Here is a 71,905-nt window from a genome sequence, read left to right as displayed (position 1 = left end):
TGAGTGAGTGAGTGAGAGAGAGAGAGAGAGAGAGAGAGGTGATGAAGCTAGATTCCAGCTGGGCATCAGGAAAACTTCCTCACTGTTAGAGCAGTATGACAATGGAACCAATGACCTAGGGAGGTTGTGGGCTCTCCCACACTAGAGGCCTTCAAGAGGCAGCTGGACAGTCATCTGTCAGGTATGCTTTAGGGTGGAATCCTGCACTGAGCAGGGGGTTGGACTCAATAGCCTGATACTGCATACTCATATTACCATAAACGTGACATGTATATTTCCTCTTCATAAGTAGGCATATTCATCCAGAAATCATATTTAATTATTGTCTTTTATAATGATCATGAGTAGGAAATTTTAAATAAAGGGAAGATCTGAGCTTCCTCTGTGTGTGATTCACTGGGTAAATATCTGCTTTCATCTTGGCAGAGAATTAGACAAGAAAAACAAACAGCTACAGGTGTCATCTGCCTTATTTCCTTAAACCTCCTGGAGCAAATCTTTACCACTTGCGCCTTAAGAGTCAAGACACACCATCTGTCTTTTCAACCTCACAAAAATCTGTGCCTTAGCAGAAAACAACAGATCCACTATTTATTCTTTGGGGCTCCGATTTAGGTTCAGCATTCTGTTATGGCCAGCTTCTATCTACACAGCTAGAAGTTGGGCACCAAGAAGAATCACTTTCAAAAGTCTTGGGCAAGGTGTGTGTGTGTGTGTGTGTGTGTTGTGGTAAACATGTGATAGGAAACAAGATGAAGGCTTGGTCATCTTGCCCCAAGGGGTGTAAATGTTGTGTCCACAAGGCACAGCAGAGGTTTTAGGGTCCTGCTGGCAAAAGGGCAAAGCAGTACTAGGATTGGAAGCCAAGCTTCTCCCCACAGAGAGCATCACTGTAATGGCTTCAGTAGGAGGCTGAACAGAAGTAAGCCATGGTATTTTTCTTGAGACAGAGCATGATGGCCTTATGCAGCACGACTTGCTCTACAAGACCTATGTCCCCTTGCTAAGGGGCTTATATACTCCCGATGTCTGGGCCAAGTTCAAAGTGCTAGTATTAACATTCAAAGCCCTAAACAGCTTGGGGCCAGGCTATCTGAAGGATCACTTCCTCCTATATGTACCTGCCTGGACCCTAATATCATATTGCGGGGTCCTTTTCCACGAGCCCCTGCCAAAGGAAGTGAGACAGGTGGCTACCAGGAGGAGGGCCTTCTCTGCTGTGGCACCCCGGCTGTGGAATGAGCTCCCTAGAGAGGTTCACCTGGTGCCTACATGGTACTCCTTTTTGTGCCAGGTGAAGACCTTTTTATTTTCCCAGTATTTTAGCATTTTAGCATCCTGGTCTTTTAGCTCTGCTGTTTAAATCTGTATTTTAAATCTCTGCCTTACTGCTTGGTTTTATTCTAGATGTACTTTTATATTGTGGTTTGAAGCTTTTATATTTTATGCTGTACCTTGCGGTTTTAATTGTTGTGAACTGCCCAGAGAGCTTTGGCTATTGGGTGGTATATGAAATAAATAAATAAATAAATAAATAAAGATTCGCTGAAGAGTTAAGCAGAATCCTACCCTCTGTTGTGACTTTGGGGAACAGGGAGGCAGGACAGGGGGTGGAGCATCTTGGGCTTTCCTTTGACTTCAATGGAAATAGTGACTGTGGCGTTACACCCCACAAGTCAATTCCAAATGTATGTCTGCAGTTTGTAAGTCTGTGGTTTGTAGAATGTTGGCCTGAGTGGGCGGAGTTAGAATGTCTTGGGAGGGGGAGGAGTGATATATAAGGGAATGCCGGAGGGGATTGAGAGTTCTTGATCTTGTTCTTTCCAGGGAGACTTGTTAGGTACTCTTAGAGTCTGTAGTGCTCTCTGTATTTATGGTACTTAAGTTCTGGGAAATTTGAGAGTCAGTGTAGTGAGTGGTGTCTTTAGAGTGTGGTGTGCACATAGTGGAAGTATATTAATCAATACTGAGAATAAAGAAAGTTCAAGAGTGATTGTGTGAGAAAAAGGGAAGCGCGTATGTGGATGAGTGACAGGATTGTATGGAAGGTTTCAAAAAGGTTTTTAAATGTTGTTATTTGAAACAAAGCTTATGAACTTTTAAAAATAAATTTTGATTGTTTTGTTTTTAAACTACCACAAAAGTCCCATGTGTCTGTTTGGCGTTTATCATCTTAAGTTTACACATTCAGCACCCACTCTGACAATCATTCACCTAAGCAGATATAACTCACAGCGCATTATTATATATATTAAAATCCATTCTCCATTTTAAACCCCTTTCTCCACATAGTTTGGAGGAAGGTGGGCTTTATCCCTTGCCTCAGACGTACCAAGTGGTGGTGCTTGGCTTGAGCAGGGAGTAGCCTCGGCCAGGTCTGGTGTTCAGAGCCTGTATCGCCCCATAAGAAGTGGTGGTAGTGGTAAGGTCTGGTGTTCAGAGCCTGTGTCGTGGCAGCGACTTCATCTCTATTGCAGGCATAGCGGTATACCGTTGTTGGGGGATGGGATTGACCCAAGAGCAAGCATAGGATTCCACTCCTGATCTGCCATGTTTCATCTCTCCTAGTTTCTCCCCTTGTCAGGGTGACATAAGAATAATGCTGGCACTGGAAATTCTGAAGGAAGGGACAGATCATGTCAGTGACCCTGCTAGTAAAAAATACTCTGGCATTGTGTCCCTGCAAGTCCTGGCCCCACTACACCACTGTTTAGAAATGATCCTATCCTGACTAGCGAGTATAACTCGAGGATAAGATCACCCTGTTAAGCACTCAGCAGAACCTCACCATATGTTTTCAGGTAGGGTGACCATATGGAAAGCACGACAGGGCTCCTGTATCTTTAACAGTTGTATTGAAAAGGGAATTTCAGCAGGTGTCATTTGTATATATGGAGAACCTGGTGAAATTTCCTCTTCATCACAATGCTTAAAGCTGCAGCTGCCCTGCCCTCTTTTAAATCTGGTCACTCTAGTAAAGCTCCTGCAGCTTTAACTGTGGTGATGAAGTGGGAATTTCACCAGGTTCTCCATATATACAAATGACACCTGCTGAAATTCTTTTCTATGCAATTGTTAAAGATACAGGAGCCCTGTCCTCCTTTCCATATGGTCGCCCGATTTTCAGGAGTCTGTCTGTAGCCATAAGAACTAGCCGCCTGTATTTCTTCCCCTTTAACGAAATGAAAGTTGAGATTTTTCAGAATTGAGTGCAGCTTCCAGATTTGGTGTCAGAAGGCTTCCCTCTTCAACTTTATGCCATAGGCTAGGTTTGCACAACATGCTAACCCGCACTCAGTGGTTGAAAGTGGGTTGTTTGTTGATCTGTGGGTTAGTGTGTCGTCTGAACCCAGCACATTCCCCACCATGTGGCTTGTTAGCCACCCTGTAGAACCCAACAAAAACCAGGGCCACAGCTAGACCTAAGGTTTATCCTGGGATCATCCAGGGTTCGCCCCTGCCTGAGCACTGGATCCCCTGTGTGTCACCTAGATGAACAGGTTTGACCCCTGGGCGATCCAGGGATAAACCTTAGGTCTAGCTATGGCCCAGGAGTTCTCAAGGTGGCTTGTTTGAGAAAAAATAGTCCAGGTGCTAACTGTTGAAGAGCAACATTTCTTCTTTATATTTAAACTGGAATTGGACTGGGGCAGCATTTCCGGGGACACCTTCTACTAGAGAGTCCTACAGCAGTCCTTGAAATAGAAGACTGTCCATTGTAAAAGAGGACACATTGGCAATGTGATTATAGAAATTAAAACTGATTAATGTCTTCCGGATACACAAAGCTTGGTCGTGTCACATTTTGCCTAGAGCTCGGTAGAAAATGTTTGAAAATTAGATGAATGATCCATACAATTCATATACAGATGTGACTGTAATCTACCTATAAGGCGCTGTCTCAAAGGAAAATGTCTGAGTCACTAAAAGCAGATTAGTACTTTCATTGCCTTTCCATTTCTTTCTTTCTTTCTTTCTTTCTATATGCTTAGTAACATAGAATGAATTGTAATGATGAACAATACAACAGTATAATATTGCATCCATCTACACAAATCAATTTTGTAACGTATAACTATAACATAGGAAAGAAGTTGTATGCAACATCTTGGAAATTATACTCTAATCCCTAAACTATCTCAGAAAACAAGACAGTGACCAGGTTTGGACAACATATCGCAGCTTGTCATGGGTTATTTAACCCATGGTAAGCTACAACACCTGTGGGTGCCAGGCTGTATATGCAACCTCCTCTCGGAGGGTGTCATGTCATGCGAACCCGGCAATCGTGGGTTATGCATAGGTTAAACAACCCTCACATAACCCAGACCATGGGTTATGCAAGGAAGCATGGTGAAAGACAGATGTCATTTTAATTTTGAATTGGACTTATTGTTATAAAATCTCCTTTAATAGAGAAGAAACCCACACTCACCAGGTTCACACAACACAATAATCCCCACCACCAAAGCAGGGGCTGCATATTCAAAATATGGGGAAGTTTGAAAATATTGGGGAGGGCTCCTTCTCCCCCGCCCCCACAGCTCACCCCATTCAGCAAGGTCTCCTTACTCTCTGTGTAGCATTTTCAAGGAGCTGGAGGGGTTGCCTTGGGATGGGTGGGACAGGAAATTCCACTTCTGCCAGTACAAATGATTCAACTTAAATCCTTCTCTTTAAAAAAAAACACAAAAAACACACTAATTTATTTAAATTTTTATTGTGAAATTACAACAAAAGGGAACTAACAAAAAAGAAAGAATATGGAGAGATAGAAGAGAGAGATCGAGATCTGTATATATCCACATCAATGAATACATATGACATATACCATATTTCTTCGATTGTAAGACGCACACTAATTTCAGTACCACCAACAGGAAAAAAAAACCTAAGACACACCCGTGATTCTAAGACGCACCCCATTTTTAGAGATTTATTTATTTATTTATTTATTTATTACATTTTTATACCGCCCAATAGCTGAAGCTCTCTGGGCGGTTCACAAAAATTAAAACCACAAAAAACATCCAACAGGTTAAAAACACAATTACGAAATACAGTATAAAAAGCGCAACCAGGATAAAACCACACAGCAAAGTTGATTATAAGATTAAAATACAGAATTAAAACAGTAAAATTTAAATTTAAGTTAAAATTAAGTGTTAAAATACTGAGTGAATAAAAAGGTCTTCAGCTGGCGACGAAAGCAGTACAGTGTAGGCGCCAGGCGGACCTCTCCGGGGAGCTCGTTCCACAACCGGGGTGCCACAGCGGAGAAAGCCCTCCTCCTAGTAGCCACCTGCCTCACTTCCTTTGACAGGGGCTCACGGAGAAGGGCCCCTGTAGATGATCTTAAGTAGGTACATATGGGAGGAGATGTTTATATGGGGGAAAAAGTGCGTCTTAGAATTGAAGAAATAGGGTATATGAAAATACAACTTTCTAGCAATGTTTTTTAGGATGTTTTGAGGATGTTTTAATCATGTATGCTATGTTTTTAATCCGTTTTTAATATGTTTTATATTCACTGTTGTTCCCTGCCTCGATCCAAGTGGAGAGGCAGGTAAGAAATAAATTATTATTAGTAGTAGTATTAGTAGTAGTAGTAGTTTACTACATAAACTTCAACAAAAGCGGACCAGTTATCCAAACAAGTATCCATTTGAAGGTGGCGTCTATATGCCACTTGTTCAAATATTGGAAGTGTTGGAGTGGGCGAACTCACTGGCACCCACCCCTGGCAGGCGCTCGCCCCATCACCGCTGCTGCCGCCCACCCCCGCTCGCCGAGCTGTGTGAGCCTCTTCTGAGGCTCAGCTTGGTCTGGTGAGTGCTCTGCAGCCACCCATCCTCCTGCTGAAATTGCACACTCCCCCAATGGCAACCGCCGTTGATGCACGGGGGGAATTGCACAATTTCCGGAGCCTCCGTAAGTTGCACACTTACCCCGCTGTGTCAATGGTGGCCAAAAACTCAAGAGTAAAATGGGGGTCAAAACCTCAAGAGTAACCCATTAACTCAAGAGTAAAAGTATGAATGGAGGGGGGGGGAGTATGCAATATTGGTGGGAGGGTGGGTGGCTACTGAGCGCTGTAGGGGCCTTGCAGATGCTTGAGTGGAGTTCGCACTCGTGCCAGGAGTGCCCGACTGGGTCCAGCGGGCCAGACGCGGGGGTGGGGGGTGACCACCAGACTCTTGAGCCCAGTCAGGCGCTCGCGACATCTCTAGTTGTAAGGTCCTCAATCTGTTACATTATAGATGCTGAGTGTTTATCCTTCGAATTTTGTCATATTAGTCTTTTGGCTGTCAAAAGAATAAGGAGAATTCTTTATGCTAACCATTCATTAATTTTCTGGAAGTGGATAGATAATTTAAAAGAGCATGTACCTCAGCAAATATTAAAGACTGTTCCAGTACAAAGTTTATCCATATAATAACCTCCTCTCAAAAAGAAGCAACTACTGGATATTGCCAAAGCATATGTTTAAAAGAAGCACTGCCAGCAATTAGCCAAATTCAACAAACCCTTATTAAAAGGATGTTGCATTGTCTAATAGACACAAAACAAACGTTTTTGCAATTCAACTTAAATCTTAATCCAACCCAGAGTTTGGGTTGGGGACTTTCTAACGTCTAAATCAAGAATTTTAGCCCCCAAATTGAAACTGTCAAACGTTTTTCATAGCCCTTGAAGTTAGAAGTAACGTAAACAAACCCAGAGAAAACTAAAGACTTGCAGACAGAAAGAAAAAAAATACCCTCAAAAGTTTTATGTTTGAAGTTGTAGGCCCAATATATCAGCACTCAGATGGACCTGATGTGTATCCACTTTGGGCTACGGCCATAACACAGATTAGAAGCTGCTGCTGGTGGTGGTGGGCAGATTTAATAAGGGAAGCAATGTGCGAGCAAAGATACTGTCAGAATCCACCCAACCCCAGCTCCCTGGAGGGAGGTGGTGTGTGTTTGTACACAGAAGGAGGCTGTGTATTAGTGAAGGGGGGAGCACCAAAATGAAAGATGCATTTAGAAAAATCGGATAATGCTAGACGTGAACAGGCCGGGTCATATGATGGGTGTTAGCAGAGGTGTCCCCCAGTATCTCTCAACGGCTGCAGGCGTAACGGACTATGCAAGACACAATAAACGGAGTGTTCAGGGCTTCATCAATCAGAGGCGAGAGGGTTCGGATGTGAACATCCCTGCAGTTATCAGTGCTGGTAACTCCATAAATAAAGAACCCCTTTGATAACAGGCTGGCAATCGAAGGCCTTATCAAGACTCACCAACCACCAGGGAAACAAAGATTCCCACTTCATTTATGAATGGGGAGGTCTCCGAAATGGGGAGGGGAGATGGAGTTTGCTTTTTAGACAAGGTAAGCTTCATTTCCTTCCCTCTGACAGCTCCTTTTCGGAGTGGGCCTGTGAAATGAATAGGGGAGAGAGACGAATGAATAGGGGATGTTAAGAGTGGTGGGAGAGAAGGTTTGCGTATTAATCAGAAAATATCAGGGGGCTGCAACTGGGCTCGTTTTAACGAGAAAAAGGCAGAAAGCCAAGAAGAAGCTCAAGTGAAATCTGGCCTGTGCTCAAAACAGGTGCCAGCTCTATCATCAATTCTATGTATGTATGTATGTATGTATGTATGTATGTATGTATGCATATGATCAATGTCAAGATGACAAGACGTTGGCAAAACGAAACATGAGAGCTGGGCACAAAATTAAGCATAAGCAGGGCAATTGGGATGGTCAAGAAGCTAGATTGAACAAAATTGTTCCATCAACATATGAGGCTGACTTATACACTGAGTCGGACCATTGGTCCAGAACCCTCAATGGGGGAGGGATCTCAGCTGGTGTGACCCTCCTAGTTCTGCCTCCTGCAATCTCCACTTCAGGTGGTGGTGCCAGGGATTGGATGTGGGACTCTCTTGACTCATGGGCTTCTCCACACATCAGGCAAAAGAGAGTACTGGGCAACAGTGGGCTTGGGAAATGAAAACTCTGTGTGCTTTCATAACAGGAAGAATAAGTGGGACTTGCAACAAAATGTTGAAGTGTGTCCTTGCCGCCTAACAGGAGTGCTCCTGTTCAGGGTTGCAGCCAGCCATTCCTTCCAATCTCCCCCCAGTTTCCAATTTCCAACTGATACACAATATTCTATGCCTACTGAGCATGTGTGAGCCTCATTGCACTGTTTTTTGTTTTTTTGGTGGGGGGGTAGTATTTTTTTTTAAATGTACTTCTACTAACCTTGGGTCTCTCTCTTGTTGACAGCAACCCTGCTTTGGTGCCATTCCTGTTGTCATTCACCACTTGAGTTTGCTGTTAGAGAGAGTGATCAGTAGTTGACTTTTAGATGTGATCCCCCAAACATGAAGGGTTTCTACAGACTTATTCATAGCTTTCATAGCTTGGGCAGGGGAAAGAGAAGACTAAAATGGGGTTAACTTCCTTTTGTGTGTTAAGGAGGGGAAGTCCAAGAGCATTTCTACACAAAACTTTTATTCCACGCTCATGATTGGCCACTCACAGAAGTTTGTGGGTCCTTTACATGATGTTGTCAACCTCCAGTGCATCTCCTGTACTTTTTGAGCCTTATCCAGCTTTTTAAAAGATCAGAGATAAACTGAAAGAAAAATTAATGCGGCATATCAATAGTGTGTAATGTTGGTGGTGTGCTATAATGCAGCCACTAGATGGCACTGTTTCATTGAACATATAGAGCATTACCAAGAAAGGAAGTTTTCAATTCAAATCATGTGTCCGTTGCCCAAAAGAGCCCATCAAAAACCCACAAAGAAACCAGAAGAAGAAAGCCCTGGTAAGGCTGCAGGACTTCAGCCTGGTGTGGTGAAGCACCAAGAAGTTCTCTTGTGGACAAGATTTTGGAGGCATTTGGGAAGGGAAGGGGGGAAAGCATGTGTACTGACTGGGAATCTCCAGGATGATTAGCAGAGAATTTCCTGTGGTTATCCTAGTTGCAGGAATACTTAGGTGGCCAAAAAATTGTGTAGGACAATGCCTATTTCAGAGGTGGGTGGAGGAAAGATCATGATATACTGATATATCCCTGGGTGATTTGCAGTAGATTGGCAAAAGTTCCTGTCTTCCAATAGTCAAACAATAGCAACACTTAGAAACCTATTCCACCTGCATTAGGTTAGTGAAAAAGAATCCTTGGGGGGAAATCGGGAGTGGATTTTGTGTTAAAGAACTTGTGAGCTTGGTTCTGGTACTAAACACAAATTTCTGGGCTGAGCATGAGGAGGGCCTGTTTCTTAATTCTTAGCATAAGTCTGCCCACCTGCACTTTTGTTTTTCATCTGAGCTCTGTTTGTTGGACTTTGGAATGTCAGTAAAAAAATACCGTATTTCTTTGATTCTAAGACGCCATCGATTGTAAGATGCACACTAATTTCAGTACCACCAACAGAAAAAAAGCTTTGATTCTAAGAAATAATAAATGCACCCGCGATTCTAAGATGCACCCCATTTTTAGAGATGTTTATACAGGGAAAAAGTGCATCTTAGAATCGAAGAAATACGGTAAGTCGAGCCTTTCCTATCCTGGAAAACAGTGAAGTGTGAAGGAATAAGTGGATATGAAGGTGGGATATTTAGAGGGAGCCTCTAAAGACCATATTTTATCATCAGTGATCATCAATGCTTAGCCAATGGTTTCTTCCTCTTGCTAAAACTAGAAGTGTCAGACGCAAGGAAGGAAGGAAGGAAGGAAGGAAGGCTTGTGTGAAATTAAAAAACAATATCGTAGAGCTGGAAAAAGTGCAGAAAATGGCAACTAAAACGATCGAGGGGCTGGAGCATCTCACCTATGAAGAAAGGTTACGACAGCTGGAATTATTTAGCTTGGGGGAAAAGGAAGCTAAGGAGAGACATGATAAAGGTGTAGAAAATTATGCATGGTGTGGAGAATGTGGCTAGGGAGACATTTTTCTCCCTCTCTCAAAATGCTAGAACCCAATGGGGTCATCCTGTGAAGCTGATTGTGGGAGATTCAGGACAGATCAAAGGAAGTTCTTCACACAGTGCATAGTTCCACTAGGAAATTCACTGCGGTGATGGCCACCAATTTGGATGGCATTAAAGGGGGTTGGATAAATTCCTGGAGGAGAAGGCTATCAATGGCTACTAGTCCAGATGGCTATGTGCTGCCTTCAGTACCAGAGGCATTAAGCGTATGTACACCAGTTGCTGGGGAACATGGGTGGGAAGGTGCTATTGCATTCACATCCTGCTTGTGGGTTCCTGGTTAACAGCTGGTTGGGCACTGTGTGAACAGAATAATGTACCAGGTGGCATCTTGGTCTGCCAGCAGGACTCTTCTTATGTTCTTATGAAGTTAAGCTGTGCTCTCAGCTCTTAAGCAAACACCAACTGCTTAATGGTCACCACCAGCATCTGTTCCTGCAGGCTGTACCGAGGGAGATGAGAGGGAGATCACAGCCTTTTCTACCAGCCCTGTTGAAAGACTGAATCCTCCTCCACACACACACACTTTTCTCTACAACGCTTTTTCCTTGCATGTTGTGACTTTCCAGATAGTAAGCCTGTGAGCAGGAATTGCCTTGTTTAATGGATATGTAAGCCACTCCGTGAGCCTTTTTTGGGCTGAGGAGCAGTGGAAAAGACACCTCGGAAAAATAAAATGCTACAACTAAAGTTAAGACATGCCCTCAGTCCTTAATATGCCCTTACCCCTAACGTGTATAGTGGACAATTGTGTAGTCTCTTAGAAGGGAAATGTGCACTTGGCACATGCTCAGAGGCACATTTCCCACTGTATGGGCTTCATGTTGTCCAGGGCTGAAGCCTGTCATTGTAAAGAGATTCTGAGGGCTACCCCTCAAGAAACTTTGGCTAGAGTTCAGCCTCTGCACCTCTGCCGTTTTCTCCCCTCTCCAGCAGCTGTGGGGAAACCATGCCGCTCTCTCTGCCTTCCCCTCCCTTTACACGTGTATGTTGAGCCAGCTGTGTTAGCTCAGTGGGCATTCTGCACAGGCTCAAGAGCACTGTTTTCTTCAGCCTGGCTCCACAGGGATGAACTTCGGAACTGAAAACTCAACCTGCTGGAGCTGACGGCCCATGTCCTTAGAATTGCTTTCCACCCCTTCCTGGCCCCACTTCGACAGATGCTTGCGCGGGTGGGCACCCTTTCCCTCTTTGCTGACTCTGGGCGGGAAGCTTTACCAGCTGGACTGACAACGACAGCCTGTTGCGTCGGGGGGGGGGGAACCAGTGGAGGCTGGTGGCTCCTATTTCAATGGGTTTCGGTCAGAACCAGCCAGGACTCTAAAAGAGCTGCCCAAGGTGCTGAACCCCCCTCCCCAAAGTAGGTTCAGCACCTTGGACAGCTCCTTCGGGTGTTCCACTGTGGGGGAAACCTTCCTGTCGCGCCCTTGAATGAAGGAGCTCGGACGCCCAGCCCACCCAGCCCCTTTGGTCCTTCTCCCTGTCCAATGAGGGTGGGGGGCATAATTCCGAGGAAACGCGGCCAGGCTGGGGCTGGAAGAAAGACGCGCGCCTCTGGCTGGACGGGCGTGGGGCGGAGGGCGGCCGAGGCAAGAGGAGGAGGGAGGAGGGCGCGAGGCGGGAGGGGCGCGGCTGGGTTGCACCTCCGCCGCCCAGCCAGCCAGTTCGGCGGGCGGGCGGGCGCCGCCTCCCTTCCGAGCCCGAGTTCCCGGAGCCCCCTCGAGGGGAGGCGCCAGGCGCCTGACCTTTGCTGCCACCTCGCCCAGCCTGCGTATAAAGGCGGGTCAGCCGGCGAGGCGAGAAGTAGCGCCGCGCTCTCCCACTCGGCGGCAGCAGTAGCAGCAGCAGCAGCAGCCGCCGCCGCCAGAGGACGAGCAGGAGGCGCCGCGCGCCCCGCCAGCATCGCCCTTCTCGCTCGAGCCGAGTCCGCCCCGTCCAGGCAACGCGACGCTCCATGGCGCGCCCCGAGCTCCAGCTGCTGCTGCCGAAGCCCTTCTCGCTGCTGGCTCTGCTCGCCGTCGCCCTGCTGCTCCAGGGACGCGCCGGCAGCGCGGCTCCCTTGCAGGGCAGCGGGACCCCGATGGCCAAGATCTATCCCCGAGGCAGCCACTGGGCAGTGGGTGAGTGAGCAGCCCCCAGGGCCAAGAGAACCGGGCGTGGGTCGTGCCCCCCACCCCACCCCCACCCCGTTGGTGCTTCTCGGAGGGGCGCGAGACACAAGGAATGTTAAGCGGTGTAGGTCTCTGCCGCGAAGCGCTTGCAGGCTCGGCTTCTAAGAGTGACAAGGGCGGACACATCTTCGGGGTGTTGGGCGAACAGGGGTGGGAGCCGAGGCACAGCAAGCTGCCTCTAGTTTTATTGGGGGGGGGGGCTATTTTAGTGGATCGTTGTTTCTAGCTGTTTTACGTTTTGTATACTTCTTACGTTATACGTTTTGTATACGTTTGTATACGTTTTGTATCGCATGGAAGCTTTACATTTGTTGTTGAGCCGCCTTTGAGAAAGGGGTCTAAGCAATCTAGTACTACTAGTAGTAGTAATAACAACAATGGTCCCCCAAACTTTTTTTAAAAAACTGACAATCCACTGCTCTTAATTTATCATCAGTCAGTTGTCTTGGAGGGCTCATGGACCATTTCCTCCCAATCAAAGTATTCACCCACTTTAACAACCTAGTAGCTTCTTTATTTCCAGTGATCATCAACTTCAGGTTGGCCACCCTTTAGCCGTGCACCCATCACTTTTTCCTCCATCCTCCCCCCCACCCATTGGTGTCAAACCACTTAGTGTGGACATACATAACCTCCGGGATGGCAGCTTTCTCTCTTCACACAATGTATCGTTTATCTGGGGGATTGATTGACTTTTATGTGATCACTGCTAGCTAGTTCCTTCAATGGGTCTAAGGCACAGTAGTGCAGTTAGGTAATGATAGACGTGATGGTCTTTTTATCCCCACTCCACCCTTCTTATAATGGATATAGGGGTTATTTCACTTGCTTCAAAATGTGGTGCACGAGCCTTGGGGTGTGTGTGTGTGTCCCTCTTGCTCATTCTGATGAGTAGGACCCTGAACCTCTGCCCCAAAGTCCTACGCTGATGGTGTTGTTGATCAACCACGGCAAGTGGGTCTTGCTAATAGTAATAACCAATGTTGCATTGTGGAGTGCCTGGTGTGGAGAAACTGGATGGGGAGATATTTTTCTCCCTCTTTCATTATACAAGATGCCTGTGGGGTGATCCCATGAAGCTGATAGGTGGGAGATTCAGGACAGATTAAAGGAAGGACTTCTTCACACAAATGATAGAATTCACTTCTACAAGATGTAGCAATGGCCACCACTTCGGATGGCTTTAAAAGGGGATTGCACAAATTCATGGCGACTAGTTCTGATCGCTATGTGCTACCTCCAATATCCAAGGCAGTATGCCTGTATACACCTGTTGCTGGGGAAGATGGGTGGGAAGGTGCTGTTGCACTCATGTCCTGCTTGTGAGAGTGGAGGCTGGTGGCTCCAAGCTCATAGGGCAGGTGAACCAGTCAGAACTCTAAAGGAGTTGTCCAACGTGTTGAACCCTAACCCCCAAATAGCTCCAGCACCTTGAATAGCTCCATTGGAGTTCTGACTGGTTCTGACTGAAACCCATTGTGGATTCACCACCCCACTGACATTGAAGCCACCAACCTTCACTGGCTTGTGGCTTTCCCTCAGGCAGCTGGTTGACCTCTTTGAGAATCAAATGCTGGACTAGATGGACCCTTGGTCTGATCCAGCAGGGCACGTCTTATGTTCCTGTTCAGTGTTCCAGCCAGCCAGTCAGACGGCTATGCCCCTTTCCAAGATATGCCATTTCTTTCCCCCTCCCCCATTTTCTATCCCCCCATAACCATCAGACATTATTCTGTGGCACACTCAGTCGTCATTGAACTATTAATGGGGCTGCTGTTGCCCCTTAAGACTTTTTTCCTAAAGATTTTCTTTCTTCTGCTGCTGTTTCTTTTTTTTTTCCTTTTTCTTTCTGTACTTCTGCAAAATGTGGGATTCCCCCAAACCTGCTGAGATCTCGGTTTTGCACATGAGTGGTGCCATTTTGCCTACATAGGGTCCCATACTCAGAGTTTAAGTTTGCCATTGGTGTATAGGACAGCTTAAAAGGAACCCTTTTTATTGGAGCATGTTTGGTGTAGAGATATGTGTGCATTTCCCCATGAAAGCAAAAGAGAAAAGATCACAATATTGATTTTTCAATTCAGTCAAAGTACTCGAGTTGGATGTTTGTTTAGCTCTGTTGTCTTGAACAGCATGAAACCTTTAAGTCCCAGGGTTTTCAGTACGGCCGGGTTGATGGTTGACATTTAGCACAGTTCCCACTTACCACCTTCAAGAGCACCACGTTCTAATTGGCAGTGGGTGCTGCCCACATGCTCAACGCATCTTTACGGGTAGAGTGGAGATTCTAACCTACTTCAGAGCTCTTGATTACAAAACCAGTAGCTCTCCTGGTTTGAATAAGCGCGATGTACTAGGGTGTGGTTTTGTGTGCATTCCAGTTTTGTGAACTGCAAAGAAATGCATTTAGGCAGTAATCTTAAACACACTCTCTGGGCATAAACACCACTGAATATTACAGAATTTACTTCTGAGTAAAGCTGCCTAGGACTGCACCATTAGGATTTGGATGGAAGTGCAAGGTGACCGCAAACACCTGTTCTGATTCACCAAATAACAAAGCAAGCTGCAAATAAATAATGTTTTATTCACAGAAGGAGTTATCTCCACCTGGAAGCGGGACCACAAACAGTTTCTAGATATTGCTTATTTTCATCCCAGGATGACAGAGAAAATGTGATTGGAAGCAGGGTGTCAAGCATTTCAGAGAAATGTTCACACTTTCTGGTGGCTCACCTTAATTTAAAAACAACGCAAACAATAATTGGAGAGTTTGGGGGAGTGGCAGATAGGTTTGAAGAGAAACATGGGTTCAGAGGAAGGTTCATGCAGAAGGAACTGAGAGCTATGGCCATAACTATATCATTGCTGAGCACCAAGTCGGAAAAAGCAGGTTTTCCTTTTTGTACACATAAGAACTAGAAACTTGATGGTGCCATTAAGAGGGTTCTTTGTTGGTAAACCTGATCAGAGAAAGATCAGGGCCATCAATACTTTGCACTAAACAAGCAAACCCAATATTCCATGAAATCCCAACTGTCCATCAAGAAAAGGTGGATTCCATGGCATGCATAAATTATACAAAGTTGCATTTTCTTCACAATTTATTCCACTTCTGCTTGTCATGGAGAGTTTTCAAGGAGCTGTCCGGGGCACTGAAGCCCTGTCCCATGGCCAGAGATTTCATATTCAATCACTCCTTTGACTTCTGAGCTTTAACCAAGCGCCATCCATATGCGTGGTTAACCAAGCACCACCCGTATAGCTTTGCAGTCCCGAGAGCTAGGAACATGTGTTATTTTATTGAAATGAAAGTGTCAAGAAAACTCTGGAAAACTCATTTTTCTGTGCCCGGTACCACATTTTGTATTTGTGCAGAATGGCAGATCACAAAGCAGAACCCTGATACTGACAGCTGTCGCTGCTCTGCTTGTGCTGTTGCAAAACTCCCACCTTGGATGTAATCCTATGAGATTCAGGCATTCCTCGCCGGAGCATAGGATCCCAGCTCTTGGCACTAATTGCATGGCGTTCTGCTTTGTCTCGCAGGTCACTTCATGGGGAAAAAGAGCACTGGAGAGTTCCCTTATATATATGAAGAGCAAAACGAAACTCCCTTCTCTTCGCTACCCGATGATGCCAAGCAGCTGGGAGACACTTGGCACCGGGGAGAGAAATACAAACAGATCCTCAAGATTCTCGAGGGGAACGAAAGCCAAGGTGCTCAGGTCCTCAGGGAAGAATTGCCCTTTCCCCGCAAGGGGGCTTGGGAGGCAGAGGACAGCAGCAGTTTCAAAGAAGTAAGTGTAATGATCACAAAGGATCTCTGATAGTCTTTCAGTTCAAACTTTTACTGTGAAAATCACTGGCTCATGCAAATTGTGGCTCAACAGAGGTGAAAAACCCAGAAGCTCAACAAGCGCAGGTCACAATATCATAGATCATAGAATAGCAGAGTTGGAAGGGACCTACAAGGCCATTGAGTCCAACCCCCTGCTCAATGCAGGAATCCACCCTAAAGCATCCCTGACAGATGCTTGTCCAGCTGCCTCTTGAAGGCCTCTAGTGTGGGAGAGCCCACGACCTCCCTAGGTAACTGTTTCCATTGTCATACTGCTCTAACAGTCAGGAAGTTTTATATAACTAACTTTCAAGTATAATATTGAACTATGCAAGCAACCAGTACAAGACAGATCAAAACCACAATATACATCATATTATTTATTTATTTATTTATTTATTACATTTTTATACCACCCAACAGCCAAAGCAATTTGGCAGGGGCTCACGGAGAAGGGCCCCTGTGGATGATCTTACTGTCCGGGCAAGTACATATGGGAAGAGGCGTTCCTTCAAATAACCTGCCCCCAAATTAATGATTATTAATTAATTTATTTATTTAGCATTCATAAAGTGCTTTCAGTGTTCAAAGTAATCTCCACAACAACCCTTTAAGGTAGGCTGACATTCTTAGCTCCCTATTGCAGATTAAGGGATCGAGGCTTAGAGAGAGAGAGGGGGGAGGGGGCTGCTTAATGGATTTCTCCTGATGTCTCAGCCGATTATTACAACATTTGTCATAATGAACTGAAATTAAAGAATTCGCTTGACCAATAGACCAAGGGTGGAGAATCTCAGGCCCGGGGTCCAAAGCTAGCCCTCTTGGGTTGCGCAGATGGCCACGCTCCATCCCCTGGCCCCACCTGCTTTCCACACCCACACACCCCACCAGGTGGTTTCCTGGTTTTGTGCAAATAACAATAATAATAATAATAATAATAATAATAATAATAATAATAATATTTCTTATCTGCCTCTCCATCCTGATCAAGGCGGGGAACAACAATAAGTATAAAATATATAAAATATTGATTAAAAACATAGTATACATTGTTAAAACTTCCTAAAAAAACATAAAACATGCTGAAATCATCCTAAATTTCCACTAGATAGGCCTGACAGAAGAGATCAGGTAATTAAGCCTTTCCTATGGCTTAGTTACTGGCAGTAAGAGCTTTAAGATGAAATACGATGCTATTTTTGTATTTCCGCTCTGGCTATTTTGCCTTTGGCCCTGGCCACTTCTGACCACGCAGCCCTGGGAGTGCCTCCAAAATTTAATTCAGCCCCTCCCACCCCCCGGCAATAGACTGTTCACTTATTTCCACACCCCTGCAATAGACAGTTATAGGCATGCGCAGCACATTTAATTAGGATGCACATCCAGGGAATTTTTATTATTTATTTATTCATTTTTTAAAAAAGGCGAACATTTATTGAATGCTCAGTCATAAAGGACATTATTTTTATTCATTTATTTATTAGACACAGCTTGCCTGACCAGGGAGGGGCCGTTGCGGGTGAGCAGGGTTGGAATGAGGAGATATTCCAAAACATTGGTGGGGCTTTGTGGTAACATTGGCTGGAGGAGGGTCTTATGAGGCGATATTAGCCTTCGAGGGGGAAGGGCTCTACCTGGCATCATGGCTTCTGGCAGAAATACATTATTGCTTGAGACATTAGGGTGTGCCTGGGCACAACCAGCACACCCCTTGTGCCTGCCTATGCACTTAGTTCCCCACTGTGCAAAAGATGGTTCACTTAGTTCCCCGCCCCTTAACAGACAGTTCCCCACCTCTCCAATAGACTGTTTCCATAGTTCTCCACCTCTGCAACAGAGTCACTTAGTTCTGATTTCTTCACCTACTCACTGCAAGTTAAAGTCACTCCCGCCCCCCAGCAATCCTGAACAGCGTTTCCAGCGGCACTGGGATCACCTGAGCGGGGCAAAGCTAAGCATCATCTCCCACCCCAGCAACCCCAATTGGGATGTCTGTCCTTGAGCTTTAAGTAGCAGCCCTGGAACAGTTGATGGGGTGCTTGTCAGTCTCAGTGGGCCACATGGAGAGCCCTGGAGGACCATGCCACGACACAGGCTCTGAACACCAAGCCTGGCCGTGGCTACTCCCTGCTCAAGCCAAGCACCACCGCTTGATACGCCTGAGGCAAGGGATAAAAACCACCTTCCTACAAACTATGTGGAGAAAGGGGTTAAATGGAGAAGGATTTCAATATATAAAATAAAACACTGTGAGTTATATGTGCTGAGGTGAATTATTGTCAGAGTGGGTGCTAAATGTGTAAACTTCAGATGATAAATGCCAAACAGACACATGGGATTTTTGTGGTAGTTAAAAACAAAATAATTAAAATTTATTTTTAAAAGTTCACAAGCTTGGTTTCAAATAAAACATTTAAAAACCTTTTTTGAAACCTTTCATCCAATCCTTTCACTCATTCACATACACGCTTTCCTTTCCCTCACACAATCACTCTTGAGCTTTCTTTATTATCTGTATTGATTAATATACATCAATTATGTGCACACCACACTCCAAAGACACCACTCTCTATCCTGAACCTCAAATTTTCCCAGAACTTAAGTACTCTAAACACAGAGAGCACTAAAGACTCTAAGAGTACCTAAAAAGTCCCTCTCAATCCCCTCAGTCATTCCCTTATATATTACTCCTCCCCCTCCCAAGACATTCTAACTCCGCCCACTCAGGCCAACATTCTAAACTCACCACAGACTTACAAACTTCAGATATACATTTGGGAACTGACTTGTGGGGTGTAACGCCACAGACCATACAGGCAAAAAGTGTCCCATTGCTAACAATGGATCTGTTAATTTTGGTTTCTCTCAACTTCTCATTTTCCCCATCTTAAGTTTGATTCATCTCAAACTCTGAAAATTTCTCCAGTCTTAAGTTTGTTTTGTTCTGGATTTTGATTTTTTTTTTTTTTTAAAAAAATGACATTTGCATGAAAATTCATAAGCATTTTTGTACACCTTTGTTAATTAGCGGATTAACTAAAACAAATACAGCCCATGAGGTAATGGTGATTAGGAAAAGATGTGTGTTGAGCAAAATGGCTGCATATATTAATATGTATTAAAGCAGCAGGTGGCTTTTGACAAGTCCGTTCTCCAAACTATATTATTCTTCCTTCCTTCCTCTTCATCAGATGATGGATTACCTGCTGCAAGTGATGGATAGAAAAGAAACCTCTCCAAGTTGAAGTGACTGTGACCCAACACCGAAGGCATAGAGTAATATCCTTAAGAGACTATGGTTTTTCATTTTGTTGTATATGATAATGTATGAATTATCTTTTGTGTTAAACACATTTTTCCTTTGGTGTAAAATAACCTGTTCACTTGTATTCCTAACAATGACTACACTTCGGAGTGCTTTCCCCCCTTCCAAGCAGCATTTTTTTCTCATTTTGAACTGCTTTGTTGTACATAATTGTCAATGAAGGGTCTTCCAATTCTCTGATGGTACTTTGCCATTTTCCTCTCTGATCACTTCATCTTTTATGTTACAATCATTCAGCATCTCAGCATTCACAATAAATGAGTATCTCTACCTATAAAACGGAAAGTATGTGTGTGCGATGTATGTCAGGAAATATTTACCCACTTCCAGATGAATTGGAAACTTGAAATTTGGCATGCTGATAGGTCTGGTTGTACAATGTACCAGAAAAATCTAAAAACACAGAATTTGGGGGTTTTAAGTATGTTTTAATGAATTTAATAAAAACCAAGGCTTATACCTACAACTCCCAGCATGCCTTGGTCAGAACTCCCAGCATGCCTTGGGCAAGAGGCCAGACTTACTGGCCTTTGGCAGCCATTGTGAGTGCATAGGTGAGTTGCCGCTGCTTGTATATCTATATAAAAGACATAGAGGTTAGCATTTTTATTGATCTGAAGCAGTCTTGGTGACCCAGCAGCCTTGGTGAAGTTAAGCGAGTCCTGATTGGCTCAGTGCTTGGGCACCTAAGCAGCCTTGAGCTCCAAGATGGAAGAAAGGCAGGATATAAATAAGCAAAATAAACATGGAGAATCATGGGAAACATCAGCCATAAGATGCACACCTGTATTTATATAGTTCAGCACTTACATACAGTGGTGTAGTGGTAAATTTTGAACCTCAGGTGCTCATTATGACAGTCTTCATAGCGACAGGTAATATCCTACGTTAATCCTACATAGAGTAGACCCATTGAAATGAATGGAACTTAAGTTAGTTGTGACTAATTTCGGTCTCATTCATTTCAATGGGTCTACTCTATGCAGGATTAGCATTGGATTCTACTCCATGGCTCCAAGGAGAGTCCAAAAATGCAGGGGTTTGTATTGATTCATATCAACAAATCAGTTCTAGGAGACTTCATCACTACATGGAGCAGGTCTTTTGTAAAGCTCATGCCCATTCAAGACCAGGGGCTCATCTACACCAGGCAGGATATTCCACTATGAAAGCGGTATGAAAGTGATATGTAAAAGGCAGGAGCCACACTACTGCTTTATAGTGGCATTGAAGTGTGCTGACAACTGTTGGGGCCCATGACACATACCATATACCAATTTCATACCACCTTCATAGTGTTATATCCTGCTTGGTATAGATGGGCTCCAACAGTTGCCAGTGCACTTCAGTACTGCTAAAAAGCAATAGTATAGATCCTGCAGTGCACTTTAATACCTCTATAAAGCAGTAGTGTGGCTCCTGCCTTTTATATACTGCTTTCATGCCACTTTCATAGTGGAATATCCTGCTTGGTGTAGATGAGCCCCAAGCCACCTTAAAATATTTTGCATTGCAACAAGAAACAATATATTGCTGCTTGGGAAATTCATTTCTCCCCTCAAGCTATTATGAGAATTGCAGCTAAGTTCAGGAAAAACAGGGAAGTCTGAAAGGGGTGGCAGATGATGTCAGCACCCTTGTTAATCAAAAAGTGTTGATTCTATTGGATCTGCTGCACCCATGCCAACACACCCTGCTTGTGAATTTACAGAGACATCTAGCTCACCAGCCTGGAAAAGGAGTGCTGAATGTGTTGGTGAACTGATCCTGAAAGGAAGTTCTTGGGTTCTGAAATCACTCCCTGTAATAGTGAACTACCGTATTTCTTCGATTGTAATACGCCAACGATTGTAAGACACACACTAATTTCAGTACCACCAACAGAAAAAAAACCCCTAAGACACACCTGCGATTCTAAGACACACCTCGTTTTTAGAGATGTTTATATGGGGGGGGGGGGGGGAGTGCGTCTTAGAATCGAAGAAATAGGGTAATTTTGTGCCAACAGCTATGTAGCAAAAATGGGGCCACTGAGAAAGAAGGAGGGATCAAGGTTTGCAGAAGTACATTTTAAAAACAAAACAAAAAACACTATACAGGCAACTTCCCTGCCCCCTCTGCGTGAAATAACACTCCAGTGAAAAGGAGCAAACATGCACCACAACCACAGAAATTTGAAAAGTAAGAATGTAAGACTGGGAGGAGAGGGTGGAATGAAGTTTCCTGGAAGAGGGCAGAATCCTAGCCTAACTGAAGTATGGATACAATGGCCCAGTTCCGAAGACACCTTAAACCCTGGTTTTAACCACGATGAATTAAGGCTTTGTGCCTTATTCACCATGGTTAAACCCGTGGTCTAAGGTGTCTTCTGAACAAGACCACTGTAACATTTTGTTACAGTTCCAAGTTGTCCCTGGCTAATGGAGAGAAGCAAGCTGCTGGTATATTGGCCACAATCCAACAGAGAGGTAGGTGCACATACTGTAAGCCCATTGAAACTGAGCTGGACCGTGGTCATCTACTACCTCTTCTTGCTTCTTATTTCCTAATAAATTATTCCAGGAAAAGAACCTGAGCCATTTAGATGTTGTAAGGATCAATTCTTTATTTTTATTGAAATGGTGGCTCACAGAGAAATGTTCATGCATAATGAGTTGGATTCAGACTGAAGAACAGACACAATAAAATCCCAATTCTTTCAACTGGTCTACTCTAAATAGGTCTAGGACTGGATCCAACCCAATGAAGCACAGTGGGGAAGGTAGAGTTTGCTTTGGGAGTGCTACTAGTAGAAGCTGCAATAGAATCACAACAAATCCTCAAAAATATGCAAATATGGGTCACACTAAGATAATTGGAAGTGGTGCTAACAACACAATTCAGTTCAGAGTGGACCACTTGTCAAATGTGATTCAATGCAGGAGAGAGACATCTTTGAAGTTAAAGACACACACTTGCAAGGGACTTAAGAGCCTTGAATTAGGTTCTTTAAAGTTGGTGCTTTATCCTGGTGATGTACCATGAGTGAGGCCCTCAGGTGTCAGAGCCAGGTGTAGAAAGAAGCTGGGATATGCTACCCCAGCCTCAGGCATAGCAAATTAGTTCAGGCCTAATTCGCTAGGCCTGAACTAAACTCCAGGAAGGCCTCCATTAGCCCAAGCAGTAGAGTGGTACCTTCAGCTTAGGTACCACTCTACTGATGCTAGAGATGCTGAGCTAGAGAACTCAGCCTCCCATGTCCAGTATGGCTCACCATGGCAACGTTAGCAATGGTAGGTTTTCTGTTTAGATTCCAGGCATAGTGGAGGATGGTGACTGATTTGCACCATGGATATCTCCTTTCAAGATCTGACTGAAATCGGAGCTCCATTACTAGGGATTTATGCATCACTTGTCAAAAGAATCACCCAGTGCATGGTCTGAAGGCCCTTAGTAACTGTTTTGACCTCAACCCACATTGGGCTGTGCATCTATTCAGGAAGCCAAAGCCAGATCCAATCCACACGATCATTCAAGCCAGTCTTCAGCTTTATTGAGAACTGAACTGGAACTGATAACAACTAATACATGCAGAGGCGGCGGCGGAGGAGTGGAAGTTGAAGCGGCTGAAAGGACAGAAACAGGATGGATGTAGTGAAAAGACAATGCAAGGCTAGGCCTTTGGGACTGCAACTCAGGACAGCAGCCCAGGCAGGGAAGAAAACCAAGGGCCAAGAAGAGCACACCTAGAAACCCTACGTAAGCTACTGCAATATCCTTAGATGAAGAGCAGGATGTAAATAAAACAAAGGGGTTTTATGGAAGGCTACGTTGGGCCAGTGAATCAGGACAGCAGATGCTCGACAGGTCCTGGGTACACGGTCACACTTCCCATGACTTTCTTTCTCAAGCCTTACACAACCACAATTTACATGGAAAACACAACACAAGCTGACTTTTCCCTACAACTTTGGCATAGCAAAGTGGTCTTCTGGGATGTTGAGGGCCACCAATGTGGGCACCTTTAGTGGTCTGGGGGCCACTTAACATCTATGGGCTGTGTTGCTGATGTCCCAGCAAATTTCAGCAGTGGAGCAGTGGCAATTTTTTTTAAAAAATGGCAGTTTGCAAAACACTGTGAAGGAAGATGAGAAATGTTCTTACATTCTTGGGTGGTTCAACATCCAAAAACAAATCAGGTGGCGACAAAAGAAGGCTAGTCTCAGGTAGTGAGATATTACATCTGGGGTGGGTAGGTGGGTGGGATGACCTCAGAGACATCACACTAACAACACATAAAGCTGACCTGAGCCTTGAAATGCTAATACAGCCTCAGAGCCTCTGTGTATTCCCTCCACATCTCCCATGCGTAAAGGGAAAGGATTGTTGCTTAAACCCTCATGTGGGACCAACAATTTAAACATTGCAGTGTGAACTGTCCAAGGTCCCAACCAGCCAGCCATGCCTTTTATCAGGATATCAGTTTCAATTCCCGCCATTTCTTTCTTGCAAATGTTTGATGTGATTGTTCCCCCTCCCGTGCATATTTAAAACCTTTCCTTGATTCATTTTTATTTATTTCCTATAATAATTCTAACTCACCCTATATCACTTGATCTCAGAGTGTAGTATGATTATAAAAGCAATCCAACATAAAACAAACCCATTATAGTCTTCAACAGACCAAGCAAACAAATCAAAACAGGAGTACAGTCAAGGCAACCCTAAATCTTGGGTAAATCATAGAATCATAGAATAGCAGAGTTGGAAGGGGCCTATAAAGCCATCAAGTCCAACCCCCTGCTCAATGCAGAAATCCACCCTAAGGCATACCTGACAGATGGTTGTCCAACTGCCTCTTGAATGCCACTAGTGTGGGAGAGCCCACAACCTCCCTAGGTACCTGGTTCCATTGTCGTACTGCTCTAACAGTCAGGAAGTTTTTCCTGATGTCCAGCCGGAATCTGGCTTCCTGTAAATTGAGCCCATTATTCCGTGTCCTGCACTCTCGGATGATCTAGAAGAGATAGGCAGGTCTTAACCTGGCACTGAAATGAGGCCAACGTTGGGACCAGCCAAGGCCTTCTGAGTGGACGGCATTCCATAAATGGCTTGCCACAGCCATGAAGGCCCTCTTTCACAGCTACACATAATATACAGCTCCCAATGGTGGGACACAGAGGAGACCACCTTGGCAGATCTCCATGCTTGGGCAGGCGTGTTTCCCAGGTGTTGTTTGTTTTGAAGTGGGTGGAGGAGATGAATCTCTATGGGAAATTCTGGTGATGACAATTCCCACAATGAGCTGGGAGAGAAAACAATGGTTCATCTGAGTGCTCACTTAGAGAGCTCAACATTCCTGAGCTGATTACAAATTGAGCCAAATTTCTCCTTCACTACCTTACAAATTGCCCCTTCTTCCAATACCAGGTAAAGAAAAGAGCCAATAATAAACAAGAGGAGTTATTCCTCCCCACCTCAGTTTTGGAAGGAAATGTATCCCCTCTTTTTTTCATTGCCTCCTTCCCTATGTGTTAAAACGTTGACCGTTTAACCAACGTGCTTCTAGGTGGACTGTTAGAACAGTACGACAATGGAATCAGTTGCCTGGTGAGGTTGTGGCCTCTCCCACATTAGAGGCCTTCAAGAGGCAGCTGTCAGGGATGCTTTAAGGTGGATTCCTACATTGAGCAGGGGGTTGGACTCGATGGCCTTGTACGCCCCTTCCAACTCTGCTATTCTATGATTCTATGACAAAAGGGGGAGGGGAGAGAAAAAGAAGAAAAAACGCAGACAATGGAAAACAAGGAAGAGTTGAAAGTGAGGCCTCATGGGAGGGGGAGCAGGCAGAAGTGGATGGATGAGAGTGGTTGAAAATGGTGGACAGGCATGAGGAAGTAGTTGCCCAATTCCACCTGAGCACTTGTACAGTGGGCAGGAAAAAAGAGGGAGTCGAAACAGAGAGCGAGAGTTGGGCAAGTGAAAGTATGGTTGATCGGTCATTCGTTCCATTGACTCAGCATGCATCCCCACGCAGAATGAGGAAAGGAATTCAAATGGCACACTGGAGGAGAACAGCCCCACCCTCCTCTTTTGTCAGTGAAATGGCCCTTCCACACAGCCAGAGCTCTTTGGGCGGTTTACAAAAGATTTAAATATTAAAGACAATATACAAATATAACATAATAAAAACAAACAATGAACAGTATACACAAAGACAACATGTAAAAACAACTTTGAGCAATCAACGAAACCTAAAAAGCAAACCCAGGATCCCTTAAAACTGATCACATGCTGTTAAATGCCTAGGAAAAGAGAAAAAAATCTTGACCTAGCACCAAATAGACACTAACGTTGGTGCCAGGCAGGCTTTGTCAGGGAAATCATTCCATAATTGGAGGCCATCACTGAGAAGGCCTTCTCCCTTGTTGCCATCTTCCGAGCCTCCCTTGGAGTAGGCACTCAGAAGAGGACCATTAGATACTGAAAGTAGTGTGTGGGTAGGTACACGTCAGGAGCACTGGCTTATTCACGGCACTGCCTTATTTACTGCCTACAGTTCCAATTCCCAACATGCCCCAGCCAGCCATACTGGCTACGGTATGCTGGGATTTGTAGAACCTTTTTCTGTCTAAATATGCATAGGCTATTAGGGCCAGATGAGGCCCTAATAGCCTCATCTGGAAGAAATCCAAGCCTTGGATCATCACCCCTCCATTAATTCTGGTGCAATTCTACTATATTCCATTAGATGGCGCCCCTTGCCAACATATCCAAGTTGGACATTTTATGATTTAGTCCACATTTCAATGGAAGAGCTAAAATTTCACTAGCAGCCTAATATCAATCACAGTAGTATGGCAGTAATAATAGTGATTAATGATCATACTACCAAATCTCCTAATCATGAGTCCAAAACTTCAGGCAAAAAACCACATGCTTCACACCATCGTAGTTAATGGATTCAATTTGATGAGCCTGGAGTGGAAAATACCACCCATTATACAAAACTCCAGCATTCCCTGAAAATAATCACAATTCTCCACAGCTAACTTATTTATTTATTTCCCACCTGGGGGCGGGATCTAAAAGTGATTGCCAAAGCAGGCAACATCTGAAAAATTCTTTATTATATTTGTTTCCAATCCTTCCTCCATCTTATCCTCAGAGAGCAAAATGTGGTGGCTGGTCAGGGTATTCACCCTTCAAGCTAGCAGTTTGTCCTAACCTTGGGTCCCCAGATGTTGCTGGACTGCAATCCCATAATTCCCCAATTGCTGTGAGAATCATCAGTGGGGATAATCCTCCATTGTTGTGAGACGACAATGGCCATTGTAGCGCCACAGCATCTGGGGACTGAAGGTTGGGAAAGGCCTCACTTGAGAAATGTAACTCAATGCTGCACTATTGCTGATATTCTTATATCAGAGAGCACAACTACCCACAGCACATGCACACAAACCTACATTTCTGTATGCAACTCTACAGCATGAACTTTAGGCAAATCCCAAACTACCCAAATTCACAGACGATCCCGCTATCAATTGTTTATTATTCATGATGGCTAAACTGAACATTCATGTTTGGGAGCAGTATTGCTGGGGATATACTGGAGGTTGTGGAGAAAGGCTATCTCCATCATGGCCTGCTTGTGGGTGTCCTAGAGGCAGATAGTTGGGTATCAAGGGCAGGTAAGGCACGACATGACAGCCCACAGTGGTTTATTTAACCCACAGTGTGCCTGCGCCACATGTTCGGACACCATTATGAATATGCAACCGCCTACTCAAGGGTTATCCTATTGTGTGAACCCACCAACGAACATGGGTTATATGAGGGTTAAAGAGTGGTCTGTTAGAGGGTTATGTGAGGATTGTTTCACCCCACGTGAGAGTGGGATACGCAACCTCATGCCCGCGGGTGCTGCAGCTTATCGTGAGAGCTGCAACATGCTGTCCGAACCCGGTTCACTGTCAGGAACCTGCCAAGGGCCCACCCTCCAGAAGGGGCCCATTGAGAAGAGCCCCATGGAATCACTCTTCCTCTTCACCATTGCAACCTGCTTGCTCACCTGCTTCTCGCCCTGACCACAGGGGTGTTGAGGAGGCGGAGCAGAAGAGGCCCCGAGCTGCTTGCTCACTTGCTCTTTGCCTGTCCAGCAAGGAAGTGCTAGTGTTCACGAGAGAGAGAGAGAGAGAGAGAGAGAGAGAGAGAGAGAGAGAGAGAGAGAGAGAGAGAGAGAGAGAGAGAGAGAGAAGATGAGGAACGATAGCAGCTGTTGGCAATGGTGGAGTAAAGGTAGATGCACTGAGGGTCAGGGGCCACTAAAAGTGTCTTCTTCTCCAAGACCCCTCCGAAACATGGAGCTGGCCCTGATTATGGGAAAGTTGGACTAGATGGACTTTTGCCTGGACCCAGGAGGGCCCTCCTTATGTTCTTAGGCTGCAGTATTAATTTTGCTGTTATGATTACATGCCACTGAAGGCTTGAAGCATAACCTGATGAAAAATGGTTTTATACTTGCCCATGATGACGAATGTCTTGCTTTGACCTCAATAAGTCCAGGGAGCGTCCGTTTTCTAAATGCCTTTATCAAAGAGAGACGAAGTCTTGCCGACCTTGGTAGTTCAGCTTAGATTAATACCTTAAAGCTACTTTCCTCCTTGGAGTCTTTACTCTTACTTATGGTTCTTAAGAGTTCATCATCTTTGTCCTGTGTCTGTGCAATGAAAATCTCTTTCCTACACAGGAAAAGCAGGGATCTTTGGATGGCAGGAGAAGTATCTTTCCATGCATTCATGAATGAATGCATGATTTTTGAAAGGTTAAGTGGGCTAAATCACGCAGGAATCTGAATCCAAGTCTATGGATTGCCCATGTCAATAATGTTGCCTTGGTAGGAGGGAACATGGGCTTGACAGGGGACAGAAAGGTGGGATCATGGCCGATCACACAACCACATGTTCATGTGGCCAACTGTGTGGATGAGCAGGAATCACAGCTTTACAGGCTACTGCTTACCCCAGGGGTTTTGAACGTCAGGGCAGGGAAACAAACCCAAATTAGCCTGGGTTCCTAATCTGACTGACGAAAGAAAGAAAGAAAGAAAGAAAGAAAGAAAGAAAGGAAGGAAGGAAGGAAGGAAGGAAGGAAGGAAGGAAGGAAGGAAGGAAAGAAAGAGGTGGGGGGAGTCACTTTTTCATTCAGTTCATTTCTTATTTCTAGTCTTTTCCTTCAGCTTTAAACTATACTCCTCTTAGCAGCCAGAATTTAAAATCTTCTCCTCTTTGCTTAAAAAGAGCTTAAGTGAAAGAGGAAATAGATAATTCAAAGAAGAAGGAAGGGCCAATTTAAGAGCCTTAGTGAATTTAGAGTAAAGAAGTGGTTAAGGATCCAGATGATTTAATCCAGTTTTAAGAAAAGGGTTTACAGTGAGCAATTAGATGCTGGTTAAGGAATTAATCACTAATGGGTCATTAACTTTGACTGCCATTGTACAGTTAACAAGCTGAGGCAGGATTATTAGACTCAGCACCCAATTAAGAAGATATTTACTAAAAAAAAAATTCCCTACAAATACGAACTTAAAATGGAACAGGATAATTGCAGGAAAAACTACATGAGTATGTCAGATAATCATGCCCATGTAGTAAAGAAAAGGCAGAGAACTGCATGTATACTTTCCTCCTCAACCTTCACAGATTTAATTTAATTTAATTTGACTAGAAGGAGTGGTGTGTGTGTGTGTGTGTACCGTTCAGGGAGGAAAAATACTATTTTTAATTTAAGAAAATTATGTGTTCTTTCTCTTTAAACCAGTGGTTTTCAAACTTTGAGAGAACCTTTATTCACAATTACTCCATAAGGAGTTCTTGCATGTTGCAAAGGATCCTGGACCTTGCACTTCCTAGAAAAGGGATGTTGAGCCTCAAGCCTGTAGGCCAACATCTTGTAAAGTTAATTAATTATTGGCAGTAAGAGTTTGAAGGTGAAATGTCTTACATTTTGTGTATGCCCCTTTTGCCTTTGGCCACACCCACCACTGGAACATGGCCTGAAATTGAATACCCTCATTCCAGAGCTTACCCTCACCTCAAATGATTCTAGCCAGGCATGTGGAACTGCTATACCATCCATCACCTGTGAGAAGGGCAACAGCCACCTAGAGCTACCTTACCCAATTTTGGTCCCTCCACAAGTGATAGATAACTGGGACCAAGTTGGGGAAGTCTGACCTATACTAATGTATAGGGGCAGCCCAAGACATTTTGCTGCCAGAGGCAAAGGACAAGATGGCACCCACTCCCATTCCATGTAGAAAAGCCGAGTGGACTGGCAGATGTCTTCAGTACTGATGTCTGGACTGGCAGTGCCTTCAACACTGATGACTGGCAGTTGTCTTCAATACCAATGCCTGGACTGGCAGATGTCATCAATATTGTCTTCAACACTGATGTCTTGACTGGCTGACTGTTGTGCCTCCATTTGGGAAGGAAGAGGAAAACAGAACAGCTGACCCTGAGAGTGCTGCCTTGGGGAGGGGCCCAGCACAAGAGCAAGCAGAAGCTAGCTGCAGCTCAATGCAGCTGGCCTCACTTAGTCATCAGCATCACGATATAAGGCAAGCCTCAGAGTCTGTTTGACTGCTGGAAGCAATGGTTGTTCCTCAGGCTCCGTCTCAGTAGCATTCCTGCCAGCTCCCTGACTCTGCTCGGACTATACTTTGAACCTGAATGACTACGACTGTGCTTCTGTGCGTCCCTAAATCTGGTGTTGTTTGCCTTGGTGCCTGACAGATAATTTTGTCATACTGACCTTGGACTCTTTAATGACTATTGTGACTGCTGCTTATGTTGCAACTCCCATGATTTACGACACTGATGTCTTCAACAGTGTCTTCAACACTGATGTCTGGACTGGCAGATGCCTTCAACACTAATGATGGGGCAGTATCTTCCACTGGCCCCGAATGCTGCAGGCTAACTTAGTGGATGCACAGCAGGCCACATGGCCCACAGCTCTCTCCTCCAACATTTTGCTGCTGCCTCCCAGCCTCTGCCAGCTGAAGCAACTGCTTTACTTTGCCCAAGGGTAGGGCTGGCCCTGCTAATGAACATTTAGAGATGCCCATTTAAAATACAATGCATCACCCCACAGTGAGGCAAGTTGAGCTGTGTATTTGTTCAGTCTGCTGTGCTAAGTGTTGATGATGGATGACTTTGAGGCTACTTCTTGTTCTTTAACTTTAAACCAGATATGGATTTAAACCAGCGTGTTCAGAGGAGGGCAACCAGGATGATCAGAGGTCTAGAAACAAAGCCCTATGAAGAGAGACTGAAAGAACTGGGCATGTTTAGCCTGGAGAAGAGAAGATTGAGGGGAGACATGATAGCACTCTTCCAATACTTAAAAGGTTGTCACACAGAGAAGGGCCAGGATCTCTTCTCGATCCTCCCAGAGTGCAGGACACGGAATAACGGGCTCAAGTTAAAGGAAGCCAGATTCCGGCTGGACATCAGGAAAAACTTCCTGACTGTTAGAGCAGTGCGACAATGGAATCAGCTACCTAGGGAGGTTGTGGGCTCTCCCACACTAGAGGCCTTCAAGATGCAGTTGGACAACCATCTGTCAGGGATGCTTTAGGGTGGATTCCTGCATTGAGCAGGGGGTTGGACTCGATGGCCTTGTAGGCCCCTTCCAACTCTGCTATTCTATGATTCTATGGACTGGACAGCCCTTCAGTCTTTCCTCTATCAAGTAGGACACCTATCCACCCCATGTGACAATTCCTGCTCCTCCCCTTTCCCTTCCCATTAGCCACCTCTGCTGGCATGAAAACAGAGGTGTTGGCTTTGTAAGCTGATATGGGTCCAAAAATCAGGATAAAAATGGTTCAGGTAAATAAAATCAGCTAGTGGGGCCCAAATAGACATCACTGTATCTAGCAGCAATACTTCCCCACCTCATTAAAAGGAGGACTCCAATCTGGCTCCTAAAAGACCCCCTACACCCCACATTAGGGTCTGATCCAGATTGGGAGACCTGCACCTCCTCTAGAGTACCACCAATGGCGGGGAGACGTCTCTGGTGGATGAGGTTTTAAAGTCATTGCTCGTTTTGGTCCCGAGTGAATTTTGGAGAAATGCGTTCACGAAAGCAGCATGAGAGTTGAGGCTGATGCCAGAGAACCCGCCATTCCCCTGAAAGACCAGCTCCTCTTTTGGAAGAGGCTTGGGGGGGGGGGCGGTTGCCACTCAAGTCCTCCCTGCTTTTCTGTCGGCTTGCGAGCCATCCATTGCATCGCATTGTCTCTCAGCTGCACTGGGCTTGTCGACTTGGTTACAAGAGAAAAGGAGAAAGCCGAAGGGCCTGGAAGGAGAAGGAGAAGAGAGAAGCTGTTTTCAAAATACTGTGATTCCCTTTATTATCTGAGAAAAGAACCTCTCCAGTCGGCAAACGGGAGAGGGAAGCCCCATCGGGGAGGGATGTTAAGAAATTGCTAAGGTTAAAAAGCTCCCTGAAAGGAAAGCGAACAAAGATGGCCAGGCTTGTTTCTGACAGGCCTCTTCAAGATACGCACAGATTGTGAAAATATAATTAGGGCCCTCTCTTTGTGTGCCCACAATGAGTGGGAAATGTTGAAAGAAGAGGTCCTCCGCTCTTTATTGAAGCATCCCCCCCCCTCCAGGAAACAATGAGGAGGCTTGTGAGCCCTGCTCCTGCCCCTAATGAGAAACGTTAATTGCAACAATTTCCAGAGTGTGTAAAGCACCCTGCGCCCAAGAAAGTGGGCGGAATGGTGGTAGTGGTGGGGAAGGGAGTGTATTATTGAGAAGGTTCTCAGCCCCATTAAATGTGGTAACAGAGATAATGGAAAATAAAAATGCGTGTGTTTTTAAATGCTGCCCGGCTCAGAGAATAGGAATGGGTAGGGGGGCAGGGGCAGAGGTGTCATGGTGGCCGATTCTCATCCTCACGTTGGGATGGGGCACATTTCTTGACTGTGTGCTTGTTCCATGCAAGAGACTGCCTCCTCCCAAGGCAGAACACGTGACGGGATTCCTATGAGGGATTTGAGGGAAAGTGAGAAGAGATTTATTTATTTATTTTAAAGTACCGTCGGGCACCAAACGGAAACATGGATGTCAGCTTTTTCAGAGGGAAAAACAACAACTAAGGTTGCAGTCCTATATATACTTACCAGGAACGCATGTCCGAGTAGACAGACATAGCATTACAATAAGAATCTTGTGGCTGGGGCATGCTGGAAATTCTAAGACGTTTTTCTGTCTAAACATGCATAGGATTGCACCCAAACAGAATTTAGTTTTCAATCTTTTTAGATCTGGGCCCTACGTTTCACCAAAACATGCATTTGGAGGCCACCACCCCCAGTTAGGGACAAACTACATCTTACACTGAAAACATAGCTGCTAGCTACAGCTTTATTATTCTTTATATTTTTACAGTTGGGGGTGATTTTTATTGGGGCATGGGGGTGGGTTAATACTTCCCTGCCCAGCCATGATTTTACCAATGATTAAGAACATAGGAAGTTGCTTCATACTGAGTCAAACCATCGGTCCATCTAGCTTGGTATTGTCGACCCTGACTGGCAGCATCTCCCTCACAAGAGAATTCCAGCAGGTGTCATTTGTATGCATGCAACACCTGGCAAAATTCCCTCTTCATCACAATAGTTAAAGCTCCAGGAGCCCTGCCCTTTTTTGTATCTGATCACTCTAGTATAGGTCCTGCAGCTTTAACTATTGTGATGAAGAGGGAATTTCACCAGGTGCTGCATGCATACCGATGACACCTGATGATTATTTTTTCAATACAGCTGTTAAAAATACAGGAGCCCTGCCCTCCTTTCCATATGGTCACCCTAGTCAGGAAGATTCAGAACTTTACGTTTATGAGTGATTTTATATAGGTTTGTATAAATGTTACTTATTTTAGCTTGAGATCTGGAATGCTATGTTTATTCTGTATTATCTGTGTCAGTGTTAACTCTTACGTGAATATATTATCTTTCTATCGCTATCTAGTACCTTTTGTTAAATGTTTGTTTTATGATGGTATGGTGACAATATAAGGATGAACTGATCTGATCTGATATGAGCCAACAGTGCGATATGGCTGCAAGAAAGGCAAATGCTATTTTGGGCTGCATTAATAGAAGTATAGCTTCCAAATCACGTGAGGTACTGGTTCCTCTCTATTCGGCCCTGGTTAGGACTCATCTAGAGTATTGCGTCCAGTTCTGGGCTCCACAATTCAAGAAGGACGCAGACAAGCTGGAGCGTGTTCAGAGGAGGGCAACCAGGATGATCAGGGGTCTGGAAACAAAGCCCTACGAAGAGAGACTGAAAGAACTGGGCATGTTTAGCCTGGAGAAGAGAAGATTGAGGGGAGACATGATAGCACTCTTCAAATACTTAAAAGGTTGTCACACAGAGGAGGGCCAGGATCTTTTCTCGATCCTCCCAGAGTGCAGGACACGGAATAACGGGCTCAAGTTAAAGGAAGCCAGATTCTGGCTGGACATCAGGAAAAACTTCCTGACTGTTAGAGCAGTGCGACAATGAAATCAGTTACCTAGGGAGGTTGTGGGCTCTCCCACACTAGAGGCCTTCAAGAGGCAGCTGGACAAGCATCTGTCGGGGATGCTTTAGGGTGGATTCCTGCATTGAGCAGGGGGTTGGACTCAATGGCCTTGTAGGCCCCTTCCAACTCTGTTATTCTATGATTCTATGATTCTATGATCAGGTAAGCAGGTGTGGGATTCCATCCTAAGAGACTTGACCTCACTATGAGAGATTCATCATTGCCTGCCATATCAGTATTCACTTCTCAAAGCGATTCATCAACTAAACATTCCTGCACTACTAATAAGGATGTAGCATGATGTGTAATGGTGAAAACTCGGCCAACTCCAGTGGCGAAAGTGAAATATAGCATCCCTCTTTCTATGAAATATCAAAATCATTGTAAAATCCAGGACTTCTTTCCTCACAACAAGTAGTCTGGCCTGTGTGATGAGCAAAATACTTCAGGGGCAGGACAGTGAAGAAGGTGACCTCTATCAATGACATGTACATGCACACACACACAGGCAGCTGGTTGGTCACTATTTGGGATGAAGGAGAAGGGCTTCTCTGTGGTGGCACCTGCCTCTGGAATTTACTGCCGGTCTGCCTTGCTTCCTCTGACGGTCTTTCGCTACTCTGGGAAGACCATTCTTTTTACACAAGCATTTGGCCTGCTTAGCTGTTCATTTTAGTTCTCCTGGCATTTGAATCCTTGATTTAAAGCTATTTCATCTATTTCTCCCCTTTCCTTTTTTAAAAATTGCAGATCCATGCAGAAATAGTATGGAATGGACTCATGAGTGAACCTGCGCAAAAAATCACCCAAAGCAGAAATGGACAGATTTGCCCACCCGTGACCAACAGTGATATAGTGCAGGGGAACATGAGGAAGTGCAGCGCTGGGACTTTTTCAGAGCAGGAGTGGTGACATCATCTATCAGAGTACCAGGGTAATGGATGGGGCCTCCCTGCTGTAGCTAATATATGATGTGATAACATGGCTTTCAAAGTTTTACCGTATCTAAAGACAGTGCATGTGCTTTGCTTGCCAAAGGTTCAGGTTCAATCTCAGGCATCTCTCATAAACAGGAGCAGGTGATGGGAAAGAACGTCACTTACCAGCCCAAGTAAGTAAGTAAAGAACTTTACTTACCAGATAATTATCCTGACCTTATATAAGGCAACTTCCTATGTAAAGATGGCATTGTGCACATATGTGCAGCTAACAAGACAGGCAATGGTGATCTGTACAGTGGTCATTGTTGATGAGAGAAGGGAATGCTGTATGCATTGACTTGGCAGCCAGATCCTCAGTTGCAAAACTTGCAGAATTTAGATTGACGGTAGTACGTTATGCAATGCTCTTCTGTGCTATTGATGATCATGAACCATTCAGAGACAAATGGTTCTTCGTCAAGGGCAATTTTATAAAATGCAAATGCTGAAAGCAGACTAATCCTATGTATATTTAGACAGACAAAAGGTCTTCAGCTCCCAGCCTGCTGAACACTAGGCATTGAAGGACCACCACCACCACCACTCAACATCTGAACATGCATGGGATGGTGCCCTAAAGCCAGCTTACAAAAGTGGTGGCCATCTTTCATACACCATCCATGGATTTTATAAGACCACCCCTGGCAAAGGAGCTTTTGTCTCTGAAATGTGTTGCGTTCAAATAAAGACGTTTCCCTTTGTCACCTTTGAGAATACACTCTCTTTTTACATTTCAGTCAGTTTGGGTGCTTCTCTTCTGTTTTTTGTTTGATGTGATACAGCCCCATTGCTCTCACCTCGGGACTCTACCACATTCTGTTGAATGGGAAGATCTGGTCTTGGGGCATGGGAAGGTCATAGAATCATAGAACTGTGGAGTTGCAAGGGACCACAAGGACCATCTAGTCCAGCTCTCTGCAATGTGCAGGAAAACCATCATCCACGAGAGGTGGCTGTCCAGCCTCTTCTTAAAATCCTCTAGAGATGGAGAACCCACAACCTCTGTAGATAGACTGTTCCAGTGTTTTATAGATCTTACTGTCAGGAAGTTTTTCTTTATATTTAATTGGAAGCTAGGTAGCTGCAACTTATACCCATTATTGGGTCCTAATTTCTGTGGCAAAGGAAAATAATTATTGACTATCTTCCCTGTGTCTTCCTTTATGTACCTGAACACTGCTATCTGGTGTTGAGTTGGGGCAAGGCATCCATCCCCAACCTGTCACCCTCCAGCATGGCTGGGGATGATGGGAGTTGTAGTGCACCAGGTTGGGGAAGGCTGGAGTAGAGAAAGTTTTTCTATGGAGAGCACCACAGCTGAGTCACCAGATCTTCAGTACAACTACTATGAACCCCTTAATCCCAGCTTGGGTTAACAACAATGAGAACATCAACCAAACTCTACAGATCTAGTAGCCTGTTACAAACTACATTCAGTAGATGATTCCGTAGAGAATTAACAAGTCTAAGGTACAGTCTGAAAATATTTGTGCTTTAATGTTATGGAATGCCCCTAAGAAGGTTTACAACAAATTTCTTTGCCTCTACTGTTATCCAGCCAATGAGTCAGGGATACCAAATGATTAGATCATTTCAAAATAATAACAATAATAATAATAATACAACAAACCACCTAGAATAAAACCCTAAATCTCATGCTGATGATGGGAAAGAAGAACAAGAAGAACTTGGAGGCTACGTTGGTGGGTTGGGGGCTGAAAGACTTCTCTTTAGTGTGCAGGTCGCTTCTACGTAGGAGATCACTCTTGACAACAATGGTCTTTGCCTGTTTGTCCAACAGAAGATCTAAGGAATGAGATCTCTTTCCAAAGTTGAGGCAGGCTGGCCCTTCGTAACTGACGTGGGCAGAGGGGTTGCCTGATCATATTGTCTGCCATGGTTTCCCAATGGACTGGATATGCTCCTTCGCTTTCATCCGTAACGCGGCTATGCTGGTGTTCCGAGGGTCGACCTCCTCCAAGGGGAATTTGTCCACAAAATTGGTCCCGCATTGATAAGGCGGTGGCGGCCCCATGGCTCCCAGGGGCTGCAGTGTATGTCCCATGGGGGGAGAGTTTAGGAAAGGGGGAGGGGTGTAGCTGCTGGGAAGGCTTTGGGGGGAAGCTACGAAACCCGGCAAAGTCTGGAGTGGGCTGCTGTTGGACATAGGGGGGTTCAGCCAGGACTCCAGGGGCAAATTGCTGCCAATGGTCCCAAGGGTGGAGGGCTGGGGGGAGCGGTTAAAGGAGAGAATGGGGGAATCCTGCAACTTCATGGATGTCACCTCCAACTTCTCCTGCCTCCTCCACTTGGCTCGCCGGTTCTGAAACCAAACCTGAAAAACACAATTCAGAATTAGCCCAACATCAGACACCATAGCTTCCTGTTACTGCCATCAAATAGTAGCTGCTATGATTATTAAATACTTGTTATTACGATGTGTGTTTGCACATGTGAAGGGAAGGATGATATATTGCCGAGCCCCCTGGAAAGAGGTGCAATGTGTCTGGGAACCTGTGGTGTAGTGGCAAAATCTGATGTGCAGACACTCAGTGTGGCAATCCCCACAGCCACGCCCCCAAGGAGAATCCAAAAATGCAACCATATTGCTCCATATCAACAAACCAGTTCTAGCAGTTTTGATCTGTACCAGGTCTTTTGTAAAGCCAATGGGTTTTAGTTGCCCATTCCAGACTAAGCCATCCCCTAATACTTTGCATTATAACCGGGGTAGCTTGTGACAGCTCCATTTTCCCTCTCAGCTACTGTGAGGATTGCAGCTAAACTCAGAGACCTGGTTTGCATGATCACTTTAAAAAGCCACATTGAGTCACATGCCAGCACCCATTTTGAATATTCAAGCCAGGACGGGGCTAGTGCTATAATTTATCATGTTGTCCAAATCCAGCAAAGGTAGTGTGGTTAAGAAACTACTGACAACCCTAAAACAGCCAGCATGCACCACAACCCACCATGACGCAAATATTATAAATACATATTATTAAATACTAGTGTAGAGCCCATATCGCCGTGAGTGCTAGTAGTCTGAGGGCAAAATACTGTTCCTTGACTCCTGTTACATCAAGTCCTCAGAAGGTTTTATGGAAGTTACTTTCCTTCAACGCAATTGAGGACTTTTGGCCCTCACTTCCTCACACCCATTGCTGCTGAATGACATTCGCTTCTTTCCCCTCAGGTGTTAAGCCCACCTTTTCCCCTATTCCTCCACATTTTAAAACCCAGCTTTTCCTAGGGCCGCGTCTTCTCCTCCTCCACTATCACCTCAGAATGTTTGTCACAGCCTCTACCACCTTCCTTGCTGCCAATATTGCCTCTCCAAGACTGGCCCCAGGGTTTATGTTTTTCTTTCCATCCCAGCCTTTATGTTTTTCTCCCTGCGCGCCTGTGCAGTGCAGAGTTACGTGGGAACTGAAGTTCTCCAACCACCTCAGGACATGGAAACATGCTGTTTGGCTATTAAAACTTGAGTTTGAACTTTTTTGAAGTTTCAAATTTTTCTGCACATCTACACTCCTCAAGCGTCAGTTTAAAACAAAAATAAGCAAAATCGGTGTGGTAGATCTCGAGTAATAAGACGTACACTACCATATCAAGAGGCAGCTGGACAAGCATCTGTCAGGGATGCTTTAGGGTGGATTCCTGCATTGAGCAGGGGGTTGGACTCGATGGCCTTGTAGGCCCCTTCCAACTCTGCTATTCTATGATTCTATGATATTCTTATATAAGATATTACTGATGCCACAGTGAGCAGCAGCGATGGTGCAAACTATGGAACAGGGAAGCCTGAGCAGATCACAGGTGACAGTCTTGACCCTGCTAATTAAAAAGTCCCAGGGCATCAATCCTCTGAGCTCTGGTTCCACCACACCACAACTATACACTTTGTATACAGCCACATAGCACATACCTCACTGTGGGGTCCCTGTTTGTTCAAAGTGGTGGGAAATGTATACTTATAAGGCTGCAAGCCTATGGACAATTACTTCAGAGTAAGCCCCATAGAATTCAATAGGAATTACTTCTGAATAAACATACATAGGACACATCTTTCTGTTAAGAGAAACAACTTGCTCTCATAATAGCAACATGCTGCTCTGAAAGAAGCATAGAATGAGAACCACGTTTTTGTCACTGACAAACTTTCAACATCAGCTCTAGAACTTTTCAGAGTTATAGGGTGGCCACGTATTCTGCTTTGCAAAAGGCAGTACTCTATTTGAAGGGCTGTCAGAGGACAGTCCTCTATTTGACGGTGTCCTATATGTGACATAGAACAAACCAGACAAAGAGATATCAGTCAAATGAGTTCAATCACATTTTGTCTTACACTACATCCCATTATTCAATGTATGAGAGATGTTCTGGAATAGAGACAAGACCCTTTTCTTGTTTTTCGGATGTTCACTTTTAGGGATGTTCACTTTAGAACCTTTAAACGTCTGTGATTACATAGACTGTTAACCCATTTAGCTTTAGTTATTTCACCATCATGGTTTAGTAGGTTGTCTGAATAGGGCCGTTTTCTTGCTCGTCATATTTATTTATATTTATTTTTATTTATTATTGCATTTATATCCCGCCTTTTTCCCTGCAAGGAACCCAAGGTGGCATACATAATCCTCCTCCTCCTCCACTTTATCCTCACAACAACAACAACCCTGTGAGGTGGGTTGGGCTGAGAGTCTGTGACTGGCCCAAAGTCACACAGTGGGTTTCCATGGCTGAGTGGGGACTAGAACCCGGATCTCCCGATTCCCAGTCTAACACTCTAGCCACTACACCACACTGGCTCTCCATATGCTTGCTTGACAGGCAGAATGTCAGTGAGCAACATGACAGTGGCATCTATCACTCCTCCTAACTACCACTGCTATGTTATCTTTTCCTCCTCCTCCTCCTCCTCCTCATCATCACTGCCGTTGTCTGAGCCAGAGCAAGAGGCAGGTGAACAAGCAGGCTGCAGTGGTGAAGAGGAGGCGCAAGTCCAGGGAGTTCTAATCAGTGGGGCCCTATTGGGCCCAGCCCTGCCTACCCTGCAACTGGACAAATGTGCCTCCCTCTTCCCTTCTACTTCTCTTGCTCTCTCCCTCCTCCGTCATCTCCCTCGCATTAAATTTCAGACCATATGATCCTCGGAACCAAGGTCTGTCCTCTTGTACTCCTCAGTTGCTTAACCACAGCAGCAACAAATAACTCCCCTCACTCCCTGCGAAAATGAAGAAAGCTTGGGGTAACCAGGAACTGATTTCTGCAAGGACTGCCTGGCACTCTGGGTTTCTAGTACATAACCCCAACAACAAAACTAAGTCGATCTTGCAAGCAAGAAGTTTTCAGATCTCTGTGAGCAAACTTCAGGTTGAGCAAATCTCAGGATTGCAGGATCGACCCTTTTTTTTCTTTTTCTTTTTTAACTAGAACCCCAAGATCCACTAACTGGGGCCTGCTGCAAAAGACATATTCCCAATGGAGCTCACAGCTCTTCCACACACAAAATTGTGCCTGGTTAATTCAAGCTTTCAGCACTTCAGCAGTATTGAGGGTGGGGGCGGTGTGCGGGTGTCATTTTGTTGGTGCTATTGTTCAACCATTGAGAGTCAGAAATTCTTGCTGATCTATGACAAATCACCCAGAGATCTACCAGTAAATCCAGATCTATTTTCTGCCACCTCTGTTTTAGAGCATGGGTGGGCAGAAAGTAGATGTCCAGAGTTGTTGAACTTCAATTTCCAAAATCCCCTGCCGGCAAGGTGAATGGTCAGGGGTGCTGGGAGTTGAAGTCCAAAACCTCTGGAGATCTACTTTTTGCCCACCCGTGTGAAGGCTTCCTCGAGAGTCAAGTTTTGAACATCACTGCCCTATACTTTAGGAATTGCCAAAAAATGAGGAAATGCAACACCAAAAGAGAGGACAAAAGGGATAGCAATTTGTATGAATTTGCATATGCAAATGTAAAAATAATTATTGTACTTAAATTAAAAATACTGTACATCCCCACCATACTAGGGAAGACTGTGACCACTGTGTGTCTGCCGGTTCAGCCTTCTGTCCGGGTGCTAACTACTTATGTTCAATCATTCTCTTTATCTTTAAGCTTTAAGGAAGTAGACAGGACAGCCCTGCAAACAGAGCGTGTCTTCAAATAGAGCACTGTCCTCTGGCAGCCATTCAGACAGAGGACTCTCCTATGTAAAAGAGGACACATGGCCACCCACCGCTATGCCCCATTGGCTCTGAAGCAGGTGTAGGCCTTGCCAGCAGCGTATCGATGGAAAAATCCCTGTGGAACCCCATCCATTGCCTTAAATGAGCCTTTTCACACTAATAACTGGAGTGAGTCACACACGGAGTTGTTCACATGGGATAGAAAGCAGCAACAGAGCCCCGTTTAAATGAAAATGAACATCCTAGTCAATTTTCAATATTCAAATTCACATGCAAATGGAAATGGAAATATATTTGTAACATATGTTTACACATAATACTAAGCAGCACTTGTGACAGAGCCCTAGCTTGTTAATGAATATCCAAACCACAGTAATTAGGGTGGCCATATGAAAAGGAGGACAGGGCTCCTGTATCTTTAACAGTTGTATAGGAAAGGGAATTTCAGCAGGTGTCATTTGTATGAATGCAGCACCTGGTGAAATTCCCTCTTCATCACAACTGTTAAAGCTGCAACAGCCGTACCCTCTTTTGCATCTGGTAACTTAGCTAAAGAGGGCAGGGCTCCTGCAGCTTTACCTGTTGTGATGGAGGGAATTTCACCAGGTGCTGCATGCATACAAATGACACCTGCTGAAAATCCCTTTTCTATGCAACTGTTAAAGATACAGGAGCCCTGTCCTCCTTTCCATATGGCCACCCTACAGGTAGACAGTTTGAAAACCAATGGTTTAAAGAGAAATAACACATATTTTTCTTAAATTAAAAATAGCACTTTTTCCTCCCGGAACAGTTCACACACACACACCTCCTTCTAACCAAAATAAATTAAATTAAATCTGTGAAGCCCTGTCCTCCTTTCCATATGGCCACCCTAACAGTAATGGGTAAAACTCTCTTGGCAGCCTTCTATCTAAGTCTGCTTTGACAGAAGAATTTTGCCCTCCCACTGCCTTTGGGGATACCCCAAAAGCAAACGTGCTTGACTGTGGTGTCCCAGTTGTCAAAAGAGGGGTTTTCTCCCTGTCTCCATTCAGTTAAGAAGCAATCGTCTGCCCACTTAACTGGGGATAGGCCCCACTGAACTCATTGAAACTTACATCTAAGTAAGACTTAGTTTATGTCAGTCTTGTCCAAGCTGCTGCCCTCCAAATGTGTTGGACTACAACTCCCATCATTTTCAGCCACCATGCTGGCTGGGGACAATGGGAGTTGTTGACTGGCGCATCTGGAGGAACATTGGGTTATTTAGGCTCTGGCTAAACCCCTTAAAACCCATACAAAGTCCAAACAAACCTAAGCAAATTCAAACGTGATCTGTTTAAAGAGAAACCTCTTGCTGTTTTGTCTCACAATCTCCATCAAACAATGCCCCTTAGTCCGTAAAATCTAAATCTGTTCTAATTAATCAATAGATGGGATAAAATTAGTCCTGTTTTCCACTGTTGGGTAGGCAGCTTTTTTCCTTTCCTTTTCTTTTAAAAAATCCAACCCTGTTTTTGGAAACCCTACCAGATTTTGTAATTTCTTTTTACAGATGACTAGTAAATATTTCAGGCTTTTCAAACATTTTCATGATCCAAGGATTAAAGCTCATTCAGCTTTAATTAAGCCCATAAAAAACTTCCCACTTACAATTAAGGGTGGGGGGAAATCTCCAACTTTCGTCTTTACACTGGGAACTAACGGAGCGGAGAAGGCAGAAACAGCCCCATATAGGGAACGGTGCATGCGTTGTAGCATACTTCTACGACAGTTCACAACTGGCAAGATCCAGACAAAGTTAAACGCTTTTAAGTCCCCAGCAAAAAAAGTGCTCTATATTATTCCACACCAGGGCCGGCTCTGCAATTGGCAGGCTGAGAGGGCTGCTTGGGGCAGTTGATTTTGAATGTCATGACAGGGCAGCCACACTGTTCATTATTTTATTTATTTATTTATTTTATTGTTGCATTTATATCCCGCCTTTTTTACTTTGAGGAACCCAAGGTGGCGTACATAACCCTCCTCCTCTCCATTTTATCCTCACAACAACCACCCTGTGAGGTAGGCTGGGCTGAGAGTCTGTGACTGGATAAAGTCACGTAGTGGGTTTCCATAGCTGAGTGGAGACTAGAACCTGGATCGCCCAACTCCCAGTCCAACCTATAGCCACTACGCCATACTACACCATACAAAAATCAATTATTTAATTGATTATTGTATTTAATATCAAGGAGGGAAAAGGTGGTTTCCACACACACACCCTCAGATGCCAGTAATAACTTGGCTGGCCTTGGGTCCTGTGCACCTTGGCAGGAGTGGAGGAACCATTTGCTGCTATGCCTCAGGCAGTACATGGGCTGTGTCCGGCCCAGTTCCACACACAGAAATATCTAACTTCAGTAGAAGGTGAATGTTGCTTCTTGCTATTTCCCCATTTTATAAAATACCAAGAGTTTTCCTTTTCTAACAAAAAATCTTCTAAACAAATTGTGGTTCTCATATCCCACAATGCACTTCATCGGGAGAAAAACACGCATATACTTAAGGACATCGCTACACTGTACATACATGTATGCATTGGTACCTCTTTGTTGTTGTTTAAAGGAAAGTTTGTTGAGGGTGGTCAGAATTCTCTTTTAAGAGAATTCTCTTTTAAGATTATTATTATTATTATTATTTATTTATATAGCACCATCAATGTACATGGTGCTGTACAGATTACACAGTAAATAGCAAGACCCTGCCGCATAGGCTTACAATCTAATAAAGTTGTAGTAAACAATAAGGAGGGAAAGAGAATGCAAACAGGCACAGGGAAGTGTAAACAGGCTGAGGCTAACAGTATAGAGTCAGAACAAACACATACATTAAGACACATACACCCTGGAACTCCAGTTCCCAGAATTCCCTGAGGTAAGGAAAAGACTACTAAACTAGTTTAACTGTATAGATGCACGAGTAGGGTGACCATATGGAAAGGAGGACAGGGCTCCTGTATCTTTAACAGTAGTACTGAAAGGGGGATTTCTGCAGGTGTCATTTGTATGCTTGCAGCACCTGATGAAATTATCTCTTCATCACAACAGTTAAAGCTGCAGGAGCCTTGCCCTCTTTTGTATCTGTCACTCCAGTATAGCTCCTGCAGCTTTAACTGTTGTGATGAAGAGGGAATTTCATGAGGTGGTGCATGAATACAAATGACACCTGCTGAAATTCCCCTTTCAATATAACTGTTAAAGATACAGGAGCTCCGTCGTCCTTTCCATGTGGTCACCCTATGCACAAGGCTTTAGCTGAATCAGAACAAAAGAAAGAAGAAGTGCAATACCAGAGTGGGAAAAACCTACCAGACTTAGTCATGCTTAGGGTAGACCCATTGAAATCAATGGGACTTACATTCATCATGACTGACTTTACTCAGTGATTTCAACAGGTTTTCACTAAGCATGAGTAAGTTTGGATCCAGCCCAAGGAAAAAAGCAACAGGGCCCCATATGTGCTGCAATGCATACATGGAGCTTCTGCAGATATATTCAATGATAGTCCCCTTATACAGTTAGGAGATTTAAAGCTACAAGTAAGGGCATGTGTAAGAGAGGGCAACTGTATCTTCATATCCACGGTAGGCCACCGGAAAGAGGCCCTGGGTAGGAGGCGAGTCGTTAGTAGTGTGATCACGGATGGAAAGAAATTTTGCGATGTCACTAGAGGACCAACGAAGTAGCTCATTTGAGACACAACACTAAGCACAACTCAGTTTGGATCCAGCTCAAGGAAAAATGCAACAGGGCCCCATATGTGCTGCAATGCATACATGGAGCTCCTGCAGATATATTCAATGATAGCCCACCCGTACAGTTAGGCAGAGTGAGGAGGCTTCTTCTGGGATGGCAGATGCTGGGGGTGGGGGGTGAGCAGTGGCAGTGAGGTGTTGGGGGACAGAACTGTGTGTGCCACACAGCCCCTGAACTAGCCTGCTGGCCCAAATATGATGGGGGATACTGTCCTGCCATCAGTACAGAAGTAAGATTCAACTGTCAAGGCCGTGTGTACAATGCTTCTACTTCCATTTGGCCAGCACTGATAAAGCACTGTCAGCCACCGCTTTCCCCAGACACAGACTTTTAAGTCTCCCAATGCACAGGGAGAGAAGATAGCCCTGGGTTTTCCCACCTGTTTGCTCTAGGGTGGCCAGGAATCATCATTTACAGAGGACCGTGCTCTATTTGAAGGGCTGTCCTTTCCAGTTCTAGTTTAAAGATAAAGAACCATAAACACCATAAAGTTTTACCCATAAAGGTGTCCTAAAAATAATTGTAAATAAATAAAAACTGTTGCCCATCAACCATTAGCACAACAGGCTAAACAGGCAGGCCCATGGGTCACTTGGTCACACTCTTCCAAAGTATGGTGACATGTACTGTTTTTCTATTTAAATCGTGATAATTTAGGGTGACCATATGAAAAGGAGGACAGAGCTCCTGTATCTTTAACAGTTGCATAGAAAAAGGAATTTCAACAGGTGTCATTTGTATATATGGAGAACCTGGTGAAATCCCCTCTTCATCACAACAGTGAAAGGTGCAGGAGCTATACTAGGAGCTATACTAGAGTGACCAGATTTAAAAGAGGGCAGGGCACCTGCAGCTTTAACTGTTGTGATGAAGAGGAAATTTCACCAGGTTCCCCATATATACAAATGACACCTGCTGAAATTCCATTTTCAATACAACTGTTAAAGATACAGGAGCCCTGTCCTCCTTTTCATATGGTCACCCTAATAATTATTTTTAAATATGCATTTACAAATAATGTATTACCCTACGCCAATCTCTCTGCTTTTGCTGATGCTTTTCCCCACTTTTTGGCGATACCTAAGTAGCCACCCTCATTTGCACCCAATGTCTATCATCGGCCCCATCTTCTCACCTGCTGTGGCATTCAGGTCCCCAGGTGTTCCGTACAGTTTCCGAGGAACAGGGCAGAAACGGGACTGGGCACCAAAAGGGTGGGAGGAGCTACAGCTCACCTCACTCCTGCTGCATCAGGAGATTTAAAGCTACATGTAAAGGCTTGTATAAGAGGAGGCAACTGTATCCTCATATCCGCGGTAGGCCGGAAAGGGGCACTGGATTGGAGGAGTGTCTTTTACTCTCAGGCTAGTAGTGTGATCGTGGGTGGGAGGAAATTTTGCGATGTCACTAGAGGACCAATGTCGTAGCTCATTTCAGAAACAAACACATGAACAGGAAGAACATGAAAAACCTGCCTGTCTCCCAGGATCGGGAATGCAAGGGTGCCGTTTTCCAGAGGGTGGAAGGAGATACCTCCCTCCACCACTCCCATGATTATTCCTCAGGAGCATCCATATCCCTGGTCTTGTTAATGGTTCTATACACACCGAGGGATTATTGTATTAAAGAATTAAACGGGCCCACGCCCAAGGTATGTATGCCAGCGTCACAAATCTGTTTGCTTTAAAAGAAAAGGGGTCATCGTTTGACCTTTGTTCATAACATTGCTCATCGATATGATAAAAGAAAAATAAGCATAACAAAGAATCTGCCATTCGGAAGAAGACGGGACTTTGCGTGAAAGGAAGGGCTCCACCGTGAAAAGATGGGCTCCACCAGGGGAAGGTCCATCTGCCCATCCCACACCACAGCTCACACCATTCAGCAGGTTCTCCTGACCTTCTGTGTAGCATTTTCAGGGGGCAGTTGGAGCTGCTGTGTGAAGGAGAAGGGCCAGGAAGTCCGCCCCAACCAGTGCAGTTGATCCAACTTAAATCTAATATGTGTATCCAGCCCGAAAGCTATTAAAATACTCAATTTTTCTTCTTCTTTTTGCAGATTCATCTCAACTATATCCAAGAGCAAGACTTTCAACTTTGCTGTGAATCTTCTCTTCTCACCCCATCCCCTGCTGGTCCCCTCCAAAATCCCAAATGGCATGGTTGACTACATAAATAGATTCAGCTAGAAATGGCTTTTCTGCTCTATCAGATGTAAAAGTTGCTATTATTATTATTATTATTATTATTATTATTATTATTTAATTAATTAAAAAAGAGGGAAGCTTTGATAGTGAAGAAGGTATGGAGGATCAACGGCTAATGAACATCATGAAAAGGTTGTTCGTTCAGCCATCATGGGAAAGTTGGCTCTTTCACTAACTTTCAGGAAATGGGGTTGAGTGCTAAGAACATGGGCCAAGATATAGATTGTGCACGTTATCCACCACAGTATTCTCTGTTAAAAAGTATGTGAAAATTAGCTGACCCAAACATAACCTGAATTTTTGGATACATTTCCCCTTTGCTCCCATGCCTTCTCCCCGCCCTCTCTCCCCCAGATCTATGGCACCCTACAAAGAACCAGGGAACTTCAATTAGTTTGAACGTATGTCCATAAGTGTTAAGTGATTGTATCATCCCCAACACCCTGCCCCCCACCCCCAATATATGTACTGGAGGTGGTGTAAGTGGCAGGCACCAGAGTCAGAGGAACTGAAACTGAACACTAATAATTAGAGAGAGATTACAGTCTGATTTTTTTTTTAAACAGATTAAGGAAAATCCCTTTACACACCATTTAGCATGTGTGCAAGTCTGAAATTATCTCTTGGGTGGTGGGGGGAAGAAGGAGAGGCCTTAAACTGGATTAGCAAGCAAAAGGCTGCTTTTGATGGAGGTCTTCTAATGAAGGAAACAAAGAGCAAGAGAGGATTAACCATCCAAGATTTCACGGTATGGCTACATTCGGAGAAGGGGAGGGCGAAGGGAAGAGGCCACCTGTCTTCTTACCTGAACCCTCACTTCGGGCAGGTTGACCTTCATGGCCAGCTCCTCTCGGCTGTAGACATCAGGGTAGTGGGATTTTTCAAAGGCTCGCTCCAGTTCATGCAGCTGGTAGGTGGTAAAGGTGGTACGATTCCTCCGGTGCTTCTTCTTGGGCTGGTCTTCGTCAGACATTTTGCCATCACTGTTGCTGCAGGCAGGCAACTCTGGGCTCAGGCAGTCCTCTGAGCGTTTGGGGCAGTAAGGATCTGAGAGGCAAGAAGACATAGGCAAGGCTAGTCCACCAAGCCAAGATACACGGGTTTAAGCGAATTTACACCAGCACATTTAGGTGATCCGTAGCAACTTTGTATGAATCCTGGTCCCATTGAGCACAACAGGATTTGCTTCCCAATTTGTCTATTTTCAGGCTCTTCGCCTTGATTGTTCATTTGCTTTAACATTTTGAGCTGCTTTCTTGGACACCTATATTAGACATGGTTGTTCTTTATCCTTTAGACTGTATACTGTTTGAGATTTTTTATAAGAAAAAGTGTGCATTATTATTAATCATCATCCCAACCATGTTTCTGAAGTTAGTGTTATTGTAGTGTTATGTGTGTTCTTCCTTTCTGTTGCCCATTTTTATAAAAGCGATTCAAAACAAAATTCTATGTTAAAAACAACAATACTGTTACTAATAGTATTACGACTTCCTTTACTAATGCTGCTGCTGCTAGCAACTTTATCCTAAATCCTAAAGCCAGTAATGTAGACTGATTGAATTGCCTACATATCAAACGTAAGATGGGATCCTGAAACCCACACCTGTGCATGTTTACTCAGAAGTAAGTTAAGATGAGTTCAGTGGGGCTTACACCCAGCTAAGGAGTCACAGAATATTGTTCTTGCTTGTATAACCAATTGAAATCCAAGTGAATTAAGCCTTAAGGCTGATTCACACAACTGCTCAGTATGGCTATCTTCTTCTGTACCGTGCACATGATAAATGGGGTCATCTGAACTGTTCCAAATTGTGGTTTTTTGTCAGTGTGCTCAAACACGTTAGAAATAGTTGAGGCAGCATCTCCTGCTGGATTAGACCAAGGTCTGTCTAAACCAGCACTCCCACTGTTTCCCACAGTGGCATGATTCACATGACACAAGTGCAATGTGCGGTGGGAAAAGCCCTTGGCCGCGGACAGAAACGGGCATCTGAACTGGGAACTAAGAGCGATCGCAAAGCCCACTTCCTGGTCACAATGTTCCTTGAAAATCAAAACGTTCCTTTAAAAATCAAAGTGTTCCAGGTCACCATGGTTAAAGACTGGCATACGAGTCTCAGCCAAATCCAAAGGGCTATGGACCACAGCTTCAGAGGCTGTGTTCTGCATCTTGGACATAGATCCAATGCCTTCAACAAGCCTATCCTAAGTGCATGCAAATCAGATGTGGCAGGCAAGAAGGTTTCTTCCTGCATGAACGTTTAAATCTGATGAATTGGTGCTCCCAGCTAACGTCTTCCTAAAAGGAGCAGAGGTGTTACTCCTCAGAGGAAGAAGAAGAAGCTGCTGCCCCCCCCCCCCCCCGTTTACGTGAGTGGCCAATTAAAACTGGACTGAACTAAGTCAGAGAAGTCAGATGTGATCCACGAACCTGTCACCAATGATCAATGAGAGGATCTATTTGACGGATCCGTTTGAGAGTAAGCCACCTGTGGATCTTTGGACAAGATGAGAACAAGCAACCAGACAGTGCCAGATTTCTCTTTTTGCCAAGCAGCCGGGCAATTTCAAACACGGAAGCAACTTCTGTTGAAAAAAATCTATGTAGGATTTGCTTCCAAGGATTTATTTGTTTATTTATTTATTTATTACATTTCTATACCGCCCAATAGCCGGAGCTCTCTGGGCGGTTCACAAAGGATCTTCCCACAGGGATCTCATCACCAAGACATATATGGCAGGGTAGTTGCCATTGTTATGAATGGTGCCTACATCTAAGTAACAACCCACATCTGCAGATTTAAGAACACAGAGATTGCCTCCCACTGAAGTCAGTGGGACTTTACTCCCAAGTAGGTGTGCAAAGCTGCCACCATTTGCCCTGCTGTAATATGAGAACATCTTTCTTTCTCTCTTTCTTTTTCTCTGTGTATCAAAATGTCCTAAGTCAAAGGCCAAAGAGCCTGCTTTCTCTCTCTAAATTTATGCAATTCCACCTCCACCCACTTTGGTTTAGACTGGGAACATGAGAAGGAACTTTGTCAGTCTGTGTGTTAACATCTGACTTGTCCCTCAAAGGTCACCGATCTTTTAAATGTCCCCCCCCCTTCCCTGATAATGCTGTATTTGACTTAGAAAAGTGGCATCTGTGTTATTCCCTTTAACCTTCCAATATGAGCCAAACCAGACATTACTTTTAAATTGATATCTAGCAGCCTTGTCTTGTTATTTACTTTTTTACTCTAGAGTAAATGCAGGGGGAATCCAAATCTTAAAAGCCCCCCTCCTAGCCCTAAGGTCCTGATCTACGTCAGGCCCCTGCACGTAAGGAGTAAAAATGAGAGAGAGAGAGAGAGAGAGAGAGAGAGAGAGAGAGAGAGAGAGAGAGCGTTCTGGCTCTATAATAAAACATCGACATGTCCCATTGGAGACTGACATATTTGCATGAAATACATTTAAAAACGCCCTTTTAAAAAGCCATTCGTTGGAGGGTACATTTTGGACTGGGCTGTCTGGCACCGACAGCATCCCAGCGAATGCCTCTTGCTGGCTAAAACGCCATCTGCCTCTGCATTTAAGGGGTTCCTGGACGGGCACTTCCGCGCGCGCCCCTCCGCCCCCGCCTCGCCTCGCCCTCCGCGCTCACCTTCGAAGTGCTCCGCCGCGGCGGCGTCCTCCTGCTCTTGGCCCGGCTGGCCCGGGGGCTGCTCGCCCGGCATCTTGGGGAAACAGTCCCTGGGGCTCACCCCGTCCGCCTCTTTGACCGGCCTGGCCCCGCCGCCGCTGGCATCGTGGGCTTGGAAGCCGCCCAGGAGGGGGTCCTCTTTGGTAAATCCCAGGATGGCTTCGATGCTGTGGATCCTGGAGGGGTTCCCTCCCGCGCCGGGGCTCCTGACCAGGTGTCCAGCGAGGGAGAAGCCGCCGTCGGTCATGTTCAGGAGGGCGCTCGGCTGCAGGTGCATGGAGGTGGCGGGGCGGGAGCGCAGCCCTCGGCCCTCCGCCTCCAAGTCCCCCCGGGCGCCCCTCCGCGAGCCGGGCCCAGCGCTGCCCGCCGTCCCACGCCCCGGGGCCCCTTCCGACGGCTCGCCGGTCTCGGCAGGCGGCCCGGCGCTGCCCACGTCGGATCGCCGGGTGTCAGCGGGCAGCAGGCGAGGCGGCCTCGAGCCCTCCGGCTGCGCTAAGCGGCTCTCGCCCCAGCCTGCCCGCCCGCCTCCTTCCAGGTGACAGGCGGCCAATGGATTGTCCTTGAAGAGCCCGGGATCAGCGGCTGGGGATTGACTGACCTCTCGCCCGGCGCCCAAGGAGCTCAGCCAGGCTCGCTGCCTGCCTGCTGGAAGGGGCCAGGGGCTGGGGGCGTCCCCTCGAGGATGGAGCTGCTGCTGCTGCTGCTGCTGCTACGGTTCCCGATCTCCTGCAGGCTTCAGTTCCCGGGGGCTTTGTGCGACGCCGGGGCCGGGGCCACCGCAGTTAATGGGAGACCCCCACCCGGCCACCAACGCCGCAAGCGCCTCCCCTTCCTTCCAAGAGCCTAAGAACGGGCCGCCCCTTTGGGGTTGAAATTGACCAGGGTGAAATTGACCAGCAAAGCAGAAAAGGTGGCCGTCGTGGCGGTGGGGGTGGCGGATAAGGTGGTTGGGGGGGGAGGCGGGGGGGGCGTGTTTACCAAGGGAATGGCTTACGAGAAGTCCACTTGGACGGGGCGGGGGCGATTGGCTCCGGTTCCGATTGAAGAGGAGACAGACTTTTCTTTTTAAAAAAACGAATAAGAAGCAGAAGTCCAATTTTAAAAGGGCTTTTTTAAAAAAAAAAAAAAGGAAAAGGAAAAGGAAAGATAACTGGAAGGAGGAAGGCGCAGAAGTTCCGAAGACATTATTTGGGGAGTCCCAACTTTCAGGTTCCCACCTCCTTCTCGTCCTCCCAATTTTTTGGTTTTTTAACTCCACAGGAGAAGTCTTGAGCTAGACTGGATTGAGAAACTATTGCCGGGGGTGGGGGGAATTGAGACGCGCGCACTTTTAGGGGTGGAAAGAAGCTGCAACCGTAAAAGGAAGAAAAGAGGGCCTGTGTCAAAAGAAGTGATCCAGGAGTCTGGAAATCTTTTGGGGGAGTCGATCAGGTTAGGATCTGGATTTACGGGAAACGAATTACGGAAGGGGCGTAGTTCTTCCTAAACGGAGAGATTCGAAAGCGTTTCGAAAGCCTCGTTGAAACCAACGGGGATCTTTACTTCCAGGTAAAGGTGTTTTCAGCATCGAGAAGGGCTTGAAGAACCTATTTGCCAACCGATTAAAGGCGCTTACATTGCTTAACAATTAGTTAATTAAATTAGTTTTGGAAAGAACAAGGAAGTCTCTGGGACGAGGAGAGGGATGAATAAACAGATCATTCTTAAGGAATGTCGGATTTCGGAAGGTCTTTTACCACCGCCTTGGCACGTTTTGGCCCTGTCCAAACCCCTTCAGTGAGATATGGTTACACACAGCCGGTGAGAGTCAGGTACTTTGTGGACGGTCCCTCAGTACCCAGAAAACCACTTCAAAGCAATGGTAGGGGTGTTGGGGTTTTTTGGTTGGTTTTTTAAATCGATTTAAACCCGGGCATTTCGACAGGATGTTTTTGCCTTTTCCGTATCTCACGCGGGTTCCGAATCGAAAGATGTGGTGTAGAAGACCATCCACACCCAGATGACATCGGTACTTTGCACCCTTCCTCCAGGATAAAGTTTCTCTGAAAATCCTATTAAAAATGGAACTTCTTAATCTGTAGTCAAGGCGTTAATCGATTTGCCCCGCTAATTAACTGTTCCTTTCATGCCTGGTTAGTTATTACTATTATTTTAAAACTGTTTTGCATTTGATAACTGGTAACTTGTCCAACTGGATTAGAAAGACGATTATTATTATTATTATTATTAATAATAATAATAATTTAATTCTTATTTTAGAAATAAAAGCTGGTGCTGCGGAGGGGTTGGGGAAGCGATTAAAAGGAAACCTAGGAAGAAGCCAGGCGTGTTTTTTGAGAATGGCCCCATTCTATCCCAAGAAACCAGATTTCAAGCACGGAAGAATTCACCTCGACGAATTCGGTTCAAGCCACTGCTGAAAGTTGTGTGGATCGGAGAGATACTTGCAAGCCCCGTGTGTGTTTGTGTGAGTGCTGGGCATTTCTACATGGAAGCGACAGACGTCCTCTCAGATGTGAGGGTTCGGGGTTTGCCAGTGGGGAGGAAAACATACTCTGTGCATGCTCAGAAACACTACCACCTTTATTATGAATTCACCCACAAGTTCTGAGTTTGAACCCCGGATTAAATTAAACGTTTCAGGAGTGCTGACAGAATTAATCTGGTTGATCATTTCCTTCAGATTTCGTCATTTTGTTAAGCTAGTAGCCTGAGTATCAAGCAGGTGATATATAAATAATAGTAATTGGAAGGACCAGAACTTCAAATGTTGTGGAAAGATGATGATGATGATGATGACGATGAAGAAGAAGAAGAAGAAGAAGAAACATTCAGTTTATCCCAGTTTTTCATTTCATTTATTACACTTCTGTAACACCCAAAAGCACTCCAGGCAGTTCATAACATGATAAAACATAATATAAAACCTTTTACATTGAAAAATTTAAACAGTTTGAAATATACAATCTATTTCAATAAAGTTGAACAATATATAGTTCCACTATATAAAACTGATGCATATCCACCCTACATTCATATAATGTATGTTGTTCATAGAAAATGGACATCAAATAAAACAATAAAGAATAAGTAAAACAAAGATATTTTGTTAAGGGTAACAAAACAGAACAAATCACATTACTAAACAAAATCAACCAAACTCACAAACCTTTTTATTACACATGAAAGTTACAAATGCAAACTATTATGTTTCACAGGGTCTAATTCATCCAAAAAAGAGAAAGAAAGATATCAGTACAGCAGCTGCCTAAAGATGAGAGAAGGGCAACATGTGTATATCAACAAAGAAGGGTACATTTAAAACGGGGGGTAGTTTTGCTTTTCTTCACAGGATTCAACATGTGAAAGGAAGGGAGACCAAATATTGGTCTCGGTCTCTGTCATCTGTGGTCACCTTCTGTAGTGGTACCATCAAGGCAGGATTTGGGGGCAGACCTCAGGGGGCCCACTGAGCAGAATAACTAGGAGGGCTCCCCAAATGCAACAAAGACATCTTACCACATTTTGTAGCAAATAAGGAAAACACATTATAATCTGGGGTGGGGGTGGGTGAGCTAAATCCATTAAATCCAGAATCTAAAATTACCTATTGCCTAGTACAAAATTATGCATGCTTTGGAGAAAGTGGATAAGGAGGACATTTTTCGCCCTCTCTCATAATACTAGAACCCAGAGTGGTCATCCCACGAAGCTGATTGCTGGGAGATTCAGAACAGATAAAAGGAAGGACTTCTTTACACAGCGCATAGTTAAAGTATGCAAAAATAAAAATAGCCCTCTGTACTTTTACACTCTAAACTTTAACACTGTCAAAGATGGGAGAGACATAGGTAAAGAAGTCACGGCATGGGTACAGTGCACAGGGAATAAGGGGGTGGAATATATGCTTTGATTTCTGCTATAGATTGGGAATGAAGGTTCGGAGGTAAAGCAAGGGCTTTAAGGAAATGGCAGGTTTCTTTCCAGGAAAGGTATTTTGAAGGTAGACCATGGAGGGACTTACTTATTTATTTATTTAAAACATTTGTATCCTGCCCTATACCACTAGGTTCTCAGGGCGGCGTACAAGATAAAATCATACAATATAAAACAATAAATATACACAGCTAAAAACAAATTAAACCATTAATCAAGTTAAAACCAATATATAATTTAAAAGCAGTAAAAACAATTAAAATAGTTACTTGGTACAGTAAGGTATAGGGTTAGCACCCTTTGCAGCAGGATTGCAGAACCTCCAGCCCGGGGCCAAAACTGGCCCTCCAAGGTTCTCCAGATGGATCATTGATTATTTGTGCAGGTTCTCTCTCTCCCCCGCTTCTAAGAGGTGGAAATGCTTTTCCCAGTGTTTAGTTACTGGCAGGAAGAGCTTTAAGCACAAATATGGTGATGTTTTTGCTCCGCCCCTTTTGCCTTGGCCACACCCACCTCTGGAATGAGCCCCCCCCCCCCAGAGCTTCTCTGGAATGGAATTCAGACCTAAGGCTGAAAGAGGATCTGCACTTTCTTTAGACAGGGTGTCTCCTGACTAACAATGAATCAGTGCATTGATGGTGTTACCCTTACCCCTGCTGTTCTGATCATCCGCTGCCCTGTGAAATGGCAGCTCACTGTAGTTGATGGTGCTCCAATACCAGTTGCCATATAATCTTATCACCTCCTGCACATGCGCAGTATTTTAAAGAAAGATGGCAGCCAGGACTGGGCCACCATCATCCAGAGTAAACAGCTGCCAGGCTGGCTGGAGAGCTTTGCAGGCCACCAACTCAAAGTCAGGGTTATGGAGAACAATATCAGGTCACCTTCTTCCAGGAGAAGGGCTGCATAAAGGGGTCCTCTAAATGAGCAGCTTATTTCACAGCCGTGACTGACCGCTCACAGTAGTTTGTGGGTACATTACACAATGTTGTCAATGACCAGGATGCCTCCCAGGCTATCCCCTGGAAATCCTGCTATTAAAAGAACCACAGATAATGTGGTAATATCCAGAAAAAAGCAGGATCTTCTGCCACTAGATGGTGTTGTCTCAATGGAAGTGAACAGAGCAGTCTTAGCGGGGAAGTATTCAATTGAAACCACATGGTCTCTCCTCTCTGCCCATGTAATGCAGCCCATAACAATTGTGCAAAAGAAGCAGGAAGCACAAAGCCCCAATAAGGCAACATGATTTCCCCTTAATGTAGAGACACTCAAGGGCTTGTTCACTTCTGTTTTAATCAAGAATGGTTCACACATGCATGACCATCACTTGATGGATTCCATGTGCGAATGTGTCATCCCAGATCAAATGGCCAAACTACACATTAAAAGGTAAACAGAAGGAGTTGTATTTAATGTTAGTCCTACTTAGAATAGACCCATTGAAATGAAAGGGACTTAAGTTAAACTATCATTGGATACAACCTGCATTTTGAAAAGTGTGCTTGGAACTATTGGCTCCCAAAGGTGGTATTTCTGCCTTATATCAGGTCAGAGTCAGAAAAGGTGCAGAAAAGAGCAACCAAAATGATCAAAGGGCTGTAGTATCTCCTCTATGAGGGAAGCTTCCCAAAGCTGAGATTCTTTAGCTTGGAGAAAGGAGGAGTAAAGGGGGTCATGATAACGGTGTACAAAATTAGGCATGATGTAGAGAAAGTGGATAGGGAAACATAATACTAGAACCCAATGGGGTCATCCCATGAAGCTGATTGGTGGGAGATTCAAGACAGATCAAAGGAAGGACTTCTTCACACAGCACATAGTTGAACTACGGAATTCACTACAAGACGTACTGACGGCTACCAATTTGGATGGCTTTAAAGGGGGGTTAGACGAATTCCTGGAAGAGAAGGCTATGGCTACTATTGGCTATGTGCTATCTTCAGTATGACAGGCAATATGCCTATGTACACCAGTTGCTGGGGAACATGGGTGACAGGATCCTGTGGAACTCATGTCCTGCGTGTGGGTTTCCCATGCGGTAGGTTAGTCTGAGAGTGAGTGATTGGCCCAAAGTCACCTAGTGACTTTGATGGCCAAGGGGGGACTAGAACCCAGATCTCCCGAGTCCTAGTCCAACACTCAAACCACTACACTACACTATACTACACTACACTGGCCCTCTATAGCAATAAGTGTCCAACATATAGAGCCATAAAAGATGATAGAAAAGGACAAATAAAATGATCAAGATTGTAGATCTTCAGGTAGGGTATACACTGGAAGTAAGTAATGTTGTTGTTGTTGTTTGGAGGTGGGGAGGATTAAGTTGTACAGCACCTAGACATTTTACATGCTAAAACAAATGTGGGGTGGACCACCTTATTTTGAAGAAAAAGCTAAAGAATTTGGGGCATTTTAGTTTAGGGCAGGAAGATGATTAAGGGTGCAAGCTATGGTCCATGAGAGGCCATCCCACAGGCTATCAGATACGGTGTGCTTTCTGCTATTGCAGTTGCTCTGCTGGTAGTGGAGACTGGTGGGTCCCTTGTCAGTGGGGCGGTGATTCCGCTCCAGGCTTCAGCCAGAGCCAGTCAGAACTCTAAAGGAGTTATTCAAGGTGCTCCCCCTACCCTCATAGGATTGTTCTGTAAAGGGCAGGGGACTGGGACATAACAGAGGTTCATAAAATGATGAACTAGGTGCAGAGGGAAAGCAGGCCTTTTTCACCCTCTCTCCTGACACTAGAAGGATACCACCACCACCACCCACCCACCCATGAAACTGATTGCAATAGATTCAGGACAGGCCTAAGGAAAAGGTGCACTTCACACAGTGCATGTAACTGACACAGGTCATTCGCTGCTATGAGATGTGGCAGTGGCCACAAGATGTGGCAGCAGCCACTAGTTGCTCTGGGACTGGAGAGCCAAAGGGAAGCACAATCGAAAGGCATTGGACAGCTCTTCCATCTTTTGTTTTTACCTTAACAGATTTTCTGCTGTAAGAAAAAAGATGGAAGAAGTGGTGGCAAAACATGGGAGGGTTACGAGTGGAAGATGATGTTGTCTGGATCTCCAGTAAAATTCCGAGAATGAGGCAGGGTGATGGAAGCACATCCTGGGACTGCAGAACTGAAGAAAAGCACACTCTATCGGCCAGGGACTAAAGGATGCTTGTGGGTGTGGTGTTTGTATATTATGAGTTATTCAGTAATGATGCCTCCTGTTAGAAATGCAATTAGCAGAGAGAAAAAGCAAAACAGAATGAGCATTTATCAGTCCCACATTCACACAAGCTATCTTAGCATAATAACAGTGGAAGAAAGAAAACAGCTTTACTCACAAAGTTCCTTGCATATACAATACAGGTACAGCCTAGAGTTTCAAAAGAAGTTTGTTCAGTCTGTTTTGGGTTCCATTACACAAGGGGGAACAAGATAGCAAACACACATGCTCCCCACAATGGTGGGAGGTCAGAGAGAAAGGGGGAGGAGCAAAAGGAAGAATGGACAGAAAACCACTTTGTAGGCTACAGAGATCCCGAGGCTAGCTGTGGTTAAAATTCCCACGAACTTTGCTAACTGCAACATTGCCCCCTTCCAGTAACTTGCAGACCAGGTTGAAATATTCCCAACACATTAATGCAATCTATTGTGTGCCACTTTGAAGATCATTTGAACAAAAAGCGGGATACAAATATTTAAAATAATGGATGGGTAGTTTAGGCAAGGTTTAGTCCAGGGATATTGAATCTCTTTCAGCTTCTGGGCTAATGTTGGAGAAGTTCGCTGGGACTGGTGCCCAAAGGCAAAGAGGGTGGGGCCAACCCCCCCCCAAAATACCAGCATATTTTAGATTAAAGCTCTTAAAGCTTTAGTTTAAAGGTCTAATACCCCCACAGGGCTCTCCTTGTCTATTTATTTATTACATTTTATACCACCCAATAGCCAAAGCTCTCCTTCTATGCTGTTGCTGGTGGCAGGGCAGCTAGGTAGGCCGAATCGAACCCGAGTCTGGATGGGCAAGGCAGACAGGCACCCTCCTGAACCACGATTGGCAGTGTTTTCCCTAAGCTCTCTTCCCACATGTTGCTAAGGGGCTTATGGTCTTTGTTTCCCACCGTTAATTCTTTCCACCAGTCGCCCTGCGCTCCCTAATACTGCCAGGCAAGGTTACCCTTTATGGAGCCAATTTTTTTTAATTTCTAGCAGCCTTTGGAAGAGGGGAGGAAAAGCCAAACAAGAAAATGTTGGGGGCGGCTTTTGTGCCTCCTGCAAAAAGCAAGTCGGTAGCATTGTGGAGGCAACAGAGAGAGCTCAAAGCCATCAGCGGGAGTATGTGTGGTGTGTGTGTGTCATTGTGCCCCTTAAAACTGCATGTGTCATTCCAAGGAACTCTGGTAGTGACAGTGAATAGACAGCGCAATGCTCCTAATGTCTTGTCATTGCGGTTCTGTTTTGGGGGTTGTTTTAATGGGCATTTCCCCAGTGCGATCCCTGCACATACAAGATCAGAAGAATTCCCAGTATCCAGTTCGAGAGGGTAGCCGTGTTAGTCTATAGCAGCAAAACCAACAAAGGTCTTGTGGCACCTTAAAGACAAAGAACGCAATCCTATGCATGTTTAGACAGCCCCGCAATTCTCAGCATTCCCCAGCCGGTCAGGGAAATGCTTGGAGTTGTAGGGGTTCCCCCCCCCCCGTCTAAACATGCATACGATTGCGCCCTAACAAATTTAGTCTGGCCTAAGTGAACTATAGCCTGCTTCATCAGATGGAGTATTATAGTTTCACATTTATATTCAGATTAGAACATATGAGGTGTGTCTCTCTGGCCCTTTCTACACCTAAGGATTATCCCAGGGAAATGGAGGGGTCATCCCTGCCTGCTCCTGGGATCTCCTGTGTGTCATTAGGATGCACAGGGACGATCCCGGGGGGGAGGGGGGAAAGGCAGGTGTAGAAACAGCCTGTGTGTGTGTGTGTGTGTGTGTGTGTGTGTGTGTGTGTGTGCGCGTGTGTGTCCAGAGTGGGGGGAACTCTAAACAGTGAGGCCTGAAGAAAATCAAATGCAGAAAGTAGTGACAGTGACAATCACATTGTTAACCGTGGCCATTCACCAAAAGGACCAGGATGTTTGTGTTCTCAGCAGCAAATGAAATTGTACAATGAATGACTACTGTTAGTAATGTGATTGCACTGACACCACTTTCTGCACTCCATTTCGTCCCCCGCCTTGCCCCAACCACACCTCCCCATATCTACCGAATATAAACATGAAACTCTGTATAAAATTCCACGCATCTGGAAACAATGTCTTGTTTTACATTGCTGTGCACTGCCTTGATGGCTTTTTTTTTTTAGCAAATAAGGCAGTGAATAAATGTTCCTAATCAATAAATAATCAATAAAGTGGGCTAGAGTCCATGAAAACTTGTACTAGAATAACTTTGTTCATTTTTAAAGTTCCGCAAGAATCTTGGTTGTTTTCCCCAATATCAGCAGCTCTTGACTGCGTTCTTCCTTTCTCTCTTGCTGCTCCATTTGCACGGTCCTCCTTGTTGCTTCCCCCCTTCTTTTACGAGCTTGCGAAGGGTCGTCTTTCCTCCTTCACTTTCTCATCATTTTACAAGCCCAGCTGTCAACAGCCGGCTCCCTTCCTTTTCTGCTTCTTCATTCCCTTTTGTACTTGCTGGCTTGGTTTTTCATTGTAGGAGGGCAGGGAATGGTTTTTAGTTTTATTGTTATTCAGTGCCATGCCAGTTTAGAAATGATATGCAACCACGGAATCTGCAACAAAATGTTGCAGCATGGAGTGCTCTTTCTATGCCCTCTTCCAGGATACTCCATTCTGTCCCCCCTCCCTCTTCATTTTCCATTCCTCCTCCACCCAACAACATGCTCAGTTGCCATTAGGCTGTTTTCAGGACACACACCCTTAGCAGCGGGTGTACCACATTTTGACATACAGATGCTCATCATGACACTCCCCATAGCCACCACCACCCAAGGAGTGTCCAAAAATGCAGGCAGCTGTGTTGATCCATATTGTTAGCAAACCATTTCTTGCAGTTTTCATCTCCACCATGAGCAGGTCTTTTGTAGAACGAATGGGTCTTCATTCAAGACCAAGCCACCTTAAAATATTTTGCATTGCAACAGGGAACAATATATTGTTACTGGGAAAATTCTCCCCACCCCCACCCCGCAACTGTGAGAATTGCAGCAAAGTTTAGAGGAAATAGGAACATTTGAAGAGGGTGGGGGGTGGCATAGGATGCCAGGGTCCCTGCTACTAAAAAAGTGCAGGCACTGCAGCCCTCTGAGGTCCTGGCTCTGCTACACCACTGCTCCTTGGGTTTTTGTCTGTTTGTTATAATTATTTATCCCAAAGTTCCTTTTGTGCTTCTCCAGACTTCTGGGTTCCTCTGAGCAGGCTAATCCTTCCCCCTTGGTGCTGATTTGGCTACATAAGGAACAGTGCTCAGAGAATTGAGTTTGCCACTAGTATATGTGATCGTTGATGATATATATTCAAAATAATCTTATTAGCACTTCTACAGGCAGAGATCCTTAAAATACTGAAAACTGAGCTTATTGCGCAGAATAAAATAAATGCTCTTAGCACCCAGCCAGCTTTAATCAATGGGTATAATTAAGTGATCTGGTGATGATCTTAATGAGTTTGTTAGAGGAACTTATGGCAATTGTCAGAAAGAGTGATTTAAATGCTTCAGTGGGGAAAGGCTCTTGAGCTGATCAGAGATGAGCAAACTTCAAGCTTGCAGGATCACCTCCTCCTCCTCCTCCTCCTCCTCCTCCTCCTCCTCTTCTTCCGGTTCACCAACTGGAGTCAGGTACAAAATAGTGGATCAGGTGGAATGGATACATGCTAAGTATTAAGGAACAGGGTGCTGCTGGGCATCACTGGAGGCTGGTGGCTCCGATGTCAGTGGGGCAGCAAATTCGCTCCAGATTTCAGTCAGAACTAGTCAGAACAAGGCAGATCAACCGTTTAGAATGGGTAAAGAACACGCAAAAGCCAGGAAACCCAGCAGTTGGGGAAAGGGGCTAGGGTCAGAGTCAGAAGGCAAGGCCATCTGGAAAATACCAGAGGCCAGACAGGAACTTCAGGTAGGCTGGATCTGGCCCACAGGCCTGTGGTTTGACACCCCTGATGTGGACAGGTGCACTCTACAAAAAACAGATAGCACAGCTGAAAAATTCTTCCAGGACTGTATCAGTTTCAAGTAGTTCTGGTGGATCCACAATGATCTATGGCCCAACTGGAACCCACCAGAAGAAGAGCCTTTAGTGTGGTGGCCCCTTTTCTTTAGACTGCCCTGCCCCAACATTGGGCTGCTTTTGCCACCTCCTGAAAACAGGAAGCATTCCTTAACTGACCAGCCACCATTATTATTGGTAGTCTGTTTTAAAATAAACCATTTTAATATGTTGTTTTAATGTTTTTACTGGGTTTTTTTAAAACTTTGTGAATCTATTTTAGATATGGAGTGGTATATAAATACTGTAAACAAATAAATAAAGGAAGTAGTCACTCTTTTAAACCTCATTCACGAATCATTCCAGCCATACATCAAACAGCAAAGAGCTGGAAAAATAAAGCCTTGAACAGGACATAGGGGAAGCCTTAACCGTGGAAATATATGGATGCTCTGTTTGGAATTGAAAAGAGCAAAGGCTGCAAATGCATCCTTGGAGGGAGAGAAAAGGGGGCATTGCACTGGGCAGACTGGCGAGGGGAGAGTCAGTCACTAGCAGTGACCGGCCAAGAAAAAGACCTTGGGGTGGTGGTGGACAGCTCAATGAAAATTGTCAACCCAGTGTGTGAAAAAGGCAAATGCCATGTTAGGAATAATTAGGAATGGAATTGAAAATAAAACTGCTAATATCGTACTGCTGTTATACAAATCTGTGGAGCAATCACAATTAGAATACTGTGTACAGCTCTTGCCACCACACACACACACACACACGCGCGGACATTGAAGAGTTGGAAAAAGTGCAGAAAAGGGTAACTAAAATGATTAGTTATTAGTTCTCTATTCAGCCCTGGTTAGGCCTCATCTAGAGTATTGCGTCCAGTTCTGGGCTCCACAATTCAAGAAGGATGCATACAAGCTGGAGCGTGTTCAGAGGAGGGCCACCAGGATGATCAGGGGTCTGGAAACAAAGCCCTATGAAGAGAGACTGAAAGAACTGGGCATGTTTAGCCTGGAGAAGAGAAGATTGAGGGGAGACATGATAGCACTCTTCAAATACTTAAAAGGTTGTCACACAGAGGAGGGCCAGGATCTCTTCTCGATCCTCCCAGAGTGCAGGACATGGAATAACGGGCTCAAGTTAAAGGTAGCCAGATTCCAGATGGACATCAGGAAAAACGTCCTGACTGTTATAGCAGTGCGACAATGGAATCAGTTACCTAGGGAGGTTGTGGGCTCTCCCACACTAGAGGCCTTCAAGAGGCAGCTGGACAAGCATCTGTCGGGGATGCTTTAGGGTGGATTCCTGCATTGAGCCAGGGGTTGGACTCGATGGCCTTGTAGGCCCCTTCCAACTCTGCTATTCTATGATTCTATGATCAAAGGACTGGAGCATCTCCCCTACGAGGGAAGGTTACAACCACTGGGATTGTCTAGCTTAAAGAAAAGACGAGGAAGTGGGGACATGACAGGGGTGTATAAAATTGTGCATGGTGTGGAGATAATGGATTGGGAGACAGTTTTGTCCCTCTCTCACAATACTAGAACCGAGGTGCATCCCATAAAGCTCACTGGTGGGAGATTCAGAACAGACCAAAGGAAGTACACAGCACATAGTTAAATGATGGGATTCATTTCCACAAGATGTAGTGACTGCCACACTTCGGATGGCTTTAAAAGGGGATTGTACAAATTCCTGGAGGAGAAGACTATCAATGGCTACTAATCCTGTATCAGAGGCAGGGTACCTATGTACACCAGTTGCTCTTGAACATGAGCAGGAGGGTGCTGTTGCACTCATGTCCTGCTTGTGAGTTTCCTGTGGGGAGCTGGTTGGCCACTGTGTGAATAGGAAGGCTGGATAGATGGACCCTTGGTCTGATCCAGCAGGGCTCTTCTTATGTTCTTAAGGGAGGAGAGACCAGGATATGAGTTATCCTACAGCCTGTCCAGTCCTGGCAGTGTACCATCTCAGAGGAAAATTCTGTAAAAAAAAAAAAAGGATGGAGAAGGGAAAATTAGCTCTATTGCTCCTACACATCTGCTGGCAGCAGGCTAGGAAGGCATTGGATACTTGGAAGCCTCTGATCTCAGAGGCTTCTGGAGCAATAGCAGCTACTGACAAAGGAGGTCAGAATTTAGAATCACTGAGGGAGGAGGCCATTGAGGGTGTCTCAAACACCGGGAGCCAGCACTGAGCACTGCCAGCCATGGCCAGGGGTACTTTTCTCTAACTACACTTGACATACCAACAGTCTTCTTTCCTATGATATAAACTCCTGGCTTCCATTCTTCACACCTATATGAGATTACTGTCCTGCACTCTCTGTAGGGCTACCTTTGAAGACTGTTCAGATGTTTGACGTGATCCATAGCAACCAAGCTATTAACCAAACCCAGCCAAATTAATACACAAAATCATTAAAAAAAAACTTGCACTGGTTACCAGTTAGTATCTGACAAGTTCTGTGACGCCTGCTGCCTCTATTAGAGACATGAAGAGTCTACCACGAAGAGTAGGGATGTACAGATTTTGGGCTCGTTCAGACAACACGCTAAACCATGCTGCTTAACCACAAAATGTTTAATGGAATGCATTAACCATTTTGTAGTTAAGCAGTGTGTTGTCTGAACGGGGCCTTTGTTAAATCTGTTCCGTCTATTTTGCATGTTGTCTGGTATGTTGTTCAGGGGGCTGGACTCGATGGCCTTATAGGCCCCTTCCAACTCTACTATTCTATGATCTTTCATTCCATCGTCCTCCCATTGTCAGAACTGGATTTTTGCACAAGGTTTTCATTTCTATTCGCAAATACACACCTGCTCAAATGCATATTTGCTCAAATGCCCCCTCCCCAAAAAGCCTAAAAATGGTCCAAAGAATCTGTGCTACTTGGAAAAAGCCAGTGTGCTGTGGAACCCGCAGGTCAGATCCATAGAAATCCGACTTCACCTGAAGCCATTAAGGATTTTTCTGACATCCGCAATGAGGAGACACGCCTTCTAATGGTACAGGAGCCCGGCTATTAACAAAATAAAAAGGGTCAAGTGTATCCACCTCTTTGTGAATGAACCCTGATGATGGATTGGTGGGATTCATTTCCTCCTCTCCTCTCCACCTGTTTCTCTCTTGAGGGCAGGTTTTTGAGTTTCACATAGTAAAGCTAAATTAATGCAATCCCTCTTTACTTGTTTTCCAATTAGCCTAATTGAATTCAGATTGCTTAGAAGAGGGCACCCGAGACGTTTATCTTGATGGGATGACGGTTCTGAGCTCCAGCGATCCTATTAGCTGTAAGGAGAGTGAAAATCCCGGTTGTGTTGCTCCTTCTGCAGCGACAGTGGCAGGAGCTGCCACGTGATGGGAACCCGGTAAGCTGCTCCCCTTCTTCTCGTCTTGAGCAGAAGAGTAGATGCACATTTGACATGGTACCGCAGCCATGTTTGCCATGTGGGAAGAAGGCAGTGTGTTGTAGTGGCTAAGGTGTTGGACTGGGAGACAGGAGACCTGGGTTCTAGTCCCCACTTGGCCATGGAAACCCACTAGGTGACTTTGGGCCAGTCACAGACTCTCAGCACAACCTACCTCACAGGGTTGTTGTTGTGAGGATTAAATGGGGAGGAGGAGGATTATGTACGCGACCTTGGGTTCCTTGGAGGAAAAAAAGTGGGATATAAATGTAATAAATAAATAAAATTAAAAATTAAAAAAGCCCTGACTTCTTAGAAATGGAAAGCAGCCAGGGGTGATACGGTTTTGAGCAGAGGATTGTGGTTAGCAGTTGATCATGTCAGTTGCCATGCTGTGAAAAATCACTTGCTAATTTCTAGAGATTAACCTGTTGTTAAATGTACAAGACTGTGTGAGGCCTATTTCCCCCCCTGGTCAGTTGGCAACCATAAGGGGAAACTCATCTTTCAGTAGTCTGACTCTCTCTCATAAGGTTCCTTTAAAAAGCAGAAGAACACACGTACATCAAATCGGGGAAGAACTCTCCATCCTTTTTGTCTCCACACCAGGGAGTCACAGCTCGTTATCAGTGTGCCAGGCTGCTAGTAAGGCACAGGAACAGGGGCTCTTCGATGACGTGTATTTGACTCTCCACATCATTGATGTTCTCCATGGCCCTTTGCCCTACAGTCTGGTTGTAGATGTGGCACCCAATGAGCTGCCTGGTTGATCAGGGATTTGAAGCTTGGATTCCCATCTCCCTATTAGAAAAAGTTACACCGGTGGAATTTCCGCCCACTACACAATTTTCGAGGGAACGGCATCTCTTAGGAGAAATATGGGCGGCCCTACCTACCATGCCTCCTTCAGCTAAGAGTGAAAGGCTCTATAGATCAAATATGGCCCTGTGGATTTCCTGATAATAGACCAATGTGGCTGGTGGAGTGGCCCTGTGGATATACAGATAATGAGATACTGAGTAACAGGGCCTCAATAGACGAATCATCTCTCTGCCATCAACAGTTCATCCTTATAATTATATTTCAAACCTGTTAACTCCTATCAACCCTTAAATTTGATGGATTCTCATTAGCCACTAGTTTGGTGATTCTGATTGTACTTTCTCCTTTGACCCTTTAAACCACGAAAACGCTGATCCTATGTGTGCTGACGAATTTAATTAGCTCCTTTAAACCACCAGATGCTTTCAATAAGATTTTCGAGATGTTCCTGTCACATTTTAATTCAAAGGTCAAGAGCTTTAGGCTTGTTTAGTGCCGTGTTTTTAGATAAGGTACTTTGCTCTGTGAAGGAGATCTATGGGGAAAGCTCTGGGTGGAAAACTGGGCATGTAAAACACTACAGAGCAAACTTCCCAAACCCAGAGGGAAGAATACTTGAGTATTAGTTTTCCTCTTCCCATAAAGGGAGCTCTAGTTTTTCTTAAATAATAACTGTTTCACTTGTTTTATTTCCCCCTAGTGCAGATACTGCTATCCCCAAGAGTTACCATTTTTGCAGGGGAAGTGGGAGGTCTCCTTTGCTTTTAAACTTAACTAAGGACAAAAACACTTAGACGGGGGGGGGGGGGACTACAACTCCCAGCCTGCCTCAGTCAGTCAAGGGAATACGGGGAGTTGTAGGGCTTTTTTAAAGGTCTAAACATGCATAGGATTGTGTCCTAAATTTAAATATGCTGGTATTTTTTATATATTGACCCTTCTCATTTTTCCTTTGGCCCCACTGTTCAGTTCAACCCACCACTGGAATCCACCCCCCAGAGCTTCTCTGAAATTAGGCCCTTGGCTGAAAGAAGTGTCCAGTCTCTACTTTCAAGCCACAATCCCAAGAAAAGCCCTGCTGGATCAGATCAAAGGTCCATAATTCCACTTTCCATCATGGATCACCAGATGCATCTGGAGTCTCATCTACATGGGCGCTTTGCCCCAGGGTAGCTTTGGAGTGGCGGCCAGTGATCTACACGACGCAGGCGCCATTCCAAAGGGATCCAGGGGCAAAGCGCCAAAGCTCCGCGCTAAAAAAGTCGGGTACTAACCCCAGGCTCCACGCCTCGGGGGAGCAGGGCCAGCACTACCATTAGGCCAACTAGGCCGCCGCCTAGGGCGCAGACCTCAGAGGGGCACAGTACTGACCTTTAAGGCCACAGTTTTATACAAATCAGCTGTTTCAAGAAAAACATAATAAAAGAAAAATATAATAGTTCGGAAACTCTTCTTGAAAAGCTGAATTGAAGTTGGCAATTTTTTGTGGGAGGGTGCAAGTAGCTCGCCTTGCCTAGGCCGCAAAATAATCTGGCCCTGGCCCTGCAGGGGGGGCCTTTTTAGGAAAAAAAAATTAAAGGGGGAAGGGGGCAGACAGGGAGCTCCGGGCTCCACAGTGATACATTTTGAAAATGGGGCTGGGGGAGAGGAATGGGACAGCATGGAGTCAGCCAGCGCTGCCGGGAGCACTGGGGAGGAAGAGGGCAGTCAGCTCTCCTCCCTCTGTTCTCGCTCTAGCTGCCCCGTTCCTCTCCTGCCCCGTTTTTTTTTTAAAAAAAAAAAAACTTTAGATGTGAAGGTTCGCATGTAAAGATTAAAAATAAAAGGGGAGGGAGAGGAATGGGGCAGCCAGAGCGAGCTCAGAGGGAGAGCCGGCTGCCTCGTTCCTCCCCCCCCCGCTTGTTTCCCCTAGTTAGATTTAAATGCAATCCTTCATATTTACAAATAAACAAACCAACCCCCCCCAGACTTTTCCCATTACAAAAACCCCACTTACCAGAGAAGATGGGGGCAGAGGCTCCCAGGCGCCTCTGGAAACCCTCAACTGCACTCCTTCCCATATAGATGCTGAGAAGGAGCATCAATGCCGGCTGCACCCCGGCTCGCACTGCCAGGCACAGCATTACAGAAGCCATATAGACGATGGCTGGGAAATCCACGTGCAGGCCATGAAGGAATAGCTCCTTCCAGCTGCTGTTCCCCATCAACTTATGTATGTATGTATGTATGTATGTATTCCATTTATATCCTGCCTTTTTCCCTCCAAGGAACTCAACATGGTGTACATAATCCTCTCCATTTTTATTCTCACGACCACAACCTTGTGAGGTAGGCTGGGTTGATACTGGAAATTGGAGTGAGCTTCCATGGCTGAGTGGGGACTAGAACCCAGATCTCCCGACTCCCAGTCCAACACTCTAGCCACTACACCACACTGGCTCTCTTGGTGCTGGAGAACAGACATTCTAGTAGTTGCCCGTTGCTGCTAGGAATGGGCATAAACGGGACGGAGAACTGGATTCTTCTGGCACTTTGAAACAGCTTTTCTCGTGCGTGCTGTTCATTTGCGTCTCCTCCCTTAGCCCACACTAACAACTTGATTTTCATGGGAAAATATTGCCCAGCATTGCCATGAGGTGAATGATAAGATTTGTAAGGGATTAGGAAGGATTAGTCAATAATCAGAAACACTCCTAGGCACCTAGTAGATTAGTGGGTCCTGCTTCTTTAATAACAGAGTTTCAGGGATAATTATAGCAAGATGCGACTGATTATAATAAACCTACTTGGCTGGGTGCAGAAGGAAAAGCAACACCAATGCAGGCAGGTATCTATTGGTACCGACATTTATGTTGGGGTTTTGAGTTGGGTGTTGCTCTTTTCTTCTTTCTCTTACAGGCTGTGATAGAGGAGGCAGGATGGGAAGAAAGCTTTGCTTGGACTGAGCATTCTAGGGTGGCATTTGGTGTCTCTCTGTGTGTTTACACACTTCGGATATGTTCTTGAGCGTGTAGATGTCATCTCCTTAACTATCACTATTTGTCTCTACCGGGGCCATTTCAGACGTGCTTAGAGGTGGCTTTGTGATGGGGAACCGTGGAGAGAGGAGGGATAACGGAACCACAACAAGCGGGCCCACCATAAGATCGCTGAGCCACACCACTCCCTGTACTTCCGCTACCTACCCACCTTCCGCGGTTAGATTACCCCCGCATCCTTTAAACAGACATCCCACCACCTTCTGCATGGTTAGGCCTCATCTAGAGTATTGTGTCCAGTTCTGGGCTCCACAATTCAAGAAGGACGCAGACAAGCTGGAGCGTGTTCAGAAGAGGGCAACCAGGATGATCAGAGTTCTAGAAACAAAGCCCTATGAAGAGAGACTGAAAGAACTGGGCATGTTTAGCCTGGAGAAGAGAAGATTGAGGGGAGACATGATAGCACTCTTCAAATACTTAAAAGGTTGTCACACAGAGGAGGGCCAGGATCTCTTCTCGATCCTCCCAGAGTGCAGGACATGGAATAACGGGCTCAAGTTAAAGGAAGCCAGATTCCGGCTGGACATCAGGAAAAACTTCCTAACTGTTAGAGCAGTATGACAGTGGAATCAGTTACCTAGGGAGGTTGTGGGCGCTCCCACACTAGAGGCATTCAAGAGGCAGCTGGACAACCATCTGTCAGGGATGCTTTAGGGTGGATTCCTGCATTGAGCAGGGGGTTGGACTCGATGGCCTTGTAGGCCCCTTCCAACTCTGCTATTCTATGATTCTATGCCAAACAGGCGGGTGGCAGCTGCTCCATTTTGGAAATGGAAAAAATGGCCACCGACCATAGAGATGGTCCGTGGCGGCAAGAGCATCTATGGTCGCCACCATTCCCCCCACCCCCTGCCACAATGCAGAGAAATACCCATGGGGTTCCTGTCACACAACATGGGAACCACCATGGACACCCAATAATCATCTTGCGAAAGATGGGTAGCGGGTGTGGGTAGTTTGCCCACCATGAGGAGGTTAATTCTCCTATCACACAACACACTAACCTAGCATTTTTGAGTGATCCATGGTGGGTTGGTTAGAGTGCTGTCTGAGCAGGCCTCCCCCATCTCTTGTCACACTTCTCCAGAACTCCGCTGCCAAAATCATCTTCTTTTCATCCAGACCACTTGATGCCCATCTTCTAAACCATTCACTGGCTTTCCATCTCCTTCTGTCCAACAGAAGAACCTTGACCCTGCCACTACATGCTCTCATCTTCCTGCTCGTGACCTCCCAACAGGTCCCTTGCCTTTGAGTCCACCACCCAAATGTATGCGAAAGCTTTTCCTCCCCAGAGCTCTTCGGACACTGAATTTGGCCCTTGAACTGAAAAAAGTTCCCAACCCCTGTGTGATGTTTTACTGTTCATTGCCAATTATATAATGTAAATATTTGTAATATTTTAATGATTGTTGCTATTTAGGTTGTAAGTGCTGTTTGGACTTCAGATGGTAACTGATTAATGCTGTTGGGGGAGGGAGGGAGTGAAATGAAGGTGAAGTGAATGCTGATTGGCTGGTGGTTCAAAGGTGTGGATTGGCAGTGAGAGGGAGGAGTTAGAAAAGAGCAGTGGAGTGTGTGTGTGTGGAGATAGAGAGAGGAGTAGAGTCTGAGTTTGTCTGCCTAAGGGGTTAGTACAGTGTAGGATCAATGTGTTTTATTGTTGGGGCGGAGTGGGTGGGAGAAGATAGTGTAGATTAGTGGGTAGCGTAGGCAGGGTTACATGTGATACTCTTTTGTAACCAACAGGTAGTAGGACAAATGAAACCAAAAGCTTTGTAACTGCATAAACTTACTTATTGTTTAATACAAATACTTCTGTTTCATAAACTGGATTGGATTCTTGAGGTAAGGTACAGTGTTCTATGGTGTACCTGAGGTAAGGTACAGTGTTCTATGGTGGCAGTGGTGAAGGACAAGGGTGAATAGAGAGTACCGGGCTGGTGGCTGTGAGGCCAGAAAAGGGTCAGTAAGTCTCAGAGTCAGTGAGCAGCATTCTGACAACTTGTCCCTTAGTTGGGATCCTTTGATTATAGGAAGACCTAAGGGGGTTGTCACACCCTGCTTTGCTGAGCCCCTGCAGTTCAAAATTTACCATTACACCCCTGTATTGGGGTGACCTAGATCATTTTTTTTACTTTCTCCAGGTTAACAAAGAGTCTAGAACAGTGACTCTCAATCTGTGGGAAAGGATCGAATGAGGAACCCAGAAATCCTGGAGCAGAAATGCAGAATTTGAGAGTGGGGGAAGGATTCCATCTATCTTTTTTGTTTTTTTTAAGGGTATTATAGAGCTGGGAAAGGTACTGAAATGGGTCAACACAATGATTCAGAGGCTTTTGGGGGCTTTTTAATTTAGGAAAAAAAGTTAGCATGGGTTGCAATCTTATACACAGTTGCTTGGGAGTAAGTCCCATTGAATTCAATGGGGCTTACTTTTGAGTAGATATGTATATGGTTGTTCTGTAGGATAGACATGATAAGACATAAGAGCCATGCTGGATGAGATCCAGGGTCCACACAGTGGCCAACCAGCTGTCGACCAGGGACCCACAAGCAAGACCTGAGTGCAATAGCAGCCTCCTGCCCGTGTACCCCAGCAATGGGCATATGTAGTCCTACTGCCTCTGATACTGGAGGTAGCATAAAGCCATCATGACTAGTAGCTGTTGACAGCTTTCTCCTCCAGGAATTTGTCTAACACAGTGGTT

General features: G+C 45.1%; 2 protein-coding genes across 2 annotated transcripts; one reads left to right on the top strand and one right to left on the bottom strand.

The window, feature by feature from the left end:
* Positions 1–11,953: 11,953 nt before the first annotated feature.
* GRP (gastrin releasing peptide) lies at positions 11,954–19,598 on the top strand. The gene is made up of 3 exons (XM_063128691.1): positions 11,954–12,119; positions 15,720–15,970; positions 19,203–19,598. The coding sequence occupies exons 1-3, from the start codon at positions 11,954–11,956 to the stop codon at positions 19,254–19,256; spliced, it is 471 nt and encodes a 156-aa protein (XP_062984761.1). The 3' UTR covers positions 19,257–19,598.
* Positions 19,599–36,787: 17,189 nt separating this feature from the next.
* RAX (retina and anterior neural fold homeobox) lies at positions 36,788–51,038 on the bottom strand. The gene is made up of 3 exons (XM_063128689.1): positions 50,723–51,038; positions 47,879–48,120; positions 36,788–37,240 (listed from the first exon to the last, which is right to left on the bottom strand). The coding sequence occupies exons 1-3, from the start codon at positions 51,036–51,038 to the stop codon at positions 36,788–36,790; spliced, it is 1,011 nt and encodes a 336-aa protein (XP_062984759.1).
* Positions 51,039–71,905: the final 20,867 nt, after the last annotated feature.

Source organism: Elgaria multicarinata, chromosome 6 (genome assembly GCF_023053635.1).
Source record: "Elgaria multicarinata webbii isolate HBS135686 ecotype San Diego chromosome 6, rElgMul1.1.pri, whole genome shotgun sequence".
NCBI classification, from domain to species: Eukaryota; Metazoa; Chordata; class Lepidosauria; order Squamata; family Anguidae; genus Elgaria; species Elgaria multicarinata.
This window is presented reverse-complemented; position numbering and strand designations above follow the sequence as displayed.

Bases quoted from the DNA above. Each gene is read 5' to 3' on its own strand.
- GRP (XM_063128691.1), top strand. From the start codon at position 11,954: ATGGCGCGCCCCGAGCTCCAGCTGCTGCTGCCGAAGCCCTTCTCGCTG. The intron at 12,120-15,719 runs GTGAGTGAGCAG...TTTGTCTCGCAG, and splicing joins AGGCAGCCACTGGGCAGTGG to GTCACTTCATGGGGAAAAAG. The intron at 15,971-19,202 runs GTAAGTGTAATG...CCTCTTCATCAG, and splicing joins ACAGCAGCAGTTTCAAAGAA to ATGATGGATTACCTGCTGCA.
- RAX (XM_063128689.1), bottom strand. From the start codon at position 51,038: ATGCACCTGCAGCCGAGCGCCCTCCTGAACATGACCGACGGCGGCTTC. The intron at 48,121-50,722 runs GTGAGCGCGGAG...CTTGCCTCTCAG, and splicing joins CGCGGCGGAGCACTTCGAAG to ATCCTTACTGCCCCAAACGC. The intron at 37,241-47,878 runs GTAAGAAGACAG...TGTGTTTTTCAG, and splicing joins TGCCCGAAGTGAGGGTTCAG to GTTTGGTTTCAGAACCGGCG.